Consider the following 72,089-nt stretch of genomic DNA (forward strand, 5'->3'; position numbering starts at 1 on the left):
AGAAAAATCTGGCTTTTCAGTGTTTTCTTTTTAAGCACAGAGTGCCTGTTAAACATAAACATATAACTTCATGATTATGTAATTACATTTCTTTTTTCACAAAGCCATGGGATATTGGGCATAATAATGTGGGTAATCTATCCACTAAAACTAGCAGCATACAGAATTTAAATCGACAATATGATGTTATTGTAAAAAACAATTATTTTATTTCTCTGAAAAATAATGATAATTTAATAATTCTATACTAATATAATGACTAGAAATATTGGTATATTTCTTAAACAGAGTGGTTTCCTATCATCACACTGAAATGCCAGTGTTACATCATCTATTTGTTAGTATGATGATAGCTTTCATTTGAATAGTGCTTTACAGTTTTCAAAGAACGCTTTCATATATTATTCCTCTGTTCTTCAAAATAACTCTAAAAGGAGGCAGATAACTGGTATTCTTTTTTGAATATAAATGAAGAAATAGAGGCTTAAAGAGTATTTGTAACATGGGTACAGCAACTTAATAGCAGACCTGACCTTGAATCCATGTCACTTAACTCTCAGTCCAGTGTTCTTGCCACTAAATTACTGGAAGTTCAATGTTATGAGAGTTGCAAAATCAAGTCAGCAAGTATCATACATTATACTGTATTTAGATGATAATAATCATCTAGATAAACTGGGTCTATTTCATTATAATTTAAACATTAACAAACATCTGATATTTCAAATCATATAGCTCCAAATCAGGCCAGTCCTTTAGAAAAGAAAACTATCAGAATTATAAAGACAATCCACATAATTAGAACCCAAATGCCATTTGCCTAAATTTAGTTTGCAGTGAGTCAAATTTGACACATAATTATCTTTGTTTCAGAAGACCACACTTCCAAAATAGAATTCACTAATGATTTAGTCTATCTTCAGGAAAATCCATATTTTTCGTAATGATCCCTAGAGCTACTCACTATTTGTACTGATTTTTCAACTCAAATATATTTCAAGGCAGTGGCAAAGTTTCAGGCACAATGAATGTTTAGGTGGCTTCAAACAATCCTGCTCCTGCTAGATGCTTTAGTAGAGGAGGAATCTCATGCCAGGCCTGCCTAATATATTTGCTTTTGAAGAAAAGCCAAACTCTTGTCTGGTCTCACTCACCTCTTGCTTTTTTGAAGATGCTTAGGAGTCTGTATGTCAGGAATGCATACTTGTTTTGCCTTCTGACTGGAACACTCTTCCCCTAGATGTGTCCCCATAGCATACCTTCTCCCATCTTTTATTTCCTTGCTCAAGTCTCACTTTTCTCAAGAGTATATGCTAGACTACTCTGTTTAAAATAGGAGCCTCAGTTTCTTGTGAAGCACTTACCTTGCCTTTTAAAATTATCCCTGTGATCACTTATCCCTTCTTGAAGCCACATTATCTATGTATTTGTTGGTTCTGTTTCTATCATTCCCCTACAATATAAGTTGGGACTGGGTCTTTTTTTTTACTTTATCAGCAACACCTAAAAGAGCAGCTTGCACATATCAGCTGATGTGAATGATTGATTCATACTATTCTCCCTTTGCTCATGGAGACTCAATATTCTATTAATGCTACTACACCACTGGGATTCATGCTCTGTGATACCAAAGACTGGGTATTCCCAAATTCACTTGGTTAAATGAAGGTTCCATCTTGCTCTTGTCATTTGCTCTGCAGTCGGCTAAGTTTATCTTATCCTGCACTATTCAGATGAATTTAGTTGTCTGAAGTTACTTCAGGAAGCTTGGTGGGTATTAAAAGAATATAAGGAAAGTAAGTTGAATTTCAAGGATTTTAGCCAATAAAGATTTTAATGCAATGCTAGTTTTAAACAATGAGATGTTTTGAGATTAAAATAGAGTTTCAAATTTTTCCAATATCCATTGAAGATAACAAGTGCAAGTGCTTTGGATTTCTATTTAAATATTAATTTAAACATAAAAGTTTCCCTTGTGAACTGAGGTTATTTGATTACTCATAACCAACATTCAGAAAATACCCAATCTCTCTCTAGACTAGCAGACAATGCAACTTATTCCAATTTTTCAGTCTTTCTTCCCACTATCTTCCTGTTTCTCTATGTGACTGTTAAATACAAAAACTGTCCAGTGCCTTGGAGCTTCTTTTTGTTGGCATTGAATATTTCATATTTGAATAACTCTGTTTGAGTTAAAATCACTAGATTAGTTTCTCTGATCTCTATTATTATTTTCCTCTTCACTGTCCAATATTTTTTATTTAAACTTTTTATTCCCTTCTCAATTACTCTTTGCACTGAATTTCCAACAAAGAAAATTTGGTAATTATAACATATTTTCTAATACTTTTTATAGTTAACTTTACATACTTTTTTCATAAAACAAATTATTTAAAATATTTATTACAATAAAAATACAAATAATTGTATGACATCTTATGTATTTATATATGTATTTCTGAGTTGTTTTAGAAGAAGAAAGAGATCTTTTTTTTTAAATAAACTCCCCAAATAGCAATTAATATGTCTTTCAGTTACTTGGCAGCAAAGCATAATCACTGTTTGACTAAATAAAAACATTTTTAAAAATGAATTAGTTAAATTGCTCCATTGAACATGTATTGGGCTATTGTATAGTAACCTTCAACAATTAAGATGGTATTGAAAGTGCTAATAACTTATGAAAATTTGGGATTAATTTATTTTAATATCTTCATTCACCAATTCATCCATTGACTAAAGTAAATGTTTAGCAGATGCATTCATTGTTTTTTTGTGGTTTACTGACAAAGTAAATTGAATTATTTAGACAAATGTGTATTATAGGATTTTCTAGAGAATATCTTCTATATCAAGAGTTTCCAATAAGAAGCTGAATTGGGGAAAATATTACCATCATATGACACTATATTTGTATATAAAAAAGCAATGAAAACAATGTTATTAAAATTGGCATTTTCATCAAAATATTTAAATATTTAATCAAATATGTAGCTCAGCCAAAACTTGGAAAAGACTTCTGGTATTTAGATGAGAACCCAAATATTTATATGTATTTAGAGTATGTTGATGCTAAAACAAGTTGTTAAATGTGAGAAAGAGCTGCTAATTATTTACATTTTTCAATTTTACAGATTTTTACCATTAATTTTTATTTAAAAACAAAAGCATAGCATTTATTTCCAATCTCCAGACTGCACTTCTATGACTTAAGCTTAATTTCAACTAATGTAATATTTGAACAAGCTTTAAACTTTTCTAGCTGAGAGCTCATTGACATGGCACTTTCCAGCACAAAAATGTTATTTATATTCCAGTCAAAAGCAGATGTTTACATACATATTTCTGAATTGTAATGATTATAACCAAATAATGTTTTATTGAGCCAAAATCAGATTCAAAACTTCACTTCCAAACAGAATTACTTTAGTAATGTTAATTACTTTTAGTCCAGTTTAAATTTATTTTCCAAGATTACTAGAGTCTGAAGACTTTAGTCTCGTAGAAGTTCTTCCTTTTGCCACTCTTGCTTTCTCATCCATTCTGCATAAGATGGCAACATTCTTCTTTCAGTCATAACATTCCACTATTTAAAATCTAACATTGGCTTTCTCTTTTGATATCCTTCTTGAGCTTGAGTCTCTGCCTGCTCTGTTTCCCATTTATTTTCCCTAGTATTTCCCTTTCCCACTATGTATCCATCATTTTGATCTTCTTTCAGTTATTGAGAAAACTTTGTTTCTGAACCTCTGATTTTTCCATACTATTTTTTTCCTCCCCACCACATTATCATCATTGGTATCAGTGAAGTATATGTACCATTCAGCTTGCTGTTGCTCAGGCAAGAAAGCTAGGCATTATCTTTGAAATTCCTTAATATTTGATTTCAGAATCCATTCCAGCACAAAGCCACTGATTCACTCCAACATATATTTCATATTTTAAAATTAATTTTTATTGGAGTATAGTTGATTTACAATATTGTGTTAGTTTCTGCTATACAGCAAAGTGAATCAGTTATACATATACATATATCCATTCCTCTAAAGATTCTTTTCCAATATAGGTCATTACAGAGTATTGAGTAGAGTTCCCTGTGCTATACAGTAGGTCATTATTAGTTACCTATTTTATAGATAGTAGTCCAACACATATTTCAAATTGTTCCATCTTTTCTTGCCTTCACTGCCACATTCTCATCCAGAACATCTGCCCCACTACTATTTATATTTGTATACTCTGCTTTATTCATGTCTTCTCTAATCTCTATTTCCTTCCTTCTACTTGCTTTAAATTTACTTTGATCTTCTTTTTCCAGTATCTTAAGGAGGAAGGTCAGGTTATTGATTTGACATCTCTCTTCTTTCTTAATACAGGCATTTAGTGCTATAAATTTCCATTTAAGCACTGCTTTAACTGTATTCAATAAATAATAAATTTATCTCAAAATATTTTTTAATTTTCCTTTTTATGTCTTCTTTAAAACATTGATTGTTTAGAAATGTGTTGTTAATTACCACATATTTTTCCCCACATTTTAATGTTATTAATTTCAAATTTCTATTTTGTTCAGAGAACATGCTTTGTATCCCTTGTGGTTGAATAAAATATTTTTCATTGTTTCTATTATTTCTATTTTAAATTTATTGATGCTTGTTTTATGATCTAGCATATTCTCTATCCTAGAGAATATTTCATGTGCAATTGAGAAAAATGTATATTCTGCTGCTATTGGGTAGAGTGTTCTATAGATGTCTGTTAGGTCTAGTTGGTTTATATTATTGGTCAAGTCTTCTATTTCTTGTTGATCTTCTGTCTAGTTGTTCTGTTATTGAAAGTGGGCAAAAAAGTTTCCCAACTATTATCATTGAATAGTCTATTTCTCCCTTCAATTCTGTCAATTATTAATAGGACCCATTTATAATTATAAATTGTTCATATTTATCTCCAATAACTTTTTTGCTTTAAAGTCTATTTTGTTTGATATCAGTATAGATATTCCAGCATTCTTGTGGTTACTGTTTGCATGATATATCTTTTTGCATCCTTTTACAGTCAAATGATTTGTATATTTGAATCTAAAGTATGTTACCTGTAGCTTACATATAGTGGGATTATGGTTTTTATCCAGTATGATAATCTCAGTGTACTGATCAGGTTATTTAGTCCATTCACATTTAATGTTTTATTGATACAGTTAGATTTATGTCTGTCATTTTACTTTTTCTCAAGTCTTTATTTGTTCCTCTACAATCTGCCTTTGCTGCTTTCTTTGGCATTGTGAATATTTTCTAATGAAGCATGTTAGTTTCTTTAATGATTTGCACTACAATTTGAGGATTTTTTAGTGGTTTCTCTAGGATTTACCATATTTAACACCTTAAACTTTCACAAGGTTATGTGTCAATTGTATCTCCAGGAAATTATATTCCAGGAAATCTGGAAAAACATATCTGATGTGCTCGTATCCAGAAAGTTTTCATTTAAATTGCATTGGTTAGAAAGCAGTTAGAGGGTTGAGGTTGTTGTTTAAGGGGTATTTTGAGAAGGAGGCCTTGATCTTTAAAAGTGATACGACTAGACAACTTATCAGGTATCATTAGTAAAAATAATACTAATTTTCTTTATATCTAAATGTCATAGGCATAGAAACCAGGAACTTTATGAGCTCAGGCTTTTTAAAAAAAATAAAATCTGAATGCTGTATTCTTGTTTGGACTAGACCTCATGCTTGTTAGGAGCAAATGTAAAAGTCTGTAAGATACTTTTGTTAACTTTCATTGTCACAGCTTTTATCTTATCTTAAAAATCTCAAATTTTCTTACTAGTGTTTCAGCATTTGATAGTCATAAATCTGTCTAAGTAAACACACTGATTTATTTTCCTCTCTGAAGTAAAAATGGCAATGGAATTGACAATGCTTACAGAATAAAATCGTTTAAGTATTTTTAACTTTTATCAACAGCTCTTCTTCAAAGATTAACTTCTGGATTGAACAGACAACAAATCCACCCCCCAGTAATTTAAGCAGCAAGGAAATTATTGGGCAGTACTAGAAAGCTTACAAAATCTTTTAATGAGTAAGAGCAACAAGTTCACACTTGAGTGTTAGGAACAACTCCCAGAATCAAACACTGAACTAGGAGAGATATTGCTTTTTCCACCAATTCTATTCCATGCTGTCTATGTAGCAATAAGAAAACTACTGCATCCACTGTAGTGTCTAGAGTGAAAGTACTATCTGTACTTTCACCTAGGTCGACAAAATAGATTCTCTAAGCCGTAATGTGTCTCACTGACTTTTCATCTGAATCCAAATCTAACATGTTTGCATTTAATAGACAGTTCCTAAACTATATGTCCTATATATCAGTGCTCTGGTAGAAAGGAAAGCTGAGAAACATATTACCTTGTTTTGGTTTTGTTTTGAATGTACATATGATTGGAGTTACAATACAAGAAACCATTAACATTTGGAAATTACTGTGTTCAAAATATTTTAGACTACTACAAATAAGAGGCATACTCTTAATTTTGTAGCCCCTTAGCTAGAAAAAGTAACCATATATTTCAACACATGTTCCATTGTTAAATGTTTCTATACAACAAGACAAAAATATCATACTCTTTCTAAAATGAATACAAATTGGATCTGGGGCTATGGTGACATCTAAGAGAAGTGCCTAGGGCAGAAAATTTAAGGATGCATACATTCTCGGGTGTAAAAATGAGCCTTGCCACAATATTCTATTACCCTTGAAATTTCAGAACTTACCACAAGTAATACAGTCTATATTGTAGAGGAAAGGGACAAAATTAACAAGAGAATAAGTTCAAATGTAAATATAATCATGGAAAAGCAAAAGTGTACAGCTATTATAGTTTCTGTCTCTGGATTTGGTCCTAAGAAAACACTTGGCTGTATAATATCTTTTCTCATCTACCCATCCCATGCTTCTCTGAACTCAACTTACACTTCAGTCATGGTGAGCAAGGAAGATAAATACACTTTCAGAATAAGCATCTATTCCAATGAGGACAAGTTGCTCTCTTCTCAGTGATGATAGGTGTCAGGTACTGTATTAGGAAATTAGACCACACTATACTTTTTGGCAAGATTTTCCCTCTGCAAAACTAAAAGTCAGATCAACTGTGGTGAAAGAAAGGTTAGGTAATCAAGCCCTCACATAAACTTTGCATCTGGCATTAAGTTAACATTTTTTGTTAGCCATCAGGAAAGCTAGGAAAAGCTAGGATAAATCTGATATATTTTCCACAGTTATGTTTTTTTTAATTTTTAATTTATTTTCTCATTGCGCACATCTACTCAGATCTTTATAAACAGGTTTTAGGGATGCAATAAACAACCAACTATCACCAGAGAGCCTTGAGGGTAAATCCACTCTGCTTGCCACTTTTGACCCACTGCCCAACCTAACAAGCATAACATTTTACATCTGGTTGCTATGTGCTTCTATCTGGCCTTTCCCCATATGTGGGTGCCCATTTCAATGGCAGAATTTCCCATTTTCACGCCCAGTTTACTGAAGACATTCAGTACAGAGCTTTTCTGGGTTATTGTTGCTTTCCTCACCAATGCAGTTTTCTTGACTTGGTGAAGGGAATGTTCTCTGGTACCTCACCAGAGATATAAAGAACAGTGAATGGTCCACACATGCTATTTTTTTTAACCTACACATATATCAGCATTTGGATTATTTTGTTATATAATTCAACATAATTTATAGAAGCTCAAGTTATTTTAGAATAAGTTAACAATGAGTGCCAGTTTCAGTCTACCAATTTAACAAACCAGGCCTACCATTCCCAGCTGTTCCAGGTAGTATGTTTAATTCAGATTCTCTGGATAAATGCATACATCTAGCATAAGTTTTCCATCACACATCTATTTTAATTCAGCACCTCATAGAACCAGAATCTATTTTCTCCTCCATCTGTTTATAGCTACAAAAGAAATGTGATTTTTTTCAGGCAGTCCTAGAGATTTTTTTTTAAACCTCCTTTGATATAAGAATCAAAAATTGTAAGGTTGAAATTTTCTTTAAGATTTCCATAGCATGGGACTTCCCTGGCTGTCCACTGGCTAAGACTCCACGCTTCCACTGCAGGGGACGCAGATTTGATCCCTTGTTGGAGAACTGAGGTCCTTCATGCCTCATGGCGCAGACAAAAAAAATATCCATAGCAGTTATAAGTAATCAACCAGCTCATCCCTTCCCATAAATTTCATAATCCGAATCATAATCTATAACAGAAAATGTTCATTCTACTAAGTGAATTGCCTTGCCTTCTATAGGCACAGTTGTGTAGTTGATCCTTTATCTGTGAAAACTTAAAACAGTTGAAAATTTAAGAAATGCCTTAGCTTCTGTGTGGTAAGGACTCTGAGAATTTTTTCCCCTAATGTTACTTGAATATAAGTGCTTCCAAAACTAACCAGATTCCTACTTTTCTCAAAGATTTGTTGTTTGAAACCAGTCCTTGGCTAACATTTATTTATCAACATCAGTCTTAGATACTAAAGTTCAGTCTAGCTATTTTAAAGAGGAATAAATTCTTCTTAAAAGAAACTAAAACAAATAATAAGCAAGCAAACAAAACACGTAGGATTTTTGGAAGGGCTAAGAGCAGGTCCTGGATGAGTTTCCAGTAGCAATGTTCAGAACTCCATTGTTATTAACGTTAGTTAATGTTTAAGGGATTTATACCAGAATTTTTCTGTCCTAAACATGCTTAGGGGGCTGCTGCTACCTACTGTAATCAAGAACTCTGCTTTTTCTAATGTCACTCATGCAGTTATCCTATTCCATATTCACATCGCTTCCTTCTGAAATAAAATCTCATACCGATGTGTGTAAGTATCAGAGTTTGTTCAGAAAACTGAATAGTAATGGGAGGCAAATGCTCACTCTGACTTCCATCCACACAGTAAATGATTAATACTTATACAATTGTATACTTTCACAAAAAAGAGTTACACATAGTTGCTTCCATTTACTGTGGCAAGTTAAATAAAAATAACCTAAAATTTCTATGTTCAGGAAAGGAAACAGAGGGTTGACCTCCTTGTCACAACACAGTTAACAGCCTTTACTAAATGTCGGCTCTAGAGACATGGCACATGACAGCATAGCACTGAGTAATTTGTATAAAACTTGAGATAAATGAAATATTGAGACTGTGTGTGTGTGTGTGTGTGTGTGTGTGTGTGTGTGTGTACCCTGCATATATATTTCATTTCAGTGTCTGGCATCCTACTATGGTCAAAGTTTCAGATTTCTAAATTGAGAGAATAAAAGAGTTTGGAGCTCTTTTTAACATTTCCTTTAATGTAAGTTTAATGTTAAATGAAAATTGTCTCCATGTAATATCATAAATTGTATTAGTTTGCTGGGACTGCCATAACAAAATACCACAAACTGGATGGCTTAAACAACAAAAATGTATCTCCTCACAGTTCTGGAGGCTAGAAGTCAAATACCAAGGTGTTGGCAGGTTTAGTTTCTCTTGAGGCCTCTCTCCTTGCCTCACAGATGCTTGTTGCTTGCCTCCTTGCTGTGTTCTCTGTGCTGTGCTTGTGCATCACTGGCATCTCTTTTCTTTTTTTTTTTAATTTTATTTTCTTTTATTTTTTTAACATCTTTATTGAAGTATAATTGCTTTACAATGTAATGTTTCTGCTGTATAACAAAGTGAATCAGCTATACGTATACATATATCCCCATAGCCCCTCCCCCTTGAGTCTCCCTCCCACCCTTCCTATGGTGTCTCTTTTCTTATAAAGACACCAGTCATATTGAATTAGGGCTTCTCCCTTATTACCTAATTTAACCTAATTACCTCTTTGAAAGCCCTATCTCTAAATACAGACATATTCTGAGGCACTGGAGGTTAGGAATTCAATATATGAATTTCGAAGAGACACAATTCAGTCCATAATACTGATGATCTGGCACTGCATGCCTGGGAACCTGGAAGTAAGCGGATTGTCTTTAATCATTTTCTTTATAGACAGGAAATGAGTGATTCTTCTGGAAGCTTTTCTGGAAAAGCTCTTAAAAGTGGCCTGAACCAACCAGTAGGTGTTTTTTTTAGGTCATTCTATTTTCTTCCTTTATCAGATATGAATATAGATATAATGCCTGGAGTTGTGGGGGCCATCTTGCATTCAAGATCAAGACAATTCTTTCAGGTTGGAACCACAAGCTAAGAATGGGCAATATATTGCTTAGGGCATTTCACATCAGTTCCAGGTTACCTACCCTTGGATTTATTTAAGACAAAGAAAAAATAAATAAATCCATATTTTTTAAACCAATTATTTTTCCTTTGATTCATTTATAAAATTTCAGGCTAATACACAAATGTTAGTTGTTTAAGCAACTTAAATATATTATCATTGTTAATTGTAAAATAGTATATCATATGGTTCTCTATGTGAACAAGATATAGGTTTAAATTGAACAATAAATGTTGAATTGTATCTCTAGCTCACTTTTATAATTAAGTTTTATCATCAGGTGTTGAAGTATTATTAGAAGATAAATATTAAAATACTAATGAAACAATTTTTCTTATGAAGTGTTAAAAAAAGAATAGTATGCTCTTGTCTGTAGCTATGAACTCCAATGAAAATCAGCCAAGCAAAGAACAAATCAAGTTTGAAGTGGAACTACTTTAATTATCTTATTCCTAGGGAAAATTAAAATAATTTGCACTTGTTCAGTTTGATCACTAAATAAGCTCTGCAATTGCCACTTGAAAATTTGTATATTAAAATAAAAAGAATGGTTAAAATGAGTTCATATTAATGAAAGACCAATATGTAATTCAATTGAAGATGATCAGTTCTATATTTTAGGAATTTAGAGACTGAAGCAGATTTTAATAAGTAGTTGACTTTGGTTATTATCGAAGACATGTAGAACATTGAACTACTGAAATGAACATCGATACTAAACACAGAAAAAAAGCTTTGTTTTGCTATGGACATTACAAAATTTGAGAAATTTTCAATGATGACAAATATATACTTTAAATATGGTCTTGTTTTTTTACAATTGGTTGGAAATATTCCTTTCATTTTTCAAACATGTATTGAGCACTAATCATATGTCAGATGCTTTTTTAGGCACTGGTGATATAGCAATAAACAAATCATAATAAAATCTCTATTCTTGTTGGCTTGTATTTAAAACAGACAGAAAATGAGACATATAATAAGCAAAATAAGGTCAGTTACATAATATATCATAATATGATAAAGAACGCAGAGGTAAATAAAACAAAAGGAATGAGGATTGCCACATTAAATACATTAGCCAGAGAAGTCTTTAGAGAAAAGATGACATTTGCCCAAAGAAGTACAGTTGACAAGGTACACCCTCCCACCTTAAGCAACAAATAAAACTACAAATGTGTTTCCCTTGTTACACAACACACAAGGTAATGATCCCTGAGAGAAGGGAACAAATGAACAATGTAAGCACCAACTTTTCTCTAGCCTACAGGCTGCAGTGACTGAAATTATTTACCCTGGTATCATTAGTGTTTGGATACTTTCAAATTTTCAGATTTTGGCTCAAATTTCACCTTCTCGGTGACATCTTCCTTGAACTTTACCTCCTGATCATCTTATGGCATTACATGTTATTCATAGTACTTGTAATGATTTGAAATTATCTTGTTCATTTTTTGATTAAATGCTTATTGCATGTATCTATCCAAAAGATCGTAATATTTATGAAAGCATGAGCATTTATGAGGCAACATGTCTGGTAATTTATCAGTTTCCTCAATGCCCAGAAAATTCACTGGCATAAAATAAATACTTAATAACTATATGTTGAATGACAATGCAAGTAATACATGTAAATGGTACAAACTCACTAATAAAAAGAGATGTTAAAAAAGAGAAACCCTATAGTAGCTGTTCTAGTTAATATTTATGAGCTGATTTAATCCTTACATCAAGCCAGTGAGTTAGGGAATATTTTCATTCTCACTTTACATATAAAGAAACTGAAAAATAACTAGTTTGAATATGTTAGCCAATGTTACATGTAAGTGTCAAAACCAATCTGGCTTGAACGTTAATTTAAATCTCAAGTTCTTAACCATTGTGTAGTACTATTTACTTACTATGTGTTATAAATTTACTACATTGAAAATTATCACGAGAAATTTGAGAGTACAATGAGGCATAATGACATTAAACAAAATTAAAGGAAAAACAGGAATAAAAATGTTATGACAAGACATCATCAAATTGAGGGCCAATAGTTGAAAATGATGAAACATGAATGCTTTCATAATGATAAAAATATAACCACAAATATTAAACAGACAACTATATATCAAATATTATACAATAAAGATGTGTAATTTATAAAATCAAACATGATATGGTTAAAGGAGGAGCAAGCTGAAACACAAGATCTTTTTGTTTCAAATTAAAGAACATTAAAAAATAAATACTAATATGTAGCCACAACTGCCAAACACTGTGCTGGGTTCTAAGTATTCAAATAAGAATAAAGTACAATTTGTGACTTTTAAAGACTTGTAGAGAGATTAACTTCTCTACTTTCTATTATTGCAAGGCTCTTAGATATTGAAAATATATGATGTTATATTTGAGAGAATATCAGATATCTATCCATGCCTAATTAGGTAATATTGCTAAGAGTTTGAAATGACTAATTTGTAATGATGATGTTTGTATCTGCAAACCCCTCCTACTCTTGAGGGGAAAGAGTCAGTATGTTATAGCCGGCTGGTGGTATGTTTGTACACTCTATGTAAGGAGGTGTATACTTGCATATGAAGATAAATGACATCACATTGTGAAGATGAAATTTTAAAGGGGGAGTTATTGAGGTAGCTTGGAGTCATTGCCAATGGCAACATTATTTAAGCTAGGCTTCTCAGTGTTAAATCACAAGTCAATTTTCACTTATTTGGCTTTGGCAGGTGCAGTAGCTTGTTGCTTCAAAAATGTGATAAGATCTTGAGGAACTTCTTCCCCAAATTTTTAGTTACAGAGTTAACTTTTCAGAGGATTTAAATATACCAACAATCAGAGGAAATATTTTGAATGCCTCAGGAGTTCTTCTCAAGACTGAATTGTTAATGGAAGATTTATGTACACACTTACACAAAGGTGGGAACCATAGTAGGACCATAATGATCCTGATACTGAAAAATTACGTCAACAGCAACCCATTACTTCCCCACTAAGAAAGTAAGCTCTCTCTGGTCTCTTTCAGAATGATATTCTGTTATAGCTGCATTGGGAAATGTTAGCACGTGAAGCATCCCTACAATAATAGAAAGATAGCAGTAGTTTTAATATTATGTTTCCACTCTCCTTCCTAAAAGTCTTCAAAATAAAAAAATAAATAAATAAAGGACTGTTTTGCATTATCAGTCTGGCAATAAAGAACAACAGGGAAATTATTGGGGCATTATTCCAGCAATTATTTGGAACTGACTTGGAAAGCCTATTGCTTTATAATTAGATTGACTTGCCCTGTGTGACTTTTGGTACTAGTGTGGGTGAAAATGAAGCTCTTCGGCTGGTAATGATTGTTCAGACCAGGTTGTATTAAAGGAGCAGAATAAGGGACATGTTTTAGGATACAGAGATATTTTGTGAATTTTTAAACAGAATAAAGAAGGAGATTCATCTTGGAACTCTTTTTTGAGTTATGGCATATTCTGATGCCTTTCTATAATCTTCAATTTTTATTTTCAAATCAAAGGTAAAATATAGGACTCATTTCTAAAAAAAAATACTACCTTGTCCCAAGGTATCACATAAAAAAATTTTCACATGCTATCCAAAAGAATTATCTCCAAAGTTCCCCATAAAAATGTTTCTATTATTATCACAACTTTCAATGAGGAGAGAGAGATGCATATAGAATAGGGAAATTGCTTCACTATTACAGTAACAGTGCCAAAGTCATTCTAAGTTTTACTGACATCAGGTACATACAGTTTTAATTTTATTTTTAATATCATTATACTTCCCACCGTGCATGCAAATGTAAAAATTGAGTTCCCTGCAAAACTCTAGAAAATAAAAAGTTTACAATATTAAAATAATTTCTAAGTATACAAGCATATATATTTGGTTTAGTTATTACACCTATTGTAAATTAGACAATATTTTAAAAACTCAAAGAGTCAAAGATTAGTCTAGGCAAGGCATTACAGTAATTGTAATTTAAAGGCTATGATTTTAACCACAGTAGGCATGTCACCTTGTTTATCCCTAGTGATTTCCTTGTAGTTAATAATCTCATGAGGGAAAGTTTCTAGAGGTGCTGTCACAGATTGTCTAATGTTAAACCAAGCTTGCCTTTGAAACCTTGGCTTCAAGCTTTCAGTCAATGCTTTTATTTGGACTTGACTCCTGAATCATCAAGGAAGCTCTTGAAAGTGGAATTTTCTCAGGAGCCTAAGTTAATTCTCAAAATGTTGTTATAAATATATGGAATAAAATAATTTGTAAATTGATAACTTATTTAAACCAGAAATATTTCAGCTTGAGCCACTTATCAATATGTTAAAGAACACACTAAGAAGGTTATGAGGACAATTATTAAAATTAAACACGATTTTTTTAAATTTTATTTATTTTTTATTTATTTTTGGCCTGCGTTTGGTCTTCATTGCTGCATGCGGGCTTTCTCCAGTTGCAGCGAGCGGTTGTGGTACGAAGATTTCTCATTGTGGTGGCTTCTCTTGTTGCTGAGCACAGGCTCTAGGCTCACAGACTTCAGTAGTTGTGGCAAGTGGGCTTAGTAGTTGTGGCTTGCGGGCTCTAGAGCGCAGGTTCAATAGTTGTGGTGTGCGGGCTTATTTGTTCCACAGCATGTGGGATCTTCCTGGACCAGGGCTCAATCCCACGTCCCCTGCATTGGAAGGCGAATTCTTAACCACTGCACCATCAGGGAAGTCTCAAACATGACTTTTTAAACTAAATTCATTTAAATAAATATAATTGATAATTTAATAAATAAACATTTTATCATTTTGCTAAGTAAAACATAACTATTATTTAATAATGTTCAATTAATTTTTAAAATAACAATATAGGGGACTTTTGGTTTTATCCTTGACATTTAAACAGCTTAGAGTGTTAAAATAAAAAAGGAGGCTATTAGATTGAGTGGCTCAAATGCCCTGGTAACCTACATAAGCAAATTAAACCTGAGCTGGAGTCAATGCATTTGAATCTGAGAAAATGGAACTTAAGAACAACCAATCAAATAATTTCCTTGCTTTGCTCCCACATCTTCTCTATAAAAACTTCTCCACTAGCTTCTGTTGGTGGAGTACTTCTATCCACTTTAGGTTTGGAACTGCCAGATCAAATCCATGTATGCTCAAATAAACTCTTGAAAATTTGAAGGTTCCTCAGTTTATCTTTTAACAGAAGTCAATATCTCATTCTTACAACACATACAGACAAAAATAAACAAACTGAAATCAGTGACTTCTTGGACTCATCAGAGAACAGATGATGAACCTGCTGAAGGACATCTTGGTTGCTTCCAACATTGGGCAATTATGAATAAAGCTGCTATAAACATCTGTGTGCAGGGTTTTGCATGGACATACATTTTCAGCTCCTTGGGGGTAAATACCAAGGAGCTAGATTTTGTAGTAAGAGTATCTTTAAGTTTGTAAGAAACCACCAAACTGTCTTCAGAGTTGATGTACCATTTTGCCTTCCCAATGGCAATGAATATGACTTCCTGTTGTTTCATGTCCTTGCTAGCATTTGGAGTTGGCAGTGTTCCAGATTTTGGCCATTTTAATAAGTGTATAGTAGTATCCTATTGTTTTAATTTACATTTTCCTGATGACACATGTTGTTGAGCATCTTTTAAAGTGCTTAATGGCATCTGTGTATCTTATTTATTGAGTTGACATCTGTATATCTTATTTGTTGAGGTGAATGTTAAGGTCTTTGGCCTTTTAAAATCATACTATTGTTTTCTTATAGGTGAGTTTTAAGAGTTCTTTGTATATGATGGATAACAATTCTTTGTCAGATGTGTCCTTTGAAAATATTTCCTCCCAGTCTGTGGCTTCTCTTCTCATTTTCTTGGCATTGTCTCTAGGAGAGTAAAAGTTTTTAATATTAATAAAGTCCAGCTTATCAATCAGTTCTTCCATGGATCAAGGTGTCTTTGGTGTTGTAGCAAAAAAGATATCACAATACCCAAGGTCATCTAGGATTTCTCTCATGGTATTCTAAAATTTTTACAGTTTTGCATTTTACATTTAGGTTTATGATCTATTTTGAATTAATTTTTTGTGAAGGATTATGGTATATATCTAGGTTCAGTACTTTGCATGTGGATGTCAAGTTGTTGCCACTCCTTTTGTTAGAAGGATTATTTATATCCACTGTTTTGTCTTTGTTTCTTTGTCAAGATCAGTTGACTGTATTTATGGGGTCTATTTCTGGGCTGTCTATTCTGGTTCATCAATTTTTTTGTCTATTCTTTTGTCATTACCACACTTTTTTTTGATAACTGTAAATTTATAATCAGTCTTGAATTGGGGTGACATCAGTCATCCAACTATGTTCTTCTTCAAGATTGTGTTGGCTATTCTGGGTCTTTTGTCTCTCCATATAAACTTTAGAATCAGTTTGTCAATATTCATAAGGAACTTGCTGGGATTTTGACTGGGATTGCATTGAACCTATAGATCAATTTTAGAAGAACTCATATCTTGACAATATTGAGTTTTCTTATCCATTAACATGGAATATCTCTCCATTTATTTAGTTCTTTTATTTCTTTCATCAGAGATTTGTAGTTTTCCTCATATCAGCTTATATATATATATATATATCTTGTTATATTTGTACCTGAGTATTTCATTTTGGGGTAGCTAATGGAAATGATATTTAATTTTTAATTCCAAATTCCAATTACTTATTTCTGGTATAGAGGAAAGCAATTAACTTTGTATATTAATCTTGTATACTGCAACATTGCTATAATCACTCATTAGTTCCAGGAGTTTTTGTTGTGGACACTTCAGATTTTCTACATAGATGATCCTGTCATCTGCAAAGACAAGTTTTTTACTTTCTTCCTAATCCGTATACCTTTTATTTCCTTTACTTGCCTTATTGCATTGACAAAGCCTTCCACTATGACATTGAAATGGAGTTGTAATAGGGGACATCCTTGCATTGTACCTGATATTAGTAGGAAAGCTTCTTTTCTTATAATGTCTTTGTCTGACTTTTTTACTAGGATAATGTTGGCTTCATTGAATGAGTTAGGAAGTATCTCCTCTGCTTCTATCCTCTGAAAGAGATTGTAGAGGATTGGCATAAATCCTTTATTAAATGTTTGGTAGAATTCACTGGCAAAATCATCTGCTCCTGTTGATTTTTGTTTTGGAAGGTTATTAACTATGGATTTAATTTCTTTAAAAGATATAGGCCTATTCAGATTATCTGTTTCTTCTTATGTGAGTTTTTGTAGATTGTTTCTTTTATGGCTCATTTTATCTAGGTTATCAAATTTGTGGGCATAGAGTTGTTTATATTTTTCCTTTATTATTCTTTTAATTGCCATGGGATCTGTAATGATAACTCATCTTCATTTCTGATATTAGTGATTTGAGTCCTCTCTTGTTTTTGTCTTAACTAGCCTGGCTAGAGGCTTATTGATTTATTGGTCCTTTCAAAAATAGGCTTTTGGTTTTGTTAAATTTCTCTGTTGATGTTCTGTTTTCTGTTATAACTGAATTCTCTTTTTTCTGCTTACCTTCAAATAATTTTTTTTCTCTTCTAGCTATTCTCTTCTTTCCTAAAGTGGAAATTCAGATTATTGATTTAAATATTTCTTCTTTTCTAATATGTATATTCAATGCTATAAATTTCCCATTAAGGCCTGCTATTTTGCACTTTATTTAGTTCGAAATATTTTTAAATTTCTGTTGAAATTTCTTCTTTGATTTATGTGTTATTTAAAAGTATGTTGTTTAATTTCCACTTATTTTGGAATTTTTCAGTTATCTTTGTTATGGGTTTCAAGCTTAATACAGTTGTGGTCTGAGAACAGACATTATATATTTATACTCTTTTAAATGTATTAAGATGTGTTTTATGACCCAGAATGTAGTCTATCTTGGTAAATGTTCCATAGGAGCTTGAGAAAAATGTGTATTCTGCTGTCGTTGGATGAAGTTGTTTACAGATGTCAGTTATATCCAGTTGATTAATGGTGTTGGTTGGTTAGTTTGACTATATTCTTTCTGATTTTCTGCCTGCTGGATCTGTCCATTTCTGAGAGAAGGCAGTTGAAGCTTCCAGAAGTGATGGTGGATTTTTCTATTTCTCCTTTCAGTTCTCTCAGTATTTGCCTGACATCGTTTGATGTTCTGCTGTTAGTTGTACACACTTTAAGAATTGTCTTGTCTTCTTGGACAATTGACCCCTTTAACATTATGCATATTTAGCCCTTGAGCAACGTATAGCTGGGGCACCAACCCCCTTGCAGTAAAAAAGCCGTGTGTAACTTTAGAGTTGGCCCTCCATATCTGCAGTTCTGCATCTATGGATTCAACAAACCATGGATCGTATAGTGCTATATTACATATTTATTGAAAATAAATCTCTGTATGTGAACTCACACAGTTCAAACCCATTTTGTTAAAGAGGCAAGTGTAATGCCATTTTTATCCCTGATAATTTTCCTTACTTTGAAGTGTGCATTGTCTAAATTAATATAGCTACTTTGGCTTTTTAAAGTTAGTGTTAGCATGTTATAATTATCTCCATCAGTTTTATATTTTCTCCCGTCTGTTGAGATACAATTGACATATTATATGTGTAAGTTTAAGGTGTAAAATGTGATGATTTTATAAATGTATAAATTACAAAATTATTACCACAATAAGGTTGGTTATATGTCCATCACCTCATGTAATTCCTTTTTTTTGGAGTGAGAATATTTAATATCTAGTTTCTTTGCAAATTTCAATCCCCAGAACTTATTACTTTTTTTTTTTTTTTTATTACTTTTTTAATTGAAAGTTTAACCCTTTGGCCTACATCTTCCCATTTTCCCAATATCCTAGCCCCTGGCAACCACCATTCTACTCTCTGTTTCTATAAATTAGGCTTTTTAGGATTCCACATATGAATGAGATTGGACAGTATTTGTCTTTGTCTGGCTTAGCATAATGCTCTCATGGTCCACTCATCTTGTCACAAATGGAAGGATATCATTCTTTTTATGGCTGAATGATGTTTCATGTATAATATATATTTTTCTTTTTCCATTCATCTTTCTTTTTAATTAATTAATTAATTTATTTGTCTGTGCCGAGTCTTAGTTGCGGCATGCAAGATCTTTAGTTGTGGCATGGCAACTCTTAGTTGCGATGTGTAGGATCTAGTTCCCCAACCAGGGATTTAACCCAGGCCTCCTACTTTGGGAGGGTGGGGTCTTAGCCACTGGACCACAAGGACAGTCCGTCCATTCATCTTTCAGTGGACGCTTAGGTTATTTGCGTATCTTAGCTATTTTGAATATTGCTGAAATTAACATGAGAATATTGATATGACTTTGAAATTGTGAATCAATTCCTTGGGAGAAATAGCCTGAAGTGGGAATGCTGAATCTTCAGGAAACTCCATGCTTTCTATAGTTTTCCATAGTTGCTATACAAATGCACATTCTCATTAACACTCCACAAGGGCTCTGTTTCCTCCACATTCTCACCAACACTCGTTAGCTTTTTTTTCTTTTTGATAATAGTCTTTCTAACAGGTATGAGATAATATCTCATTGTAGTGTCCATTTCCATTTCCCAGATTAATAATGTTGAGCATCTTTTTGTATTTGTATTGGTCATTGTATCTCTTCTTTGTAGAAATATCTATTAAAGTCCCCTGACCACTTTTTAATCATCAAATTATTTGCTTTTTGCCATATAGGGAACTCATAAAACAGTAGTTAAAAAATCATATATTCCATCAATTTACTTTTAATCTATATATGTCTATATATTTATAGTGAGTTTCCTTTAGACAACATATAGTTGGGTCATGTTTTTTTGATCCATTCTGACAATCTCTGTCTTTTAATTGGTGCATTTAGATTATTGTCATTCAAAGTGATTATTGATATATTTGGTTTTAATATCTATCATATCTGCTACTGTTTTCAATTTGTTGCCTTTGTTCTTATTTCTGTCTTCCATTATTTTTCTGCCTTCTGTAGTTTTTTTTTTTCACATCTTTATTGGAAGATACATGGTTTACATTGCTGTGTTAGTTTCTGCTGTATAATAATCAGCTATATGTATATATACATCCCCATATCCCCTCCCTCTTGCATCTCCCTCCCACCCTCTTTATACCACCCCTCTAGGTGGTCACAAAACACCAAGCTGATCTCCCTGTGCTATGCACCTGCTTCCCACTACCTATCTACTTTACATTTGGTAGTGTATATATGTCAGTGCCACTCTCTCACTTCGTCCCAGCTTACCATTCCCCACCCCTATGTCCTGAAGTCCATTCCCTATGTCTGAATCTTTATTCTTGTCCTGTCCCTAGGTTCTTCAGAACCATATATATTTTTTTTAGATTCCATATATATGTGTTAGCATACAGTATTTGTTTTTCTCTTTCTGACTTAACTTCACCCTGTATGACTGATTCTAGGGCTATCCACCTCACTACAAAAAACTCAATTTCGTTTCTTTATAAGGCTGAGTAATATTCCATTGTATATATGTGTCATATCTTCTTTATCCATTCATCTGTCAGTGGATAATTAGGTTGCTTCCTGGCTATTGTAAATAGTGCTGTAATGAATATTGTGGTACATGACTCTTTTTCAATTATGGTTTTTTTCAGGGTATATGCCCAGTAGTGGGACTGATGGGTCATATGGTAGTTCTATATTTTGTTTTTTAAGGAACTCCATGCTATTCTCCATAGTGGCTGTATCAATTTACATTCCCACCAGCAGAGCAAGAGGGTTCCCTTTTCTCCACACCCTCTCCAGCATTTGTTGTTTGTAGATTTTTTTGACGATGGCCATTCTGACTGCTGTGAAGTGATACCTTGTAGTTTTGATTTGCAGTTCTCTAAAGATTAGTGATGTTGAGCATCTTTTCATGTGTTTGTTGCCCATCTGTATATCTTCTTTGGAGAAATATCCATATAGGTCTTCTACCCAGTTTTAGATTGGGTTGTTTTTTTTTGATATTGAGCTGGATGAGGTGCTTGTATATTTGGGAGATTAATCCTTTGACAGTTGCTTCATTTGCAAATATTTTCTCCCATATTGAGGGTTGTCTTTTTGTCTTGTTTGTGGTTTCCTTTGTTGCGTAAAAGATTTTAAGTTTCATTAGGTCCCATTTGTTTATTTTTGTTTTTATTTCCATTTCTCTATGAGGTCAGTCAAAAAGGATCTTGCTGTGAATTATGTCATAGTGTTCTGCCTATGTTTTCTTTTAAGAGTTTTACACTGTCTGGACTTACATTTAGGTTCTTAATCCATTTTGAGTTTATTTTTGTGTATGGTGTTAGAGAGTATTCTAATTTCATTCTTTTACATGTAGCTGTCCAGTTTTCCCAGCACCACTTATTGAAGAGGCTGTCTTTTCTCCATTGTATATTCTTGCCTCTTTTTCAAGATAAAGTGACCATATGTGCACGGGTTTATCCCTGGGCTTTCTATCCTGTTCCATTGATATATATTTCTGTTTTTGTACCAGTATAATACTCTCTTGATTACTGTAGCTTTGTAGTATAGTCTGAAGTCCGGGAGCCTGATTCCTACGGCTCCATTTTTCTTTCTCAAGATTGCTTTGGCTATTTGGTTTTTTTGTGTGTGTTTCCATACAAATTGTGAAATTTTTTATTCTAGTTCTGTGAAATATGTCATTGGTAATTTGACAGCGATTGCATTGACTCTGTAGATTGCTTTGGGTAGTGTAGTCATTTTCACAATGTTGATTCTTCCAATCTAAGAACACGGTATACCTCTCCGTCTGTTTGTAGCTTCTGTAATTTCTTTCATCAGTGTCTTATAGTTTTCTGCATGTAGGTCTTTTGTCTCCTTAAGTAGGTTTATTCCTAGGTATTTTATTCTTTTTGTTGCAGTGGTAAATGGGAGTGTTTACTTAATTTCTCTTTCAGATTTTTCATCATTATTGTATAGGAATGCAAGAACTTTCTGTGCATTAATTGTGTATCCTGCTACTTTAACAAATTCATTGGTTAGCTCTTGTTGATTTCTGGTAGGATCTTTAAGATTCTCTATATGTAGCATCATGTCATCTGCAAACAGTGACATTTTACGTCTTTTCCGATTTGGATTTTATTTCTTTTTCTTCTCTGACTGCTGCAACTAAAACATCCAAAACTATGTTGAATAATAGTGGTGAGAGTGGGGAACCTTGTATTTTTCCTGATCTTAGAGGAAATGCTTTCAGTTTTTCACCATTGAGAATGATGTTGGCTGTGCCTTTGTCATATATGGCCTTTATTATGTTAAGGTAAGTTGCCTTTATGCCTACTTTCTGGAGACTTTTTATCATAAAAGCATATTTTATTTTGTCAAAAACTTTTTCTGCATCTATTGAGATTATCATATGGTTTTTATCCTTCAGTCTGTTAATATGGTGTATCACATGGATTGATTTGTGTATATTGAAGAATCCTTGCAGTCCTGGGATAAACCTCACTTGATTATGGTGTATGATCATTTTAATATGCTGTTGAATTCTGTTTGCTAGTATTTTGTTGAGGATTTTCACCACTATTTTCATCAATGATATTGACCTGTAGTTTTCTTTTTTTGTGACATCTTTGCCTGGTTTTGATATCAGGGTGATGTTAGCTTGGTAGAATGAGTGTAGGAGTGTTCCTTCCTCTGCTGTATTTTGGAAGAGTTTCAGAAGGATAGGTGTTATCTCTTCTCTAAATGTTTGATAGAATTTGCCTGTGAAGCCATCTGGTCCTGGTCTTTTGTTGGAAGATTTTTTTTTTTTTTTTTTTTTTTTTGTGGTACACGGGCCTCTCACTGTTGTGGCCTATCCCTTTGCGGAGCACAGGCTCCAGACGCGCAGGCTCAGCAGCCATGGCTCACGGGCCTAGCCACTCCGTGGCATGTGGGATCTTCCCAGACCGGGGCACGAACCCATGTCGCCTGAATCGGCAGGCAGACTCTCAACCACTGCACCACCAGGGAAGCCCTGTTGGAAGATTTTTAATCTTAGTTTCAATTTCAGTGCTTGTGATTGGTCTGTTTATATTTTCTATTTCTTCCTGGTTCAGTCTCAGAAGGTTGTGCTTTTCTAAGCATTTGTCCATTTCTTCCAGGTTGTCCAAGTTTATTGGCATATAGTTGCTTGTAGTAATCTCTCATGATCCTTTTTGTTTCTGCAGTGTCAGTTATTATTTCCCTTTTTCATTTCTAATTCTGTTGATTTAAATATTCTAACTTTTTTTCTTGATGAGTCTGGCTCTTGGTTTATCTATTTTGTTTATCTTCTCAAAGAAACAGCTTTTAGTTTTATTGATCTTTGCTATTGTTTCCTTCATTTCTTTTTCATTTATTTCTGATCTGATCTTTATGATTACTTTCCTTCTGCTAACTTTGGGGTTTTTTGTTCTTCTTTCTCTAATTGTTTTAGGTGTAAGTTTAGGTTGTTTATTTGAGATTTTTCTTGTTGCTTAAAGTAGGATTGTGTTGCTATAAACTTCCCAGTTAGAAATGCTTTTGCTTCATCCCATAGGTTTTGGACCATAGTGTTTTCATTTTCATTTGTTTCTAGGTAGTTTTTGATTTCCTTTTTGACTTCTTCAGTGATTTCTTGATTATTTTAGCATATTGTTTAGCCTCCAGTTGTTTGTATTTTTTAGTTGTTTTCCTATAGTTGATATCTAGTCTCATAGCGTTGTGGTCAGAAAAGATACTTGATATGATTTCAATATTCTTAATTTTACCAAGGCTTGATTTGTGACCCAAGATATGATCTATTCTGGAGAATGTTCCATGAGTACTTGAGAAGAAAGTGTATTCTGTTGTTTTTGGATGGAATGTCTTATCAATATCAATTAAATCCATCTTGTTTAATGTGTTATTTGAAGCTTGTGTTCACTTATTTATTTTCATTCTGGATGATCTGTCCATTGGTGAAAGTGAGGTGTTAAATCTCCTATTATGATTGTGTTACTGTTGATTTCCCCTTTTACTGCTGTTAGCATTTGCCTTATTTATTGAGGTGCTCCTATTTTGGTTGCATATATATTTATAATTGTTATATATTCTTCTTGGATTGATCCCTTGATCATTATATAGTGTCCTGCTTGGTCTCTTGTAATAGCCTTTATTTTAAAATCTATTTTCTCTGATACGAGAATTGCTAGTCCAGCTTTCTTTTGGTTTTCATTTGCATGGAATATCTTATAACGTCCCCTCACCTTCAGTCTGTGTGTGTCCCTAGGTCTGAATTGGGTCTCTTGTAGACAGTATATATAGCGGTCTTGTTTTTGTATCCATTCAACCAGTGTATGTCTTCTGGTTAGAGCATTTAGTCCATTTACATTTAAGGTGATTTTCTATATGTATGTTCCTATTACTGTTTTCTTAATTGTTTTGGTTTGTTTTTGTAGGTCTTTTCCTTCACTTGTGTTTCCTGTCTAGAGAAGTTCCTTTAGCATTTGTTGTAAAGCTGGTTTGGTGGTGCTGAATTCTTTTCGCTTTTGCTTGTTTGTAACGTTTTTAATTCCTCTGTCAAATCTGAATGAGATCCTTGCTGGGTAGAGTGATCTTGGTTGTAGGTTTTTCCCTTTCATCACTTTAAATATTTCCTGCCACTGCCTTCTGGCTTCCAGAGTTTCTGCTTAAAGATCAGCTGTTAACCTTAATGGGGATTCCATTGTATGTTATTTGTTGCTTTTCCCTTGCTCCTTTTAGTATTTTTTTCTTTACATTTAATTTTTGATAGTTTGATTATTATGTGTCTTGGTGTGTTTCTCCTTGGATTTATCCTGTATGGGACCCTCTGTGCTTCCTGGACTTGATTATTTCCTTTCCCATATTAGGGAAGTTTTCAACTATAAGCTCTTCAAATATTTCCTCAGTCCCTTTCTTTTTCTCTTCTTCTTCTGGGACCCCTATAACTCAAATGTTGGTGTGTTTAATATTGTCCCAGAAGTCTCTGAGACTGTCCTCAATTCTTTTCATTCTTTTTTTTCTTTACTCTGCTCTGCCTTAGTTATTTCCACTATTTTATCTTCCAGGTCACTTATCCTTTCTTCTGCCTCAGTTGTTCTGCTATTGATTCCTTCTATAGAAGTTAATTCATTTATTGTGTTGTTCATTATTGTTTGTTTGCTCTTTAGTTCTTCTAGGTCCTTGTTAAATGTTTCTTCTATTTACTCCATTCTGTTTCCAAGACTTTGGATCATCTTTACTATCATTACTCTGAACTCTTTTTCAGGTAGACTGTCTATTTCCTCTTCATTTGTTTGTCTGGTACGTTTTAACCTTGCTCCTTCATCTGTTGCATATTTCTCTGTCTTCTAATTTTGTTTAACTTACTGTGTTTGGGGTCTTCTTTTTGGGGGCTGCAGGTTCGTAGTTCCCATAGTTTTTGGTGTCTGCCCCCAGTGAGTTAGGTTGGTTCAGTGTCTTTTGTAGGCTTCCAGGTGGGGGTACTGGTGCCTGTGGATGGGTCTGGACCTTGTCTTTCTGGTGGGCAGGGTTGCATCTGGTTGTATGTTTTGGGGTGTCTGTGAACTTAGTATGATTTTAGACAACCTCTCTACTAATGTGTGGGGTTGTGTTCCTGTCATGCTAGTTGTTTGGCATGGGGTGTTCAGTACTTGAGCTTGCTGGCTCTCGGGTGGAGCTGGGTATTAACGTTGAGATGGAAATCTCTGGGAGAGCTCTTGCTGATTGATATTATGTGGGGCCGGGATGTCTCTGGTGGTCCAATGTCCTGTACTTGGCTCTTGCACCTCCAAGGTTCAGGCCTGACACCCAGACGGAGCACCAAGACCCTGTCAGGCACACGGCTCAGTAGAAAAGGATGAAAAAAAGAAAGACAGAAAAAGTAAAATAAAATAAAATTAATATGTTATTAAAATAAAAATTTTAAAAATATTATTAAAATAAAAAGTAATTAAAAAAAAGAAGAGAGCAACCAAACCAATAACAAACCCAACAATTATAACAAGCATTAAAAACTAAAATAAAATAAACATATAAATCAGAAATTAGTCACTCAGATACAGCAAACTCCAAGTCTATAGGTGCTCCCAAAGTCCACTGCCTCAATTTTGGAACGATTTGTTGTCTATTTGGTATTCCACAGATGCTAGGTACCTCATGTTGATTGTGGAGATTTAATCCACTGCTCCTGAGGCTGCACAGAAAAATTTCCCTTTCTCTTCTTTGTTCACATAGCTCCTGGTGTTCAGCTTTGGATTTGGCCCCACCTCTGCACGTAGGTTGCCCTGTGGTATCTGTTCTTTGCCCAGACAGGAGAGGGTTAAAGGAGCAGCTGATTCGATGGCTCTGGCACATTCATGCCAGGGGGAGGGAGGGGTACAGAATGCGGGATGAGCCTGTGGCGGCAGAGGCCAGCGTGACATTGCAACAACCTAAGGCATGCCGTGTGTTCTTTTGATGAAGCTGTCCCTGGATCACGGGACCCAGGCAGTGGTGGGCTGCACAGGCTTATGGGAGGAGAGGTGTGGACAGTGACCTGTGCTTGCACACAGGCTTCTTGGTGACTGCGGAAGCAGCATTAGCGTTTCATGCCTGTCTCTGGTGTGTGCGCCAATAGCCAGGACTCACACCCGTCTCTGAAGCTTGTTTAGGCAGTGCTCTGAACCCCCTCTCTGTGTGCACCTGGAAACAATGGTCTCTTGCCTCTTAAGCAGTTCCAGATTTTTCCCGGACTCTCTCCCAGCTAGCTGTGGCGCACTAGCCCCCTTCAGTCTGTGTTCATGCAGCCAACCCCAGTCCTCTACCTGAGCTCTGACCTACGAAGCCCAAGCCTCAGCTCCCAGCCCCACCCCCACCCCAGCGCATGAGCAAACAACCCTCTCAGGCTGGTGAGTGCTGGTCGGCACTGATCCTCTGAGCAGAAATCTCTGGTTTGCCCTCTCTGCAACCCATATTGCTGCGTTCTCCTCCGTGACTCTGAAGCTTCCCCCCCACCACCCCCCATCTCCACCAGTGAAGGGGCTTCCTAGTGTGTGGAAACTTTCCCTCCTTCACGGCTCCCTCCCACTGGTGCAGGTCCCATCTCTATTCCTTTGTCTCTGTTTTTTCTTTTTTCTTTTGCCCTACCCAGGTACGTGGGGAGTTCCTTGCCTTTTGGGAAGTCTGAGGTCTTCTGCCAGCGTTCAGTAGGTGTTCTGTAGGAATTGTTCCATATGTAGATGTATTTTTGATGTATTTGTGGGAAGGTGATCTCCACATCTTACTCCTCTGCCATCTTGAAAGTCCTTCTCCTATGGTTTTAATTGGGTATTTTATGTGATTTTATTTTCTTCCCTCTCCTAGAAAATCTCATAATTCCTTTTTTTTTTTTTTGGTGGTTGTCCTAGAGTTTGTAATATACATTTACAACTAATCCATGTCTACTTTTAAGTAACACTGTACCACTTTAAAGTAGTGTGAGTATCTTATAAAGCCCAAATAATCCTATTCCTCCCCTCCTTCTCTGTCTCTTGTATCATTGTTGTCATTTATTTCAATTATATATAAGCATAAATAAGCATATGTATATATATATATTCTAATATATATGCACAAAATCAAATATATATTTGGTATTGTTATTTTGAAAAAATGTTATGTTAGATCAATTAAAAATAAGAAAAATAGAAGCTCTTATCTTACCTTTGCATTTTCCTTCTTTGATACTTTTCTTTATGTAGACCTGAAATTTTGACATGTATTATTTCTCTTTTCTCTAAATAACTTCTTTTAACATTTCTTCCAAGGCAGGTCTATAAATTTTATCAGTTTTTATTTATTTTGAGAGAGTTTTTATTTCTCTTTAACTTTTGCAGTATAATTTTGCTGGGTACAGAGTTCTAGCTTGGTTCTTTTTTCCCCCTCAATATTTTCAACATTTCACTCAACTTTCTTCCTGCTTACATGGTTTCTGAGGAGAAGTTGGATATACTTCACATTGTTGTTCCTTTATAAGTCAGGTGTTTTTTTCTCTGGCTTCTTTCAGAATTTGTTCTTTATCTTTGATTTTTCATATTTTGAAAATGATTTGTCTAGGTGTTTTTGTTTGTTTTGGCATTTATCCTGCTTGTAGTTCTCTGAGTTTCCTATATTTGTGGTTTGGTGTCTGAGCTTAATTTGGAGAAAGTCTCAATCATTATTGTTTCAAATATTTCTTCTTTGCCTTTCTTTCTTCTCTTTCTGGTATTCCAATTACATGTGTGGTACACCTTTTGTAGCTTTCCATAGTCCTTGGATATTCTATTCTGACTTCTTTAAATTCTTTTTTCTCTTTGTTTTTCAGTTTTGGAGGGTTATTTTGATATATGCTCTAGCACAGAGATTCTTTTCTCAGGTGTGTCCAGTTTACTAGTAAGCCCATCAAAAACATTCTTTGTTTTTTCAATTGAAGTTTTATCTTTAGCATTTTTTTTTTGTTTCTTTCTTAGAATTTTGTTTCTTGGCTTATATTACCCATCTGTTCTTGCATACTGTCTACTTTATCCATTAGATCCTTAGTGTAATAATCATTGTTGTTTAAAATTTATTTTTTTAAATTTATTGGGGCATAGTTGCTGCACAATGTTGTGTTAGTTTCTGCTGTACAGTGAAGTGAATCAGCCATATGTATACACATATCCCCTCCCTTCTGGATTTCCCTCCCATCTAGGTCACCACAGAGCATCGAGTAGATTTCCTCATTCTATACAGCAGGCTCTCACTAGATATCTATTCCATACATAGCAATGTACATAGCAATGTATACACGTCAATCCCAATCTTCCAATTCATCCCAGCCCCCCTCCCCCCTTGATGTCCATAATTTGTTCTCTACGTCTGTGTCTATTTCTGCTTTGCAAGTTGGTTCATCCGTACCATTTGTCTAGATTCCACATATATGTGTTATATATTTATTTTTCTGACTTACTTCACACTGTATGACAGTCTCTAGGTCCATCCACGTCTCTACAAATGATCCAATTTCATTCCTTTTTATGGCTGAGTAATATCCCATTGTATATATGTACCACATCTTTATCCATTCATCTGTCGATAGACATTTAGGTTGCTTCCATGCCCTGGCTATTGTAAATAGTGCTACAGTGAACATTGGGGTACATGTGTCTTTTTGAATTATGGTTTTCTTATGGTATATGCCCAGTAGTGGGATTGCTGGGTCATATGGTAGTTCTATTTTTAGTTTTTTAAAGAATCTTCATACTGTTTTCCATAGTGGCTATATCAACTTACATTCCCACCAGAAGTGCAAGAGGGCTCTCTTTTCTCCACACACTCTCCAGCATTTACTGTTTGTAGATTTTTTGATGATGACCATTTTGACCAGTGTGAGGAAATTGTTTAAAATTTCTGGTCTGATATTTCCCACATCTCTGCTGTGTCTGGTTCTAATACATGTTCTGTGTCTTTAAATTGTATTTTGTTGCCTTTTAGCATGCCTTATAATTATTTTCTTGATAGCCAACATGATATATTAGGTAAAAGCAAAGACAAAAAAACAAAACCACAGCAAAACAAAAACAAAGCTGCTGTAAATAGGCCTTTACTAATGTAGTGGTGAAGTGTGTGGGGTGGGGAAGAGTTCTGTAATCTTATGATTAGGTCCCAGTCTTTTAATAGTCTGTGACTCTAGAGGGTGCACTTCACAAGAGTTTTTCATTTTTAATCCCCTGTTAGGTAGGACAAGATGGCTAGAGACAGCTGGAGGTGCTTATTTACCTTTCCAGGTCAATTAAGCTCTGTTAATAGCCCCCAGGTGAGGCTCTGGTTAACTAGTTTCCCCTGAGGGCTGTCAGGCCTTGTTAAGAAGCACAGAGTGCTCTGATGTAATTCCAAATGGTTTCTTTTCCCTTCCTCCTGCAGGATGCTGGTGGGATTTCTAAAAGACATTTACTGTGGGAAACTCCTGGAGATAAAGCTCATAATATTGTGGAGGCCCACTTGTGACTGGGGCTCCCTGGAGTCTTTAACTCTGAGAGTTGTCTGCACTGAGCCTCCAGCAATTCATCGGCTACAGTTCAAGTTTTCTTACCCCAGCAATGATTCCCGTGGAGTTTTGTGCTTTTGAGTCTCTGCTCAGGTAAGCTGACTCTCTGTATTCACTCGTCTCTCTCTGGTCTTGGGAGGTAGCAGTATACCCTGCATCCTCCCTTTTCTTATGAATTTAAGGAGAGTTACTGATTTTCATTTGGTTCAGCTTTTTACTTGTTATGAAGCATTTCTAACTTTCTTACACGTGGAACCAGAAGCCCTTTATATTTTGATTTTACTCTCTGTGTTCTCTTTAATTGAACCTTCCAACTATTTTTAAAATTTCTCCTATTATGTTTTAAATTCTTGTGGTGTATTATGAACTTACTTTTGTTCTGTGTCTCAATTTTTGTTCTGGTGTTTCATGAATATAAAGTTTTCTCTGATCTTTTTATGTATGAATAACATGTTTCTGAAATATGACTTTTTTATGCTCCCTAACCTGTTTATATCTTGGCTTTTAAAGCTTTTTATTTTTCAATTTTTAATCAAGAGAATTCTTCAAATATGTGGTTATCTTTGTCTAAGGTCTTAATTTCTTAGCGTTAAGAGCACGAAAAGGTGATTGGAAACTGTATGTGCATAGAGTATGGTTGCCAAGTTGTGGGCCTCAGTATAAGGTTGATGTAGATTGCTAGTTATTGGAATCTGGGTGTCTTTTCTCTTGTGCTTGTTACTTCCTCTGAGAGCAGAGGGAAATCTTTCAAATTCTTTTGTAGATTGTAAAAGCCTGGCTACTGCTTTGATATGTACTGTTTGGTATATAATTTCTTATAATCTCTTTTTAAGTAGCATCTCCATCTGCAATTTGCCTGTAATCCAGAGACCCTCTGATTGAATAATTCCAGAAAGCTGTGATAAAGTCATGTAATGTCAGGCAGTATAGTTTGGGGAGATGACTTGGAGAACCCTCTGGGCAAATAAGTTTGGAGAGGGTAAGGAGATGAGGCAAACAAATCCTTAGTCACTTTTAATGCTAGTCCTCCTGTTTTGTCAGCCCAACCAAGAAAGTCACCTGAGAGGAGCTCAATGTCTCAAATTCCTGAGCTTTTGGAGGCTCTGCAGAGAGAATTTGTTGGCTTCATGACTTCTCTCTCTGCAGAATATTTTTTCAATTTCCTGTGATATGCTGTTAGATGATATCCTTTCCAGATTCCAAAATTTTGCCGTTTTATACACTGTTTTATAATCTTTGACCTTGTGGATATATGCATTTTAATACTCGTGTTTGTGTGTTATTTTGATGGGGTTCAAATAGGAAGAAGCAGTAAGTGCATGTGTTTAATACACTGAAATAAAGAGAAGCCCTATGAACTATTTTTTAAACAAAAATTGCTTACTTAAACAGAATACACTATCTTCAATGTATTTGGCATCATTTCTCTGATACTTTTCCACTTGAGATTAATTTGCAACTTTAATTATTATCTTCTCCATTTATCCTAGTGTTCTCACCAATTTCACTTGCTTCCACCCTTTAAAAGTTCTGAAAAGTGAAATAGACATATTTAACTTAATGTAAAGAGCAATAGAATGCCATCCCAATTGCTATCAGCATAGTACTGTGGTTAAAAACCATGGGCTTTAGAGTTATAAGGCCTGAATTCATGCCTGAAAACCTACCTATTTACGGTGTAACTATAAGGAAGTTCTTTGACAGCAACACACTGAGCTTTTTTTTTTTCTTAATATAAGGAAAATATTTGCCTACATTTCAGTGACAAAGTATTGGAAAAGTTATTTAGTAAAGAGTGTGACTTGATGCATATTCTGACAGATTTCAATCCACTTTTCCCCTTTCTTCTGCAATCTGGTAAGCTATCAAAGCTAGTGAACTCCCTTCTTTGGCACTGGTGGTAAATTCAGACCTCACAAGCACCCAGCGTGGCACAGGAAATTTTCTCTTTTTTCACTCTGCAGCCACTATAAAGGCCCAGCCTAATCTCTCTGCCTCCTTCAAGCCATTTCAACCTGCTCTCTTCAGAAAGCTTTATTATGTGAATCATATGTCCATTTATAACCTCTTGGTGAATTTGGCATCATTAGTCTCAACATCCAATCCAAATTAGCTTTTGAGGCTTGTTCCTTGCTTTCTTGGGGCAGCAACAACAGTAGTATATCGTCTAGTTATTCACTTTTTTCAACTAATGTTTATTGAGTCCCTATTCTCAACTTGTGACTGCTGATGCTATAATGTATAAAATTATAAATTCTAGCCTGGTGGAGACCCTAGTAAAGTGAATACTTCAAAATACTGTGGTATTTAAATAAGATTTAATATATTCAGCAAATTGCCTGAAATGCTTTATTTATTTATGTAGCATTTTGTATGATTTGTGCTATGTAAGGAACTACAATTATATGTATATTTTTACCCCTTTTGGAATTGATTGTTTCATTGTTAACATGCTTAGACTATTTTTATGTAATTCTCAGTAGGAAAGAGAACCATTAAACACATAGTTGGCCAAATGGCCATGATTTAAACTAATCCTAAATGCCACCTAAAAAGAGCATAATATTCTGAGTGTACAGCTAAATAAGTCAGCATAGTGGCAAAAATATGAATATTTTGAGCAGAAGATCAACACAAGTATATGTTTAGTTTAAATAAATTACCTTGGTTGTGAAGACTAATCATTAGAGTGGGACAAGGTGAAAACAATGAGACCAATTAGGAAGATTATCACTTTTTTCTTCCACTTTTTTTGATAATTATTTATAGAATAAAATTGTATCCTTATAACAATTTTAGGAGAAAGAGCTGAGGGACACAATAAAGAACAGGCACTTCAGTAAGTAACAGGTGAAAGAGATAAAAGAAGTCAAGGATAGTAAAAGGAAGCAAACAAATAAGCCATCAAAATTGAAAAAGTAGAAGCCAAAATTGGCTAAGGATACAAAGAAAGCCAGGAAATGAAGACAGAACCCATTTGTTGTAAAAACAAGTGATTGTGTTATATCCAACTAGTCCTTAAATCTGTTGATTTGTTAGTTTCTATAAGGAGACAAGCAAAGTGTTTTCTGTTTCCCACATAATTGATCATTAAGCCAAGGACTTGGTTCCAAGTGTTTTTGGAAAGCAATATCAGGAAGCCAGGTTGAGAAAATGGGGATAGGAAACATTTAAGAAGGAAAAGCTAATACAGGGTTTCATTTAAGATGGTTGTAGTCCATGTAAGATTGATACAAACAGGACTTCTTGAGAAGCTTGCATAATTTCTCCTCAAGTTGTCTGCTTAAAGAACTGGAGATGGGAATGGCGGAAGGGAATAGAACATAGGGCAGCAGTAGCATTTGCTCAGTTGTAGTACACAAGTATAATTGGAAAAACAGCCAGACATAATCACTAAATTTGAAAATTTAATGAGACAAAATAAAGTTGAGAAATGGATATACATATATATCCATTCATAAATAAATACGAATATGCTTTATGTGTTTCATCAGGTTGTCATTTCAAAATGCAGAGATGGGTGTATTTGTCAAGAAATAGTCACCTCATATTTTATGCTGGGAGGTATTAAAGTTATCCAAAAGTATAATTTCATAGCAGGAATACTGTATGAGTTAACCATATTGAATGCTGCCCCACTGCTCAATTTGTTATATAGATTTACCTATTAACAGTAAAGCTATATACTGTTCTGGTTTTTTTTGTTGTTCTGTCTTAAAATATAAATATAAAATGGGTTTATATTTTAAATATTTCTAATATGAGTTCCTTTTTATCACTGTAATATCTCTTTTGCCTAAGTCAAGAGCTTATAAATAAATATGGATAAGATACATAAATAGTAAATTTTTATGGACATTAAAAACTAGATGTTCAGTGACAGAAAAGTATTTTGTAGTTTATTTTATGCTGTGGACTTGTGGCAGACTTAAAGTTTAAATATTTTATACTTTAAGGTTTTATGTTTGTACATCCAAGAAAAAGTTGAAGATGGAGTAAATATATTTACTCACCAAATCCACAAGTAACAACAATAATAATAAATGATGGATTTTGTACACTGACTTTAAAAATTGCCCAAATGCCTAGAACAATGGGTTAAGCATCCCTGTGTGACCTGCTATTGTTTAGAAGCTAATTTAAACCTCAAGATGCCATTTTTTATTTACCCTATTAGAATTCAATGCTTTACAATTTTTAGATAAGAAATATTACATGCTATATTATGCTTTAATTTTAAAAATTCCTCCCATCAGCCATAAAGTAAAATTACCTGAATTCACAATTAGACATTTTATGTATATATTTCCAAATTCTGTTGTTGTAGTTCTTTTTATAAAATTAAGTTTATTTATATGTTATTAAATAAATAGATAAAATAGAAGTAGTTTAGAATTACCTAATTCATACCATACACTTTGGGTGATCTGAACTACAGAATATGAATAATGGGCAAATTATATAGTAACACCATATTTCTCTAGCTGCTTTTGATACCTTAATGTATTTTTGAAGTTCCATAAAATGACATTTGTGAAAAAGTATATTCAAATTGTACTTTGTATTCATAGCTGTGGGTTTGTTTCATTCATATGTTAAAAATAATTTAATCATATATCTTCTATGCCTAAGTAATTATGTAGTAAAATTAATTAAAAGTAATAGCTCCAAGTCATTAAGTTCTGTAGCAATTTCATATTGATAAGGAAGGAAATATTGTGTGGAAATTTTGCTTTACATACACAGAATGTAGTTGTGTATGCCTCCATGGCTAGGTTTTTGGTTTTTTTCATGGCTACATTTTTACACATTGATTTTCGCTGATGACATGTTACAAATCTGTTAATAAGTTGACCTTTTGTCACTTATATCACATTTTCTTTCAGTTTAATATTTATATGGTTGTAAATTTAGTCACAGTATGTCAGATTGAATTCCGTCTTTGCACCTAGAATACGCTAAATTCCTTGTTCAGTTCAGGGTTTTTTTTGTTTTTCAAGAAAGAGGTGAGCAAGAGCAAACCAAAAATAAAAAATAAAAAAAGGAAAAAAGAAAAAGTCTTACCTTTGTCAGATATCATTTTTCCCCCAGAAGGATTTTACTACATATTTTGCAAAACTTTTTCCTAATCCAAATGAAACAAAATCTTCCAAAGAGTGATTTTTAAAAATAATAACAGAAATGTGAGAAGTTGATAGTGATTGATTGTATGTTTATCACTATTGCCTGAATTTAATGTGCAAATATCCATTTGTTTAACACATTGATTTTTTTTTCATCCATAACATTTGTTTTAGAAAAATCTCAATAACTATAATACACAAAAGTTTCTCCAGGCAAGTAGTTAATAATTCAGGACAGTGGCAAATGGGCTCTCCTCACAGTTGTTTTCAAATACAGCCTTGCATTTTTCTTGTTGGGAATTTCTAAATAAGTAAATTAAAATTTACCTAATTGTCAAGTTCTGCGATTTGAGTTACAGTTAATTCTTGGTTGAGTTACAATGTGCAGAAGCAGACAGGTGGTGCATACTAGTTAATTAACATAAAGCATCCATTAACTTATGTATTATTGTTCATGATTAGTTTTATCAAGCAATATGTTAAGATCCTCCTTCTTAATACAAATAAATCATCTCAAACATGTTAAATTAATTTTCCTATTTTCCTTTATTCTAACAATGAACATTATTATAGCATAAATAATCACTCTAATATCTATAATTTATTTATCTCTCCTGTTTTTGTATTATGAAGATAAATTATTTGCTGGTATTTAGAATACTTGAGAGAAATACCACTTATTTCACACCATTAATTTATTTTCTACTGCATTCAATCTTTGTTTATAAAGAAAGGAAAGGCATGATTCATACTGTGCCAAATGTTAATGACATGAGAATTAAGTTATTTCAAAATATTAAAAATCTGGGGTAAAGATCGTTTGATGGAAGGAATGTATTTCGGAACATATATGTTTAATGTGCAAAAAAAGTAAGGAGGAAATATTAAAGATAAATATTTGTAATACTGAAAATTCTAATAGCTGTTATAGTAAATGAAGAAATACATTACATGCATACATTAGAATTTTATTTGATATCATTTAAGCCATCAGAAATTTATTCATATATTCACTCAGTAATTGATGTATCTTCATACACTATATTTAAAACAAGTACCATGGGGTACACAAACTTCTGTACCTCAAGTTAAATATAATGGAAATCATGAACTATAAACTTCACTTATTCTCATTCTTATTAGTAAAAGAAGACTACTAAGATCACATATTTAAGAGGATTAGAATGTAAATTACCTGAGATGGGTAAAGAGAGGTTTCAAAAAATTTTCCTCATTATAAGAATCATTACTGTTCATTTTTTAAACTTTAAAACAAATCAGATTTCTTCAGCTTTACTTATACTCACTAGTGTGTGTGTGTGTGTGTGTGTGTTCTCCACGATTTTATCACATGTACAGTTTCATGTATTCACCATCACAGATAAGATAGTGTCATCAGCAAAAGGATCCCACCTGTTGCTCTATTAGAATCCCATCCACCTCCCTTCCCCTAGTACTTCCCTACCCCTGACCACCCTTATATACTCTCTTCTTCAAAAATATAATCTTTTAAAAATATTAAATAAATGATATCATCTAGTATGTAACATTTTGGGATTGGCATATTTTAAACTCAGTTAAGTTCCTAGAGGTTCAACTTTTTATTTATACTGATAGTTTATTCTTTTAATTCCTGGGTAATATTCCATGGTATATAAGGCTACACTACCTTTAATTATTTACCATTGAATGGCATCTATGTTGGCTCCAGTTTGAGGTTATGGACATTTTTGTACAGGTTTTTATGTGAACATAAGTTTCCATTTCTTTGGGGTATTGTCAAGAGTGCAGTTTCTGGGTCTTATGGTAGTTTCACGTTTAGGTGTAAAAAAAAATCTGCCAGTTTTCCAGATTAGTAGTAATATTTGATATTCCCGTTAGCAATGCTTGAATGATCTAGTCTCTTTGCATCCTCACCAAAAATTTGTAGTGTCTTTATTCTTTATTTTAACTATCTGATAGGAGTGTAATGGTATCTCAGTGTGTTTTTAATTTGTGTTTCCGTAATGACAAATTATGTTGTAAATATTTTTATGTGACTATTTGCAAACTCTGTGTCTCAGTATAATATGTTTATACTTTTTTCCCATTTTTAAATTGGAGTGATTGTTTTTACTATTGAGTTCTTTATATATTCTAGATATTACATTTTGTTAGATGTGGTTGGCAAATATTTTCTCCCAGTGTGTACTTTATCTTTCATTTTTTCACATGTTCCTTTGCAGAGCAAAAGTTTCCAGTTTTGATAAGGTCAAATTTATCAGTCTTTTGATTGTGCTTTTGATGTCACATCTGTGAACTGTTTGCCTAGGTTTAGAACAAAAAGATTATCCCCTGTATTGTAAAAGTTTTATTATTTTGCATTTTGCATTGAGCTACATTGAGTTAATTTTTGTATAAGGTATGAGTTTAGTTGATGTTTATTTTCTGCCCTAGAGTTATTAAATGCCACAGAATCATTTGTTGAAAAGGCTACCTTTCCACCATTAAATTATTTTCCACCTGGGTCAAATTTCAGTTGGGCATATATGTGTGAATCCTTTTTGGGGTTTTTCATACTGTGCCATTGATATACGTGTCTATCCCTGTGTCAACAACAGTCTCGATTGTTGGTTCTTCCCACTTTAGTTGTCTTTTTCAAAATTATTTTAGCTATTGTAATAATTTTACATTTCCATATTAATTTTAGAATAATCTTGTCTATATTTATAAAACATATAACTGGGGGTTGATAGCAATTTGATCTAGGGAATTGAGCTATAAGTTTGCCTATGCATTCTTTTGGAGATAATTCAAGTGTTTATTATATTGAGTATTCCAATCCATGAACACAAAGTGTCTCTTTATTTCATTAGATCTTTGATTTATCTAATCAGTGTTTTGTAGTTTGTAGTATACAAGTCCGATACATGTTGTATTTACTCGTAAGTTTTTGAATGGTAATACATTTCTAATTTCAATGTCTACTTGTAGTATCTAAAAATACAGTTGACTTCTGTACTCTGTGTATCTTGTATCCTGCAGTCTTTCTGAACTCCTTATTACTCCTAAGAACTTTTATGTAGATTCATTGTGTTTTGTCAGTGTAGACAATCATGTCATTTGTAATTAGGGATAATATTATTTATTTAATTATTAAATAAATAAAATCGTATATAAATACATAACGTATGTATTATACATACTATAATACATGTTAGATATACAATATAATTCAGTATAAATTTTTTAAATGAATACTTAAAATAGTTCTTTCCTCCAGTTTGTTAGTATGATATTATTAGCTGTTCTGGTGTTTGTAGAAGTTTCTTAACAAGTTGAGGGTGTTTACCTCTAGCTCTAATTTTCTGAACATTTTTATCATAAAAGTGTGTCAAATTTTGTCAGTATTTTTCTATATCAATTGATATGTTCACATGACTTTTCTCCTTTAGCCTGCTGATATGATGTATAATATGGGTATATTTCCAAATGTTAAACTATCTGTGCATACCTGGAATAAATTCTACTTGGTGATGGTGCATAATTTAATACATTTCTAGTTACAATGTGCCAATGTTTTTGTTGAGGATTTTTGAGTTTATGTTTGTGGGGACTATTAATTTCTAGTTTTAAAAAAATCTTTGGTTTCAGTATTAGGTTAACACTGACCTCATATAAAGAGTTGGGAAATATTACCTTGTCTCCTATTTTCTGAAAGATATAGTATAAAATATGTGTTAAATCTTTGAATGTTTATTAGAATTATCCAGTGATTGGAGATTTTAAATTATGAATTCAAGTTATTAATAGTAATTGGACTTGAGATTATCTATTTTATCTTAGTGTGTTTTGTTTAATGTAGCATTTGAGGAATTGGTCTCTATCTTCTAAGTTATTGAATTTGAGTGCAAATTTTTTGTAATGTTATATTATTCTTTAATGGCTGCAGCATCTTTAGTAATATACTGTCTTTCATTTATTATATTGGTGATTTGTTTCTTCTCCCTTTTGATTTTCAACTCTTACTAGAATTTTATAAACTTTATTGAATTATTTTTTGAAGAACCAGTCTTTTGTTTCATTGGCATTCTCTATTGTTTAACTATTTTAAATTTCATTCATTTCTGTTCTTATCTACTTTCTTCCTTGGATGCTTTGGTTTCATTTTGCTTTTGCTTTCCTCATTTCTTGAGGTAGGAAATTTGGCTATTTATGTGAGACATTTTCTCTTTCCTATTTAATTGTTTTGTGCTAGAAATTTCTTCTCAGTACTATGTCAGAAACATCCTATATATTTTAGGTATTGTAGTTGTGTTTTCTTTCAGTTCTATATTCTTTTCCCTTTGAAGCTCTCCCTTTTATCTATGTTATTTATGTTATTTAGAAAAGTATTATATAAGTTCCAAGTGTTTTGAGATTTTTCTTTTGTCTTTCTGATGTTAATTTCATGTTTAAATCTCATAAGATAACATACTCTTTGTGAATTCCATTATTTAAAATATGTTGAGGTTGGTTTATTTTATGAGTATGATTTAGATCCTGTTGTTTGGTTTGATTCAGATTTTATATATTCTTGCTGATTCTTTACGTCTAATAGTTTTATCAGCTTCTCAGAGGAAGGTGATGAAGTCCCCAACACTAATTGAGAATATTTTTATTCTTCCTTTCAACTCTATATGTTTTGCTTCATGAATTTTGAAATTCTGTTGTTTGGAACATACACTTTAGGATCATTATATTTTTCTTGTGGAATGACGTCTTATCGCTATGAAATGTTCCTCTTTGTCTCTAGTCACTTTCTTCACTCTGTAAAGAGTAAAGAAAAAAGTAATTTATGTGGTCATGTTAATGTAAGATAATGTTTGCAAGGTAAATAATCCTTTTTCCATTCTTTTACTTTGAACTTACCTATGTTATTGAACTTGAGGTAAGTTTTTCTTATAAACAGTTCCATATCATTTAAAAAAATTCTACCCTGCCAATATTTGTCTTTTGTTGGTGTATTTTACCATTTACATTTTTCATTATGTCCACAAAAAGAACCACATATAAATATATATGCATCGATCTATAACAGCTTTAATCACAATCACCAAAAACTTGAAGCAGTCAAAATCCCCTTCAATATATGAATGGGTGAAGAAATGGTAGTACATTCATAAAATGGGATACCATTCAACAATTAAAAGGAAACAGCTATCAAGCAACCAAAAACATCAATGAGTCTTTAATGCATATTGCTAGGTAAAAGATGTTGGTCTGATAAGGCAACATAAAGCCAAAACTACAGGAAGTATAAAACAATCATTGCTTGCTAGGGTTTGGGGATGGGGTATTTGAGTACATGAAGCACTGGAAATATTTAAAACATTGAAAGTGTTCTGTTATTATTATGCATAGTCTTTTAATGTGGATATATGACACTATGCTATGGTAAAACCCATAGAACTTTACAACAAAAAGAGCGAACCCTAAAAAATATAATTTTGAAAAAAGTCATTGAAGAATGCAAAATGGTACAGTCACTTTGCAAGATAGTTTGTCAGTTTCTTACAAAACTAATGATACTCTTACCATAAGATCTAGAAGTTGCACTTTTTTTTTTTACCCCTTTATTGGAGTATAATTGCTTTACAATGGTGTGTTAGTTTCTGCTTTATAACAAAGTGAATCAGTTATACATATACATATGTTCCCATATCTCTTCCCTCTTGCATCTCCCTCCATATCCCACCCCTCTAGGTGGTCACAAAGCACTGAGCTGATCTCCCTGTGCTATGCAGCTACTCCCTACTAGCTATCAATTTTACGTTTGGTAGTGTATATAAGTCCATGCCACTCTCTTACTTTGAAACAGCTTACCCTTCCCCCTCCCCATATCCTCAAGTCCATTCTCTAGTAGGTCTGTGTCTTTATTCCTGTCTTACCCCTAGGTTCTTCATGATATTTTTTTCCTTAAATTCCGTATATATGTGTTAGCATACGGTATTTGTCTTTCTCTTTCTGACTTACTTCATTCTGTATGACAGACTCTAGCCAAAGCAATCTTGAGAATGCACTTCTTGATATTTGCTCAAATGAGTTAAAATTATGTCCTTACAAAAACCTGAACACAGTTGTTCATAGCAGCTTTATTCATATTCAGACTTGGAGGCAACCAAGGTGTCCTTCTGTAAGTGAAAAGACAAACAACTGTGTTATGTACAAATAATTGAATATTATTCAATGCTAAAGAAATGATGGATATATAACCTTCTGCATTTGTCAAATATTCTATGTCTAAGAACCCTAATGTAAACTATGAGCTTTAAGTGATAATCAAATGTGAATGTAGGTTCATCCATTGAAACAAATGTATAATTCTGGTGCTGAATGTTGACAGTGATGACGGCTGTGCATGTGTGAGGTCAAGGGATGTTAGGAACTCTTTGTAATTCTCAATTTTTCTGTGAACCTAAAACTGCTGTAAAGTCTTTAAAAAAATCATTAAGAGGTTCAGGGAAAGCCAGATGGGAGTCAGCATGTGTCAAGAAAATTTAACTGTATTACAAATATGTAAAACAACCTCCCTGATGGGGATGGGAAAAGGTGCTGAGCTAAGAAATTTTGGAAATGAGTGGAGTCTGAAAAACTAAATGCAAAAGGAATTGAACAGAAGCGTTGTACTATGGTTAATAAGTTTTTGCTCCCTAGGTTAACAATTCTGATGCTGCTATCCATGCGTGCTACAGTTAAACAATTAAGTAAAAGATGGCACATGGTGGAAGCCAGATTTCTTACTCCTGGAGTGAGAGTTTATAAATAAGCAAGGAGAGAAAGCTAGGATTATCCATGTGGTAATGGATTAGATTTGGACATATCAGTATGAACTCATGTTTAGCTTAATACAGATACAAGTGGTTACATATAGAAATATTTATAGATTTATATATGTATACACGGGTTGGTAACAGACATATATTTCCTTCCTCAGCGTAGAGGGCCTAGAAGCTCTGACATCCATTAGTAAGGAGCACACCTATCATCCTGATATCATTTTCTAATATATTCTCAATGAAAGGAGCAAGTTGGTAGTAAGCACCCTTGATATGTTGTGATGAAAACAGCAGTTTATCTCTTTGTGTGTGTTTTGGAGAAAGACCAGTCTAATTATGAGAAAAGCCTTAGACATATCCCAATTCAGAGGTTTTCTACAAAATACCTAGTTCTCCTCAAAACTATCAAGGCCATCCAAAACAAGGAAAGTTCATGGGCTTCCCTGGTGGCGCAGTGGTTGAGAGTCCACCTGCCAATGCAGGGGACGCGGGTTCGTGCCCCCTGTTTGGGAGGATCCCACCTGCCGCGGAGCGACTGGGCCCGTGAGCCATGGCCGCTGAGCCTGCGCGTCCGGAGTCTGTGCTCCGCAGCGGGAGAGGCCACAACAGTGAGAGGCCTGCGTAACGCAAAAAAAAAAAAAAAAAAAAACAAGGAAAGTTCAAAAAATTGTCACAACCAAGAGTTGCCTTATGAGACATGATAAGTAAATATATTTTGATGTCCTGGATAGGATCCTGGAATAGAAAAAGGACAATAAGCAACAAATAAGGAAATCAGAATAAATTATAGACTTTAGTTAAAAATAATGGATGAATAAGTGTTAATAAATTGAATAATAATGTAGGACCTTCATGCTAGAGGGATATATGGGAACTCAGTACTATCTTCAAAATTTTTCTATAAATGTAAAAATGTTCTGAAATTTACATGTTAAAAACTTATTTTAATCACTTGGAGAATCAATTGGAACACAGATGGAGAGGAAACAAAAGTTAGGAGGCTGCTGTAATAATCCATGTATCAGGTTATAGTGGACTGTCCTAGGAAAATACCAATAAGGATGGAAAATTGTAAACATCTTCCTGAAATATTTCGGAATTAGGGTAAAAGTAATGAGATTGACTGGGGTATAGGATACGGTGTCAAGGAGTCAAGGACTGCACACAGATTTTGGTGACTGAGTGAATATTAGTAGCATTCATATTTTAATTGGGGTTTTATGAATCTTGATCAGTGATTTAAGAAGAAATGCATCCAAACAATTGCCTTAATGTTAAGCAAGTTAAACCAAACAGCAGATGAGTGTTTGGCCATGGTCAAACACTGGTTTTTGTAGTGGGTTTACACTGACTTACCTGTTATGAACACATAGGCAAATGATAAGCAGTTTTTTCAAAACTGCTTTCCCTCATTGACATGGTTAGCGCATTTTATTTTAATTAATTATTTATTTATTTATTTATTTATTTGTGGTACACGGGCCTCTCACTGTTGTGGCCTCTCCCGCCGCGGAGCACAGGCTCCAGACGCGCAGGCCCAGCGGCCATGGCTCACGGGACTAGCTGCCCTGTGGCATGCGGGATCTTCCCGGACCGGGGCACGAACCCGCGTCCCCTGCATCGGCAGGCGGACTCCCAACCACTGTGCCACCAGGGAAGCCCAAGTTAGCACATTTTAAAATTGTTTTCCCATTTAAATGTTCATACATGGTTTCACTATTTATAACTCTTAGATAAAAAAGAGATAAATATTCAAATGGAATACAAAAATATTTAAATGAGTCCTGGAGACTCTGAGTATTCTTTCTGAATTTTATATGAGATGATATAATAAATGATTGAAATGTGAAGTGCATTCTACTTTCCCTGAAGTGTAAGTTTAGATAAAACTAACACTCATCTCCACTCTATAAGGACTCGTGCCCCTTGCTAGAGACTTAATACGTTAAGTGAATGCTATTTTTAAAAAAATTTCTATATATTCATCTATATTTAAGAGCAAAATGTCTTTAATATTATCCTATTTCATAGACATAAGGTACATTTTCGAACCCAAATTAAAACATGCAAACCAAATAGAAAATGACTGTATTGTAAAATAAATGATTCACTTAATTAATCATTTGAATCTCAACTAATTCCTCCAAAGTAGCTTTTGTCATTAGACATCTCTGGCACAGAACTAGTGAAAATATACTAATGTTATGATGGAAAAAATAAAACCTCCTTTCAATTAAAAAAGACTATAAAGCTGATAATATCGTTAAAGGCATGGCTCTCATTCCCTGAGTTTTAAAGTATTTTGTTAACACTTTTCAGTGAAATAGATACATCAACAACACCACATGGATACTTTGTATATTACAATTCTTTGACAGTAGCTGGTCTTGCAGATGTTTCTTGATAGTACAGTTTTTGCTTTAGGGAGTGATAAGTTCTCAGTTGTAAAGCTGATGTCAGCAAACTCTACAACTTTGATTTTCATAAGGTTATGCCTTGAAAATTAATGGGACAGCTACATATGAAATCAAAATCAATTTACTATTTTATACAGTGGGACAAGAATGAATTATCAATATAAAAGTGTGGAACACTATAAAGGCTGCAATCTCATCTCACTATTCTTATGTTTTTTTAATAAACTGTTCATGTTTTTTCTTACAGTTTATGACATCAAAGGGGCTCTTCTATAAAATTACAGCAATAAATTTTACCTTATGCTGGACAGATTTTACTTCTTTTCTCTCTATCTGTCATCCTGTTTTGCAAATAATCAAGACATGACAAAATTGATTAAAGATTTATCTTGTCTTCATGAAAGACAATAACTGCCTTACTTAGTTAAAAAATGGTAATGTAAAAGCAGAGCTAAGTTTAGATCAAGTTGGTACAATTCATCACAACTCAGAGGTAAGTGATATTAAGGTAAACTAAAATAGTTGCCTTTATTATCACTGAATATTTAATTCCTTGTATTCTAAGATAAAATGGATTTCTTTATTACTATTGGCATTTGGCAAAAGTTGTTAATCAGTTATAACAAAATGCATTGTTTACTACCACCTGCTGTCATATCTGTTGTACAAATTCATGGCTGCAAACAGATTATATATAGTTTGAACATAGAACAGATAGTTTTTGATGTATTTTTAAATGATAAAAAATATTTTTTTCAAAATACCTAACACCTGAATTTTCAGGATTTTTGTTAGAACACCAAAAAATTATCAATTTTTTTTTACAAATTACTATTTTACCTATTTCCTACAAGAACTTTAATATCTAATCATTTTATAGTTTTGCATTTTCCCCCTCAATTATTATCAATCTGAGAAGGTTGGCAAATTTGTATTCTTACGTTTGATTACTTATTTGTATAACTTTTTGCAGCTAACTTTCCCTTAGTAGTATCCCTGTCAAATTCTGACATCTCCAGAATAAGCATATGGATATGAACAACATTTTACTTCTGGAATAAGCTTTCTTGTGCATGTTCCTATTTTATTTTTTATAATTTGTTGACTTTTTCTTTGTACTCAGACCAAAATAACAAACCCTCATTTATTTCCCCATTTGGTCACTAAATACTATTACTAAATGTTGTTCACTAATACTAGTAAAAGCTCATCCACTGTCATGTACTGTTTCACATTTTCAATGGTACTGCTCCCATTCTCTTGGAGTTTTACCTGCCTCCTACCTGGTCTCTATGCCTCCTAATTTTTCATTTCTTTAACGCAGTAAATACCACAGGCATACTGATCTTCACACTAATAGTTTTAATATCTTACTCTTCTGCTTCAAAACTTCCAATTAAAAAACCCTCAAACTTCTTATTTTATTTGAAGTTCTTAATATTATGACTCTACTATTTATTTCTTCCTGATTTCTCTCTTTCAACTATAAAGACAAAGAAAATATAAACTTTCTTTTTACATATAGTTTCAGTTTTTCTCTACTTCTTGCCTGTAACAATTCCCTATCCTGCAAGCATTCCATTCTTATCCTAACTGTTCACCGCATAGACACTGCCTACCGCCTACTCTTCTACACCCAGCCTATCTTATACCTGTTATGCCCACTCTCTTGAAAATTCCTGCCTTGTTTTATATATTATAGAATTCACCACCAAATTGAGATTTAATAGGTATCCACTCTCATCCATTACCCAGCATAGCTTGCAATACTTGCTCTACTCATGTGCAATATACACCAGCTGTTTTTTAACCTTTACTGTTTTACCTGACGTTACTTTTAACCAGCGCTCTGTGTATCACGATGCTGAGATACAAAGCAGTAGTCCTCTGTAATTAGTTCTGCCATGAAAAAGCAGGATATTGAAGGGCATGGAGTAATGCATGTACTAGCAAGACAAGATTTTACTATGTTACACACACTCATTAAGGAGACCTATTTCAAAATAAAACATTATGTTTTATAAATGGGATAATTTGCTCCAGGATTTAAGTGAGGACCACCCGATTCTGAGATCTCTAGATAATACTACTTACATCTCCCATGTAAGCGACACTTCCATAGGTAATGCATAATGTTGGCCTACAGATTCTTAGATTATAAAGCCCCCAATTTTCTTCCACTGTGTCTTCACCCAACACCTTCTCTCAGAAATATCTGACCAATGCCTATCCCTGCTAAACATGACTACTTTGTCATTCAGATTCATCCAAGCGTCCCCTCATAGACTAAATCTCTTCTCTACATGTTCCTTCTACCTATTTTGCTTTTTGTCTCTCCTGTGAGAATACTGCTTCCCCTTTGGCATTACTAAATATTGTCTATTTTCCCCTGACTCGATACCTAGCATAGGTTCTAGAGGTGGGGTATGGGCCCCTTTACTCCTTGCTACTTTCACATCACTCATGAGAGGTGAAAAGATAAGAACTAAGTTTATAGTTAAGTTGTCTAATTTTAGAAAGTTAACAATGTAGAAATTAATAACTGTGTCTCTGTTAATTAGTATTATACAAAACTAGTAGTGGAATAAGTAGATATTATCAAATACTAATTTGTCCTTAACAATAAGTCTTCAACATAAAAAGAAAGTTTTAAAAGACTGTCTATGAAAGTTTTTGCAAAGTTTATGCCTGTCTACAAAGTCTGCTGAATGAGAAATGTCCATGTACTCTATCTGAATCCTTCAATGCCTTCAAGAATTATTATTGAAATTAATCATTATGTAATATAGTAAAGTTTTTTTCCATTCATAATTAAAATGTTTGAATGACCGTGATGCTTCAACAGAAACGCCATGCAATTTAAAATTGTCTTTTTATAATCTAAATATTAAAAAACCCTCAAATTAAGAAACAATTTAATATTTGTAGTTCTCTTTAATGTTTTAGTAGCAGGCAAATGTGATAGAATGCAGAATGTGAATTGAAAAAGCAAACAAGATTTACGTGTCAGTAAAACTCATTACAGAAATAGGCTCACAGTGTTCCATTAAGATGCAACACATGCTTTTGTTTAAGTTCTAGATTGCAAGAGAGTAAATTTAATCTATATAGCAACTATTCCAGTAAAATGCATTTGTATGAAACATAATACATGAAAACCAATTATGGAAAATATTGACTCTGAAATATGCATGTGTCTGTAAAGCTTTGTTTTCCATTTTGAAACGTGATCTTGGCACAATATTTCATGATTTTATTTAAAAAAGAAATTTTATAGGTGTTATTTATTCTCATTTTAATTTAATTCTCATTTTTAATTTTAAAATAAGGTGATGACTTTCTAAAGAAATTTGATTTAGTTGTATACCACGTTAAAAATGGATAGAAAAATTTTTTTTTTAAATGCAATAAGGCAACTTGCATTACTGCAATAACTGCAATAATGCAGTTCCTCAATAATAGTTAGCATTTCAATCCAAATAAAAATAGGCAAGTATAACTATTCTTAAATATAGCCCTAGTCGGTACAGGAATCAGAGTCCTTAGAAAACAGAAATATATATAAGGATTAAATGAGACATCTTATTTGTGGCTTAGAGCATATTTATTTATTTATTTTTAGCATGTTTATTGGTGTATAATTGCTTCACAGTGGTGTGTTAGTTTCTGCTTTATAACAAAGTGAATCAGCTATACATATACATATATCCCCATATCTCCTCCCTCTAGCGTCTCCCTCCCACCCTCCCTATCCCACCCCTCTAGGTAGTCAAAAAGCACTGAGTTGATCTCCCTGTGCTATGTGGCTGCTTCCCACTAGCTATCTAATTTATACTTGGTAGTTTATATATGTCCATGCCACTCTCTCACTTTGTCCGAGCTTACCCTTTCCCCTCCGCATGTCCTCAAATACATTCTCTACCTCTGTCTCTTTATTCCTGTCCTGCCCTTAGGTTATTCAGAACCTTTTTGTTACATTCCATATATACGTGTTGGTATATGGTATTTGTTTTGCTCTTTCTGACTTACTTCACTCTGTATGACAGACCCTAGGTCCATCCACCTCACTACAAATAACTCAATTTCGTTTCCTTTTATGGCTGAGTAATATTCCATTGTATATATCTTCCACATCTTCTTTATCCATTCATCTGTTGATGGACACTTAGGTTGCTTCCATGTCCTGACTATTGTAAATAGAGCTGCAATGAACATTGTGGTACATGACTCTTTTTGAATTATGGTTTTCTCAGGGTATATGCCCAGTAGTGGGATTGCTGGGTCATATGGTAGTTCTACTTTAAGTTTTTTAAGGAACCTCCATACTGTTCTCCATAGTGGCTGTATCAATTTACATTCCCACCAACAGTGCAAGAGGGTTCCCTTTTCTCCACACCCCCTCCAGCATTTATTGTTTCTAGGTTTTTTGATGATGGCCATTCTGACCAGTGTGAGGTGATACGTCATTGTAGTTTTGATTTGCATTTCGCTAATGATTAGTGGTGTTGAGTGTCCTTTCATGTGTCTGTTGGCAATCTGTGTACCTTTTTTGGAGAAATGTCTATTTAGGTCTTCTGCCCATTTTTGTATTGGGTTGTTTGTTTTTTTGATATTGAGCTACATGTGCAGCTTGTAAATTTTGGAGATTAATCCTTTGTCAGTTGCTTTGTTTGCAAATACTTTCTCCCATTCTGAGGGTTGTCTTCTTGTTTATGATTTCCTTTGCTGTGCAAAAGCTTTTAAGTTTCATTAGTTCCCATTTGTTTACCTTTTTTTAAAATTTCCATTTCTCTAAGAGGTAGGTCAAAAAGGATCTTGCTGTGATTTATGTTACACAGTGTTCTGCCTATGTTTTCTTCTAAGAGTCTTGTAGTGTCTGACCTTACATTTAGGTCTTTAATCTATTTTGAGTTTATTTTTGTATGTTGTTAGGGAGTGTTCTAATTTCATTTTTTTACATGTAGCTGTCCAGTTTTCCCAGCACCACTTATTGAAGAGGCTGTCTTTTCTCCATTGTATATTCTTGCCTCCTTTATCAAAGATAAGGTGACCATATGTGCATGGCTTTATCTCTGAGCTTTCTATCCTGTTCCATCGATCTATATTTCTGTTTTTGTGCCAATACCATACTGTCTTGATTAATGTTGCTTTGTAGTATAGTCTGAAGCCAGGGAGCCTGATTCCTCCTGCTCCATTTTTCTTTCTGAAGATTGCTTTGGCTGTTTGGGGTCTTTTGTGTTTCCATAAAAATTGTGAAATTTTTTGTTCTAGTTCTGTAAAAAATGTCATTGGCAGTTTTATAGGGATTGCATTGAATCTGTAGATGGCTTTGGGTAATATAGTCATTTTTGCAATGTTAATTCTTCCAATCCAAGAACATGGTATATCTCTCCAGCTGTTTGTATCATTTTTAATTTCTTTCATCAGTGTCTTATAGTTTTTTGCATGTAGGTCTTTTGTCTCCTTAGGTAGGTTTATTCCTAGGTATTTTATTATTTTTGCTATAATGGTAAATGGGAGTGTTTCCTTAATTTCTCTTTCAGATTTTTCATGATTAGTGTATAAAAATGCAAGAAATTTCTGTTCATTAATTCTGTATCCTGCTACTTTACCAGATTCATCAATTAGCTCTAGTAGTTTTCTGGTATCATCTTTAGGATTCTCTATGTATAGTACCATGTCTTCTGCAAACAGTGACAGCTTTACTTCTTCTTTTCTGATTTGGATTCCTTATATTTCTATTTCTTCTCTGATTGCTGTGGCTAAAACTTCCAAAACTATGTGGAATAATAGTGGTGATAGTGGACAACCTTGACTTGTTCCTGATCTTAGAGGAAGTGGTTTCAGTTTTTCACCATTGAGAATGATGTTGGCTATGGGGTTTGTCATATATGGCCTTTATTATTTTGAGGTAAGTTCCCTCTATGCCAACTTTCTGGAGGGTTTTTATCATTATAGTGTTGAATTTTGTTAAAAGCTTTTTCTGCATCTATTGAAATATCGTATGGTTTTTATCCTTCAGTTTGTTAATATGGTTTATCACATTGATTGATTTGCATATATTGAAGAATCCTTGCATTCCTGGGATAAATCCATTTTATCATGTTGTATGATGCTTTTAATGTGCTGTCGGATTCTATTTGCTAGTATTTTGTTGAGGATTTTTCCATCTATGTTCATCAGATATATTGGCCTGTAGTTTTCTTACTATGTGACATCCTTTTCTGGTTTTGGTATTAGGGGGATGGTGGCCTCAGATAATGAGTTCGAGAGTGTTCCTCCCTCTGCTATATTTTGGAAGAGTTTGAGAAGGAGAGGTGTTAGCTCTTCTCTAAATGTTTGATAGAATTCACCTGTGAAGCTGTCTGGTCCTGGGCTTTTGTTTGTTGGAAGATTTTTAATCACAGTCTCAATTTCAGTGCTTGTGATTGGTCTGTTTATATTTTCTAATTCTTCCTGATTCAGTCTTGGAAGATTTTGCTTTTCTAATTATTTGTCCATTTCTTCCAGGTTGTCCATTTTATTGGCATAGAGTTGCTTGTAGTAATCTCTCATGATCCTTTATAATTCTGCAATGTCAGTTGTTACGTCTCCTTTTTCATATCTAATTTTATTGATTTCAGTCTTCTTCCTTTTTTTCTTGATGAGTCTGGCTAATGGTTTATCAATTTTGTTTATCTTCTCAAAGAACCAGCTTTTAGTTTTATTGATCTGTGCTATTGTTTCTTCATTTCTTTTTCATTTATTTCTGAGCTTATCTTTATGATTTCTTTCCTTCTGCAAACTTTGGGATATTTTTGTACTTCTTTCTGTAATTGCTTTAGGTGTAAGGTTAGGTTGTTTTTTTGAGATGTTTCTTATTTCTTGCAGTAGAATTGTATTGCTATAAACTTCCCTGTTAGAACTGCTTTTGCTGCTTCAGGATTTGGGTCATTGTGTTTTCATTTTCATTTATTTCTAGGTAGTTTTTGATTTCCTCTTTGATTTCTTCAGTGATCTCTTGGTTATTTAGTAGTGTATTGTTTAGCCTCCAGGTGTTTGCATTTTTTACATATTTTTCCTGTTATTGTTATCTAGTCTCATAGCATGTGACCAGAAAAGATACTTGATATGATTTCAATTTTCTTAAATTTACCAAGGCTTGATTTGTGACCCAGGATATGATCTATCATGGAGTATGTTCCATGAATACTTGAGAAGAAAGTGTATTCTGTTTTGGATTGGAATGTCCTATAAATATTAATTAAGTCCATCTTGTGTAATATATCATTTAAAGCTTGTGTTTCCTTATTTATTTTCATTTTAGATGATCTGTGCCTTGGTAAAAGTGGAGTGTTAAAGTCCCCTACTATTACTGTGTTACTGTCGATTTCCCCTTTTATGGCTGTTAGTATTTGCCTTATGTATTGAGGTGCTCCTATATTGGGTGCACATATATTTACAGTTGTTATATCTTGTTCTTGGATTGATCCCTTGATCATTATGTAGTGTCCTTCTTTGGCTGTTGTAATAGTCCTTATTTTAAAGTTTATATTTTCTGATATGAGAATTGCTACTCCAGCTTTCTTTTGATTTCCATTTACATGGAAGATCTTTTTCCATCCCCGCACTTTCAGTCTGTATGTGTCCCCAGGTCTGAACTGGGTCTCTTGTAGATAGCATATATAAAGGTCTTGTTTTTGTATCCATGCAGCCAGTCTGTGTCTTTTGGTTGGAGTATTTATTCCATTTATATTCAAGGTCGTTATCAATAGGTATGTTCCTATTACCATTTTCTTAATTGTTTTGGATTTGTTAGTGTAGGTCTTTTCCTTCCTTCATGTCTCCTGCGTAGAGGAGTTCCTTTAGCATTGGTTATAAAGCTGGTTTGGTGGTGCTGAATTCTCTTCGCTTTTGCTTGTTTGTAAAGTTTTTAATTTCTCTGTTGAATCTGAATGAGATCCTTGCTGGGTAGAGTAATCTTAGTTGTAGGTTTTTCCCTTTCATAACTTTAAATATGTCCTGTCACTCCCTTCTGACTTGCAGAGTTTCTGCTGAAAGATCAGCTGTTAACCTTATGGGAAATCCCTTGTATGTTATTGCTTTTCCCTTGCTGCTTTTAATGTTTTCTTTGTATTTAATTTTTTGTAGTTTTATTAATATGTGTCTTGGTGTGTTTCTCTTTGGATTTATCCTGTATGGGACTCTCTGTGCTTCCTGGACTTGATTGAGTATTTCCTTTCCCATATTAGGGAAGTTTTCAACTATAATCTCTTCAAATATTTACTCAGTCCCTTTCTTGTTCTCTTTTTCTTCTGGGACTCATGTAATTCTAATGTTGGTGCATTTAATGTTGTCCCAGAGGTCTCTGAAATTGTCCTCAATTCTTTTCATTCTTTTCTCTTTTTTCTGCTCTGAGGTAGTTATTTCCACTATTTTATCTTCCAGGTCTCTTATCTGCTCTTCTCCCTCAGTTTTTCTGCTATTGATTCCTTCTAGAGAATTTTTAATTTCATTTATTGTGTTGGTCATCATTGTTTGTTTGCCCTTTAGCTCTTCTAGGTCCTTGTTAAACGTTTCTTGTATTTTCTCCATTCTATTTCCAAGATTTTGGATCATCTTTACTATCATTACTCTGAATCATTTTTCAGGTATACTGCCTATTTCCTCTTCATTTGTTTGGTCTGGTGAATTTTTACCTTGCTCCTTCATCTGCTGTGTGTTTCTCTGTCTTCTCATTTTGCATAACTTACAGTGTTTGGTGTCCTCTTTTCGCAGGCTGTGGGTTTGTAGTTCCCGTTGTTTTTTGTATCTGCACCCAGCGTCTAAGGTTGGTTCAGTAGGTTGTGTAGGCTTCCTGGTGGAAGGGACTGATGCCTGTGTTCTGTTGAATGAGGCTGGATCTTGTCTTTCTGGTGGGCAGGACCTCGTCCTGTGGTGTGTTTTGGGGTGTCTTTGACCTTATTATGATTTTAGGCAGCCTCTCTGCTAATGGGTGGGGTTGTGTTCCTGTCTTGCTAGTTGTTTTGCATAGGGTGTCCAGCACTGTTGCTTGCTGGTCATTGAGTGGAACTGTGTCTTAGCATTGAGATGGAGATCAGTGGGAGAGTTTTCACTGTTTGATATTATGTGGAGCCAGGAGGTCTCTGGTATACTAATGTCCTGAACTCAGCTCTCCCACCTCAGAGGCACAGCCCTGACACCTGGCCTGAGCACTAAGACCCTGTCAGCTCCACGGCTCAGAAGAAAAGGGAGAAAATAAATAAATAAATAAAAAATAAAATAAAGTTATTAAAATGAAAAAAAATTATTAAAAACAAAAAATTTAAAAAGTAATTAAAAAAAGAAAGTAAAAGAAAGAAAGAAATAAGAGAGCTACCAAACCAAATCCACCAATGATAACAAGCACTAAAAACTATACAAAGAAAAATAAACAGACAGGCAGAACCCTAGGAGAAATGGTAAATGCAAAGCTACACAGACAAAATTACAGAAAGAAGCATACACATACACACTCAAAAAGAGAAAAAGGAAAAAAAATATATATATAAATACATATAAAAAGAAAACAGGAAGAGTGCAACCAAATTAATAAACAAATCTACCAATGATAGTAAACTGTAAATACTAAACTAAGATAAACATAAAACCAGAAACAAATTAGATGCAGAGAGTAGACCCCAAGTCTACAGTTGCTCCCAAAGTCCACCACATCAATTGTGAATGATTCGTTGTCTATTCAGGTATTCCAGAGATGCAGTGTGCATCAAGTTGATTGTGGAGGTTTAATCCGCTTCTCCTGAGGCTGCTGGGTGAGATTTCCCTTTCTCTTCTTTGTTCCCACAGCTCCTGGGGTTCAGGTTTGAATTTGGCCCTGCCTCTGTGTGTAGGTCACATGAAGGCGTCTGCTCTTCACTCAGACAGGACAGGGTTAAAGGAGCAGTTGATTAGGGAGGCCTGGCTCACTCAGGCCCAGGGAAGGGAGTGGTATGAAATGTGAGGCGAGCCTGCAGTGGCAGAGGCTGGCATGATGTTGCAACAGCCTGAGACGCACCATGTATTTTCCTGGGGATGTTGTCCCTGGATCACGGGACCATGGCAGTGGCAGGTTGCACAGACTCCCAGAATGGGAGGTGTGGATAGTAACCTGTGCTTGCACACAGACTTCTTGGTGGCTCCAGCAGCAGCCTTAGCGTTTCATCCCTGTTTCTGGTATCTGCACTGATAGCTGCAGCTCGCACCCTTCTCTGGAGCTCGTTTAGGCGGAGCTCTGAATCCCCTGTCTTCGCGCACTGTGAAACCATAGTCTCTTGCCTCTTAGGCAGCTCCAGACATTTTCCCGGACTCCCTCCTGGCTAGCTGTGGTGCACTAGCCCCCTTCAGGTTGTGTTCACGCAGCCAACCCCAGTCCTCTCCCTGGGATCTGACCTCTTAAGCCGGAGCCTCAGCTCCCAGCCCCCACCTGCCCCAGCGCATGAGCAGACAACCCTCTCAGGCTGGTGAGTGCTGGTCAGCACTAATCCTCTGTGTGGGACTCTCTCTGCTTTGCTCTCTGCACCCATATTGCTGCATTCTTCTCCGTGGCTCTGAAGCTTCCCCCCCCCACCCCCCATCTCCACCCGTGAAGGGGCTTCATAGTGTGTGGAAACTTTTCCTACTTCACTGCTCCCTCCCAGTGGTGCAGGTCCCATCCCTATTCTTTTGTCTCTGTTTATTCTTTTTTCTTTTGCCCTACCCAGGTATGTGGGGAGTTTCTTGCCTTTTGGGAGGTCTGAGGTCCTCTGCCAGTGTTCAGTAGGAGTTGTTCCACATGTAGATGTATTTCTGATGTATTTGTGGGGAGGAAGGTGAGCTTCACATCTTACTCCTCTGCCATCTTGAAAGTTTCCCTCTTAGAGAATATTTAGTACTTAAAAATCCTCTTTGGCTCCATATTTGCTCTTTAGACCCTCCAGGGCTGTGGTTTGGACCCAGCAACTCTGTTGGTTGGGGATCCTATCCCCAGAATTCTGTAGGGCAATGGTAGAGCCCCTCGTGGCTTTAGGCAGAGGTCAGCTGGCCTGTGGGAAGTAAGCCTATAGCTCCATCTTTTGAAGCAAATGAGGCAGTCCTGACCATCTTTGAATTGCCTTTAGGGGTTATTCTTCCCTTGTCTAGAAGAATGATTTTTACAGCCAAGTAATTCTATAGTCCTATCTTGTAAAATCCAAAATGTCTGACAAACTTCCTTCATTCTTTCTGATCTCCTTTTCATTCAGTTCAAACTGGAAGTTTTCTGCTGGGTTGCTGATTAAGCCTTGTTCACACCCATCTTAATTTCTTTATCAAATAGTTGCTTGGCCTTATTCCTAACGTTCTCTTCTGAATGTGCTTTCTCTTTTTCTGCAATATGGATAGGGTAAGTATTTCTGAATTTATGTTCTAGTTCCTTTTTGCTTAACAATTCTGTCTTCAGGTTACTTCTCTCTTCTCACATTTTACTATAAGCAGACAAGAGGAACCACAATGTTCCTTCAACACTTCACTTAGAAATGTCTTCAGTTAAGTATTCAATTTCATTTCTCACAAATTCTACCTTCCACAAATCACTAGAACAGGGACACAATTCAGTGAATTTTCTTTTTGCCATTTTATAGCAAACATTGCCTTTCCTCCAATTTTCAGTAACATGCACCTCATTTCCATCTGAGACTTCAGCAGATCTCCCTTAATATCCATATTTCTACCACCATTCTGGGTGTGGTTATTTGTTTTCTCTAGGAAGATGGATTCTCTAGAGCAGGGATCCCCAACCCCCGGGCCATGGACTGGTACTGGTCTGCGGCCTGTTAAGAAAGAGGCTGTACAGAAGGAGGTGAGCAACAGGCAAGCAAGCGAAGCTTCATCTGCAGCTCCCCATTGCTCGCATTACTGCCTGAACCATTCCCCACCCCCCCACCCCCCGCCATGGAAAAATTGTCTTCCATGGAACCAGTCCCTGGTGCCAAAGTCGGTGGGGACTGCTGCTTTAGAGCTCTCTTCTATTCTTTGAGTCCTTACCAGAATTGCCTTCCAAATTCCCTTCACAACAATATCAACTTTTTCTAGCATACATGTCAGTACTTTTCCAGTTTCTACCCATTACCCAGTTCCAAAGCTGCTTCCAGATTTGGGGGTATTTGTTACAGTAGCACCCTACTTTTTGGTACCAATTTCTGTCTTAGTTCAGGCTGCTCTAATAAATTACCATAAACTGGTTTAAAGAGCAAACATTTATTTCTCACATTTCTGGAGATTGGCAAGTCCAAGGTCAAGGTGAAGGCAGATCTGGTGTTTGAGGACAGCCCACTTCCTACTTGCAGACTGCTTCTTCTCTTTGTATCCTCACAGAAGAAGTAGCTCTCTGGCCTCTTCTTTTTTTTTTTTTTTTCTTTTTAAACATCTTTATTGGGGTATAATTGCTTTACAATTGTGTGTTAGTTTCTGCTTTATAACAAAGTGAATCAGTTATACATATACATATGTTCCCATATCTCTTCCCTCTTGCATCTCCCTCCCTCCCACCCTCCCTATCCCACCCCTCCAGGCAGTCACAAAGCACTGATCTAATGGGTACTAATTTCATTCATAAGGGCTCTACTCATAACGTAATTACGTCCCAAATGCCCACTTCCATATATCATCACATTGGGATTAGATTTTAACACATGAATTTGAGGATGTCTAACAATCCCCAAATCTCACTCACATGTCAATTTATACTTTGACTATGTTCCATGTGTTATTTATTATGGGAATAAATACACTAAGAGAATACAATTTCTATCTCATTTGTGAAGCAGAAGAAAAGTGCATGGTAAAACCAAGGGAAGGCTCCTACAGTTTCTGCTGCAAAATAGCACAGCTCAGTTTTTTTTAACCGTATTTATTTATTTATTTATTTAGGCTAAAGCGTGTAACCAAAGATGGTCATGCCTACCTTTAATAGAGTACAGAAGTATACTCCTCCCTCAGTGAAGCATTGCAAGCCACATGGCAATGTGTGGGATGTAGTATCTTTTTCCAGAGAGAGTAGAAAATAATTTATAATTATATACATTGATTTTGGGGAGAACTGACATGTTTTTCTGACATGTCCTTCTATCAAAAAGTCTAGTAGAAAATTAAATTTTTTCAGGTCTACTTTGTGTGTCTTTGGAGGTTTTCTCATTTATGTTGCAAAAAAAAAAAAGTTACATTTAATGTCCAGAGAGTTTATCCTATTGTTATGTTAAATTAAGACTTTTCTCTCATTGTTTTTAATTCAAACAATTTTAAATGTATTTTTCTTATTTACTCATTAATGAACAAATATTTTTAAAGACCTCAGTTTGGGAGGCAATATATAATGTGAAAAATAAATAAGAAAGTGTCCCTGCTCTTAAACAGCTTGTAATACTGTATGAAATAAAACCATATTCAGGCAGTAGGATTTCTAATGAAATTTAATATAGTAGGTGACAAATATATAAAATGCTTTGACTTTGAATGTGATGAATTTAGGCCAGTATTGCTCCATTGAACAATTAATTTAATTGAGCTGAGTAGGTTTAAACCATGTGGCTGATTACTATTCTCTGAATATCTCTCCTGAACCAGAAAATCTCATTCACTAATATGAACATGCGAGTGAAAGAAAAATTTTCTCTGTCTAGTGACTTGTTACTTAATATAAACCTTCCAAATAAATATGAGAGGTATAAATAAAATACTGCAAAACAGAAGAAAAAGTGATTAATTCTGATTGGCATAGGCACTGAAGTTTAAAGCAAAATGTTTTATTTTCAATTTTCTGAAAGTAAGCTAAGATTTTGATCATGTTAGATAGTGGATGCACTCAAGCACCAATGCTTGAGATCTCAAAAAATGACACATGGTATTATTGTTCTGGAGTATAGGTGCTTGAACAAAATGGTTATTATTTAAAATTCAAAAATATAAGTTTCATTAAAATAATAGAAGCCATTAGAATTTGATTTTAGTTTAATATTTGAGAGCCAAAGAAACTGCAGTCCTTCTGACACAAAAATACCACTAAATGAATTATTAACATGTCAAACATTTTATTATTTTACACGTATCATCTCATTTAGTATTTAATAAACTCCTATGAAACAGGGGTAACTAGTTCATGTTGCAGACTAGAAATCTTAGGTTTAGAGAGTTTATGTAATTTACTCAGTCAAAAGGCTAGATGCCAGAGCTTAAACTCTGGTCTGCCTTTTCCAAAGTAGAATACTAAATACATCACTGTGGTTCTTATGTGTATCTTATGTGTTTCATATTTTGGAAGATAAAGGAACTGGAAGTTTGGAAACTGTCTAGAAAGGGATAATATTTAAGAGATCAAGTGATAATAACCTGAATTATAAATTTTCAATGAGATGTTGATTAAAATGTTAAAAGTAACTTTCTGTAAGATAAAGTGTTAAATGCATATAATAATGTATTTTAGTACTACTGTTGCAAACAGATATCAAATAGAAGGTAAACAGATAGCATTATAAAATTATAAAATTATGTAAGAAAAAAATTGAAGACACCAGTATTATGGAATTATAAACATAATTTAACAAGTTTTCAAGTGATTTTAATTTTAATTATTGACATTCAGATAATGAATTTAAGGATACAAATTATAGGAAGAATATATAATTGCCATTTTATTGTTGGTAAATACTAATAAGTGAAGCTTTTTATATGGAGTTGATAGGCTTATATTATACAATTAATGTCAAATAAATCACACTTATTTTGAATTGTGGCTTTCTCATTTTAATTTTAAATCATTCCTAACTTGTAACATGTTTCTGAGTTTGCTGGGTTTATAATTGCAAAAAAGTAAATAAAATAAAATCCTAATCCTATATTTGAATAAAAAGTAAACAGATTGTTAAATAAGAGTCCATTGTATAATTTGGTCTTTGAAATACTGTCAAGATTTTGAATTAAAAAACATAAAATGAACAGGTTTTACCTCAAGTCAAAAATATTATTCAACAAACACAAAAAGTTTTAAATTAATATTGTGTGAAATATACACAAGACAGAGATTAGCATATTAAAATATAACCATTTAGGGCTTCCCTGGTGGCACAGTGGTTGATAGTCCGCCTGCCGATGCAGGGGACGCGGGTTTGTGCCTCAGTCCGGGAGGATTCTGCGTGCCACGGAGCGGCTGGGCCCATGGGCCATGGTCGCTGAGCCTGCACATCCCGAGCCTGTGCTCCGCAACGGGAGAGGCCACAACAGTGAGAGGTCCTTGTACCGGGAAAAAAAAAAAAAAATATATATATATATATATATATATATATGTAACCATTTAAAAATTTACAGAGTGATTAAATAATATATAATACAGCTAATGTTATAACTTAATGTACAACATTAAAATAAGAAAAGAGTAGTAGAAATTAAGAGAAAAATTGATGGTCATATTGGGCACATGCATGATTATTTTTCTTATTTACATTTTTCCAACCAATTTTATGTTTGTTTCATGCAATGCATGTGAGAATTCTTTCATTCAGCAACAATTTCAATCAACATATTTTTGTTGATATTCTCTTTCAGGCACTATTCTTGATATAAATACTGAGGATATAATAGTTAATAAAATAAAAAAGTGATTTCTGGTAACAGTACCCTTCCATTCTAATACTAGTAGCATTGTGACTCTTATATGTTTATTTATATTACAGAAGTAAAATTTTATCCTAATTCTTCATTAAAAAATAAGAAAGGGCTTCCCTGGTGGCGCAGTGGTTGAGAGTCCGCCTGCCGATGCAGGGGACACGGGTTCGTGCCCCGGTCTGGGAGGATCCCACATGCCGCGGAGCGGCTGGGCCCGTGAGCCATGGCCGCTGAGCCTGCGCGTCCGGAGCCTGTCCTCCGCAACGGGAGAGGCCACAACAGTGAGAGGCCCGCGTAACGCATAAAAAAAAAAAAAAAAAAAAAAAAAAAATAAGAAAAATGTTCCACCTATTTCATTGTGTTTTCATTTGTCTGTTAATAATTTTTGATGCTAAATAGGAAAAAACTGAAAAACAGATTCTCTGTGTATTCTAGCAACCATCCTCTGAACACCGAGGAAGACCATACATAGCCTCAGCTCTAATGCTGCATGTGTGCTAAGGTTAGGTGGCATCTATTTCCTTTATCCAACTACAAAATGAGCCTGTAAGACATGGCCAGAACAAAGAAAGGTTAGCAGTGGTGTCAGTCTCCAGTGCTTCTTCACTATCAAGGCATTAACACAACTTACTGCCATAATCTTCCTCAAGAAGATTATGCATAAAGGTAAATATAATAAAAAATTCATATCTTCCCTTAAAACAATACTTATCTGTGCTAGGCTTCCATTTTTGAATACTTCTTTTATTAGTTGGTGATATAAGATTTAGTCACAAAACATCAGAGGAGGCAGAGATTGTTCACAAAAGAGCAGAGTTTGCAACATAGCAGACCCACCCTTGACTGAGGTTCTGCTTTTCTTGTTCTTTAGGAAGAAAGAATCCTACTTTTGAACATCAGTTTTCTCCAAGGGCCTTGGGCTAAGGCTGTTACAATTAAATGAATAATTTATCTCTCATGTGCTTTTTACCTTCCTAAGACCCAGGGGAAAATAGGAAAACATTTATTATCTTTGTGTTACTTGAAAGAAAATTTAATACCAATAAACATGAAATATTTCTTTACTAGATCCTGATGACCAGTTAACATTATCTTATTTCGAATTTTAAATAAAGTATTTTTAACATATGCAAAAATAAATATAAAAATATTCAGCAATGGAATTTGTATTCAGAGGGTGATGCCTACTTTACGTTTTTCCTATCTTTCAAAATTAAAGAGTAACAGAGAAAAGTTTAAGAAATCCCTTCTAAAAAAATACTTAGATTTTTAAGTTTAAAAAAAATCTTATGATAGGACAAAATTTTTTAACCTATACTATAAAGAAGAGAATATTTCATAATTTGATGTAAACAATGGGGACATTATTTTATTAATATTATATATCAACTGTATAAAGCAATGACGATTTTACCATAAGGTGGAACATTGTTGGATTCACATGTTCTTCCATGACATGCTTTTAAATTTATGCTAAGTTTAGATACTTTTGCCATTAAGGCTTTGCAATAGTATATACTTATGTTTGCTTTAAAAACTCACTGAAAGAGTAAGTTTTATGCCATTCTATTGCCTTAAACCTAATATTAAAATTGATTAGTGAAAAAATACTACAATAAAAGCGATGATTTTTATAATTTCTATTAATATTTTATTCAAAATGTTTCAAGCATGAAGAATACTAGATGATAAGAAAAAGCTGTAAGGATGCATCACTGAGAAAGAAAGAACACGATAAAAAAAAAACTCCTTATCTATACAGAAATACTGACCAAGCTGTTGTATCCTACTGTTCCTGATAAAAGGAGAGGTCATTTTTGTACATATTTTCTGACAGAATGAGGACGTTCATGTTATCCCTGATTAGCTGAATAATGTCTCATGGCATTTCCTCCATTGATGCAACTTGGCAATGACAGCCTCATTTGCTGTTCATCCTGACCTTCCTTTTTCCCCCCTTACTACACCCCTCCCCTCTAACAGACTTAAACAGATCAGTATGTTCCAAACTCTAAAAATAAAATGCAATTTTTTCTGGCTTACAATACTAAAATGAGATCATTTTTGTTAACATTCCCACCAACATTTTGATTTTTAAAAGTGTGCTTTTCTAAGAAAGGCATTAATGCTTATAAAAATTAATTACTCACTAGGTAAGATTTTGGTTTGGATAAAATTTAATTGGAGTTTTAAATATACTTTATCTTCATTATATTTTTGTGTATACAAACTGAATCTGTCCATTATTTTTTTATATTTTAAATATATTTACTCAATTTAATATAAATAACAAATATAGCTGTGAAGTATATTTGTAAGAGAAAAATATATAAAATTTATATTCACTTATTGATAAGCTAAATAACGTGTCCACAACCTACCTTTCAATTTTCTATTTACATCATCTAAACTAATTATCAGGAGGCAAAAAAGGCAACTTGGAGAATCTTACACCTACATAATAAAAGTAAATACATTGTTTTCACCAAAATGAAAATGTTAGTATCTTGAGTGGTGATGGAATATAGACTGCTTTCTTAATGACATCATGTAATATCCACTTAGAACATGGGGTCTTCCTTTATAGTTTGAACAACTGCAAGAACTAGATGATATAGTAAAATTAACAAGGGAAAGATAACCTAGTACACTTCCCAAAATATGTCTCATGGTTCATTAGTTGTATTGAAAGTTTCATGTATGGCATCACATATTGTTCTTGTTCTTGGTAAAGTTAGAAAGAACTGTATGAAACAAACAAATGCATTTACTTATTTCTGCTTGATTCAGCAGCAGTATTTAATGTGCATTGTGACTTTCATGTTTCTAAAATTTAATGAACGTAAAAACATTTTCCCCAGAGGACCTCATGGAATTAATTTTATAAACACATATTTGGGGGGAGGATAATAACTTAGTGTATTTTAGGATGCTTTAAAATGATAAAGAACAGCTAAGTAAACTTAAATGGAAACTCAGGTAAGAGAATTATAGTAGGCCCATAACTCAAATAACTAATTTCCAAGATAGAAACTGCATATTCTTATTTAACTTGTTTGAAAACAACTCAAATTTACTAATAAGAAAATAAAAAATTTAAAAACTGAATATCAATTTATAGCCATCTAATGGCTGTTGCAAGTGTCCCTTGTACCTGTGAAGCTAGTGAGTAAAAAGAATAGCAAGCAATCAGCAAGCAAGAAAAACTAAATAAGCAACAATGAAGTCATTTAAAACTCACTTCTACTTCACAAACTCGAGTGCATCTGCTTGCAAGAATTTAATATGCATTTATAATCCAACCTGCAAAAGGTGCTTAAAGATTTCCAGGCTCTGCAGTGAAGGGCACACAGGAAAAAGGATGGAATGGATGAGGAAGACTATCCACCACATAGAACACACTGATGGCCAAGATTATGGAAGTTCATTATCAAATGCAAATATAAAATAAGAGACAATTATGGGTTGAATTTTCACCCCAAAACTGATATGTTAAGGTCCTAACCCCCCAGAACAACAGAATGTGATCTAATTTGGACATAGGGTCTTTACAGAGGTAATCAAGTTAAAGTGAAGTCATTAGGGAAGGCCCTAATCCAATATGGCTGATGTCCTTTAAAAAGGAGGAAAGTTGTATATAGAGACATTCATAGAGGGAATGTGATGTGAAGAAGCGAAAGGAGAAGACAGCCATATACAAGGAAAGAGGCTTGGAACAGATCCTTCCCTCATAATTTTCAGAAAGTCTCAACCTAGATAACACCTTGATTTTAAGCTTGTGGTTTCCAGAACTAAGACAATACATTTCTGTCATTTAAGCCATGCAGCCTGAAGTATTGATACCATAACAAGGTGGCCCTTTGAAACTAATACAGAAACTCACGTCCCACTGTTTGCTATTTTCTTTAGGTCTATATTTTGATCAAGACATATGTAACAGTTAATATTTTTCTACATCACCCTGAGTTATACTATTTCATAAAACATTTAAATGTTTGAATTATAAAACGATATCTTTTACTATCCAGGATTTCTAGGTAAGTCAATTAAATCTAATAGAATATGCATTTTCCTTTGATTATTAGTTAGTTTATTCAGGAGCTATATGCCCTGAATAAACTATGTTCAGGACATATAGCTCCTGAATAAACTAACTGATAATCAAAGGAAAATGCATATTCTATTTGCTATGTTCTCACTAAATTACCAAGTGATTTGTATATCACAAAGCTGAGATAAAAATTTCTCCCAAACTCCAGGAAACATAGTTTAATTAAGATATGTTAGATGCAAATAACTGAAATATAACTTAAAGAAATCTATATTCAGTGTGAATAATTAAAAATAATAAGGTTAAATTTCTATAGTAACAATGAAGAAATAATGAACAATAATCCCATTTATACAAATAAAGAATAATTTTACAAATATGTAGCCTTTCAATTTTTAAAGGTAATCATTGAAAAAGAAATCATTGGTATATCTTAATTAAGACTTACTCAAAACTACAGTGAGGTATCACCTCACACCAGTCAGAATGGCCATCATCAAAAAGTCTACAAACAAGAAATGCTGGAGAGGGTGTGGAGAAAAGGGAACCCTCTTTCACTGTTGGAGGGGATGTAAATTGATAAAGCCGCTAGGGAGTACAGTATGACGGTTCCTTAAAAACTAAAAATAGAACTACCGTATGACCCAGCAATTCCACTACTGGGCATATACCCTGAGAAAGCCATAATGCAAAAAGAGTCTGTACCACAATGTTCATTACAGCACTATTTACAATAGCCAAGACATGGAAGCAACCTAAGTGTCCATCGACAGATGGATGGATAAAGAATACGTGGCACATATATACAATGGAATATTACTCAGCCATAAAAAGAAACGAAATTGAGTTATTTGTAGTGAGGTAGATGGACCTAGAGTCTGTCATACAGAGTGAAGTAAGTCAGAAAGAGAAAAATAAATACCATATGCTAACACATATATTTGGAATCTAAAAAAAAAAAAAAAATGGTTCTGATGAACCTAGGGGCAAGACAGGAATAAAGACGCAGACGTAGAGAATGGACTTGAGAACACGGGAAGGGGGAAGGCTAAGCTGGGATGAAGTGAGAGAGTAACACTGACATATATACACTACCAAATGTAAAATAGATAGCTAGTGGGAAGCAGCTGCATGGCACAGGGATATCTGCTTGGTGCTTTGTGACCACCTAAAGGGGTGGTATAAAGAGGCTGGGAAGGAGACACCAGAGGGAGGGGATTTGGGGAGAGACGTATGCATATAACTGATTCATTTTGTTATACAGCAGAAACTAACATGGTATTGTAAAGCAATTATCCTCCAATAAAGATGTTTAAAAAACAAAAGAATGCACTACAATGGCAGGTAACGATATGGACGAAACTCACAAACCATGCTGAGACAAATAAACCAGAAATTTTCTTTAAAAACAAAAAAACTGTCACTCACTTATATTCTTTTCATATAATAACTGTGCTTAATAATATAAATTATTTTTTTAATCTATTAGTCTATGAGCATATTAGTATTATCGTGATTCATAATATGTATTTCAGTTATAAAATTACTGTTAATAATTGACTCTAATAAAAAGTTTCTTAATTCATAAAAATATATTAACTACAGCATTCCATTGAAATGTAACACAGTTACGTTGTGAGTTAAAACCAATCTGAATTACAGATTTAATATATTCTTTATTTAAATGAAAACATTTTAATCATTTAACACATATGTGGAAATGCTACCAAAATAAATTAAAACATTCCCAAAAAACTTATTCAGATAATCTGTGGTGTAAGAAGACGATTCATATTAGATTGTGTGTGTATGTTTAAATCACAGGTTATCAAACAATACTTCCAGCAATTCTTGGGAATCTAAGATAGCTTTTATAAACACACACAAATTCATACCTTACAGTAATTCTTTTTTATTATCGGTTTAATCTTGGAGGTGATTAGGGTAATTCCTACCTATATCTGTACTGTATGCTTGGGACTCTTACTAGAACCCATTTCCCCCCAAACTCATAAGCTTAAAGGGCAAGATAAATAAACAGATGACAAATGATAAACAGATAGCAGACAGGCATGTTTTTGAAATCATAAAATTTATATAATATCACCATGAAATGGTTTCAATATATGTCTAATGCATTTATGATATCAACAAATATTGATTGCTAATATTAAAAATAATGCTAAAAGTCATCTTGATAAACCAGATAAATATTATGACTACATTGGGAAATAACTCACTTGGTGAGGCAAAGTAGGCTTTGAAACTAAACATATATAATACAAATTAAAGGTTTGGGAATCCTGAATATATTTTTGACAGTTTATATCCAAGAAGTTCCTAGTAAAGCAAAAACAAAGCAATCTACTTGTGTAATGGAACTCAATTTCTGGCATTATTTAGAACCATCAGCTGAAGTTCTTAAGAATACGAACATTGAATCCTCACCCAATTATATTGTGATAAGGTGGATTGAATCAGGCTACTATTACATGATTGTTTAGCAAACTTCTCAGGTGACAGTGTTCCATACTAAAATACGTAGAAAAAATCATATATTTACAAATAATGTCACTTATGTAAATTTATGTGAATAAATTTCTAATATTTATACATAGATTAACAACTGTCTATAATCTTAGGTATTAACATTTTAAGTATTGATTTCACTAATACACTGGAACTTCAAGTTAAGAACTTCCTCCTAACACTGAGATGGCTTATAAAAATCAATCAGGAATTTATATCAAAATGCAACAGTGATTATGATAAATGTAAACAGAGTCTGCTTCTATCCTCTGAAGGAGATTGTAGAGAATTGTTTTAAATTCTTGCTTAAATGTTTGGTAGAAATCTCCAAAACCCACCTGGGCCTTGTGTTTTCTGTTTCAGAAGATTATTACTTATTAATTCCATTTATTTAATAGATATAGCCCTATTAATATGACTTATTTCTTCTTGTGTGAGTTTTGGCAAATTGTGTCTTTCAAAGAATTGGTCCATTTCATCCAGGTTAACAAATCTGTGAGCAATGAGTTGTTCACAGAATTCTTTTATTATCCTTTTAATGGCCATGTATCCTTTTAATGTGACCTGTAGAGATGTTCCCTTCATTTCTGATGTTAGTAATTTATGTCCTCACTCTTTTTTTCTCATCTAGACTGGTAGAGGCTTATTGGTTTTATTGGTCTTTTCAAAGTTTAGCTTTGGTTATATAAATTATAGAATACTTTTGATATTGTTTTTTGAGTTGCTCAGTACTGTGTTCAGAAGTTACTTTGAGTCAATCTTTGTTTTCTTCCTTCTTTAGAGTAGTTTTCTTATTCATTTGAAATACTATTTGTTTTATTTTCTGTTGATTTCCATTTTAGGCCTCCATCCTGGTTGACTTTGTTTTTGTTGGAAGGAAGGGCTGTAGATGTAAAACAGCAACAAAATTCCAAAAGTAAGAAAGAAACAAAGAAAGATACTCAGACAGGTGTCATTCCTTCTCAATTATTTCTATAACATCCTTAACACCCATTTCTTCCATCCATTCCCAGCCATTCCCTTAAGTGACAGTCTGTTATTGGCAAAAGGATAGACTGACTAATAGACCAGTGTTACAGAATAGTGAGTCCAGAAGCAGGAACATATAGGCACACATACATGCATGTGCATGCACACACATATATTTGATCATTTGCATTACTAGAAAGTTTCTGCTTGGGAATGGTAGGAAAATGATGCTTTTATTAAATTGTGCTAGGCCCATTGAATATCCTTATGGACTAAATCAGGGAACCTAATCTCTACATATATCAGTATAAAAAATTACAGATGATTGCAGCTCTAAGTGAAACAGATACAACAATACAATATTTAAAATATAAAACAGAAATATATCTTAATGATTTGAGTGAAGAAACACTACTTTCCACTATAAAAAACACTAACCATATAAGATTGATAAATTTGATTTCTCAACATTTTTAACTTTTGTTCATTATATATAATATGAGAGTATGAAAAAAGCAAGCCATTGATTAGGGAATTATATTTGTAAATCATGCATTCACAAAAATATTGAAACCAGAATATTTAATAAGCTTGCACAAATGAAAGTGAAAACAACTGAATGCCCTCATCCCTGTCCATCATGGAAAGAAAAATTTTAAAATGCATTTTACAAAATAAGATATAAAATGGCCAATAAATATATACATATTTATATAAGTATACTAAAAATTGATAGGTATAAGAGAAATACAAATTAAATGCAGTATGACACATACAAATTAAATGATATATAACACAGAAAATTAAATAAAAAATCAGGATTTAGAAAGGATGCAGAGTAATTGTGCTTATATACAGTGAAATGGGAGTATAGGTTGCTATAATTACTTTGGATAATGGTTGACCCTAGTTAGCAAAGCAGGACAGACTTTGTGACCCACAGTACAGAAATACCTCAAGTGGCCATTAACAGTAGAACAGGTAAATTTTATACATTTTTACACTGAAATTTTATACCAAGAAAAATGACTAATTATTGCAACAATAAATAGTATGTTACATCTCTCAGAAAAATGAGCAAATGATGTCAGACACAAAATCTATTTCTGTATGATTCATTCTTTATAAAAAATTCAGAAACAAGCAAATATAATACATGGTGATAGAAACTTGAAGAACAATTTGGAGGCAGGAAATGACATGATCATTGTTTCTGATATGCAAGTAATATATTACATCTTGATATGTTGGACGGTTATTTTCACTCTAAAACTTCATTGAATATATACTAATGAGTCATGGATTTTTCTTTAGATACGTTATTGCTTCAACAGTTTATTTAAAAATAAATTCATGAGATAAAACTAAATTAGGACTTAGATAAAATAACTTTATATAAACTTAACAGGAATCAAGTGAGGTTATAAAGTAATGAGCTGAACAGTCAACTCAGAAAATTGTAAAAAGAATATCTCAGGAAATCTAAAATAAGGAGAAAGAAATATTAAAGAAAAAGGCTGAAATAAGTGCAATAGAGTAGAGAATAAGAAGTTTAATAAAACCAAATTATTTGAAAAGATTAGTAATGTAGAAATATCCTTGGCATAACCTAACAAGAAAAAATGGCTATAACTGTGTGATATAATTTTTACTATCATTCAGTAGAAGAAAAAGAAAGATTTATTAGTATGTGTTGCTGGGAAGAATGGCTGAAAATAAGGAGGAAACCCAAACAAATAAAACCACTAAATCCTTTCATAATGCCACATATATAAGTGAAATGCATATGAATTAATGATAGATCCTAAATCTGAAAATCAATAAAAGAAAATGTAGGAGAATATTTCTATGATATGGATATGCAAAAGGGCTCCTTAAATAATTCTTTATAACTGTCATGGCAAAAAATATTGAATTTAGTTACCACAAACAAGTATTTCTGTTTATTGAAGGGCACAGTGAATAGAGTTAATGAACATATGACATATTGGAAGATAACTGTAATGTGTGAAAATGACAAGGGAGCAGTGTCCAAAATGTATGAAAATAATCAAGTGACATAAAGACCACAGAATGAAATCAAATACATTATGGACTTCAAGTCTACAACAAGCTAAAAATAGTGTGAAACCATGATGAAACTAATTAGTAATCAGAAAAAAGTGAGAATGAGATATCACTTATGATGCTGAAAATAAAGACTGAATGAAAAATTAATGCCAACTGAGAGCACACAGCACAAGTAGACATTTCCAGAAGCAGCTTTTAAGGATGCATTTCAGAGTAAAGGAAGATAACTCCTGAAAGATAATTTAAAAGGCAAGAAGGAATGAAGAAAGAATGAAATAGCATGCATCTATATTTATTTAAATAACTCAATGTATAAAATAACAATAAATTTATCTATTTTGGAAGTTTAACATTTGTTTAAAATTCTTGGCAAAATTTCAAGTTTAAACCTTACAAAAGGAAGAGTGCAGAGCATAAATTTCAAACCAGACGAGTATAAATGTCAAAGAAAATGAAAAATTTGAATAAAGAGAAATTAAGATAAACTTCAAATTCAAAATATAACTCATAAAGAGAAAAATATAGGCAAATAGAAAGTGCACAAAATTGAAAATAAAATAATATAATGGAAAGAAGCCCAAATATATTAATTAGCACTACAATTGCAAATGGACTAAGTGCAGAATGCAGAAAAGTAAAAATAATTGTTTACTGGAAAATAAAATCCAGCCGTGTGCTGGTTATCACAAGTACATACACCTAAAAATAAGAATCCTTAAATATCCATTTAAATGGATAGTCTTGGCAGATATAAATGCAAAAAGTCCTACATGGCTATATTAATGTCATTAACATTTACTTCTATACACAAAATATTATTGATAATGGACAGAGTACCAGATAAGGGAAAATTAATTCAACAGGAAGAAAGAACAGTGTATACTTATATGCTCTTTACATGATTGTCTTAAATATTTATAAAGCAAAAATTGATTCAACTGCTGATATGGGTGAATAAATGCCTAACTGATTGGCTGTCCCTCATACAATAACTGAAAGTCTAGATTAAATACAAAAACAATTAGAACAACCTTAAGATTTTGGAGAGTGAACCAAAGCTGCCAATTTCTGGAAGGCTGTCAAAACTTTAAAGAAGGGTGGATGAAGAATGAGAGTTAATAGGTACTGGGGTTCTTTTTGGAATAATGAAAATATTCTAAACTTTGATGGTGGTTATGATTGTACAGCTGTGTCAATACCCTAGAAACCACTTAATTATGTACTTTAAAAGGGTGAACATTATGGATTATGAATTGCAGTATAACTAAATAATACTGTTATACATATACAAAGAAATATTTGAAGACAGGATTGTCATAGGATGAATTTGTTTCCCTTTGATTTCTAGCCTGAAGTTAGGCCTCAGCCACAGCACTGTATGGGGCAGATAAAACTGTGGTATTTTACAGCCTTCTGGCCTAGACACTGCCCACATTTCTAGTAGATCCCTGAAAGATACAAGCATGAAGCACACAACAGTGAGCCTACTGAAGGGGAAAAAAGAAAAAAAAAAAAGAACTAAGCTTTGAGCCAAATATCAACCAAGAATTAAGGAGAACTAAAGACATCTTCAGATGAAAGGAAATCAAGAGAGTCCATCACCAGCAGATGTACATTATAAAAAAAGCTGAAGACATTCTTCAGATGAAGGGAAATCATACTTAAGGGAAAATCGAATATTCTGGAATAAATGAAGAGCATCAGAAATAGCATGTATTGTGGTAAATAGAAAATATTTGTTTTTTCCTCTTAGTTCCAATAGCATTCATATATCCTTTCAAAGCAAATTTAATAACATAGTATACATATGGATGTAATACATATAACATAGGTGGCATAAAGGGCGGTGAGACTGGAAAATGTATCTGTAGAGTGGTAAGGTACCTATATTTCACATAAAGCAGAAAAATTTAATTATAAATACATTGTGAAGATTTAAGGATGCATATTATAATCCCTAGGGCAATTAAGGAGAAGAAGGAGAGGAAGGAGAGAAAGAGGAAGGAAGAACAAGGAAAAAGAGGAAGAGAGAAGCAGCAAATAGGTATAGTTTAAAAACAAACTAAAAAGAAATTCTAAAAAATATTAGTAATAATCACAAATGAGGCAGAAAAGGAAGAATAGAAACAAAAAATAGAGGGAATAAAGAAAGGAAATTTTAAAATGGTACTTGTAAATCTCTTCATATCAATAATTACATTTACTCTTAAAACTG

The sequence above is a fragment of the Phocoena sinus genome, chromosome 5 (assembly GCF_008692025.1).
Source record: "Phocoena sinus isolate mPhoSin1 chromosome 5, mPhoSin1.pri, whole genome shotgun sequence".
NCBI classification, from domain to species: Eukaryota; Metazoa; Chordata; class Mammalia; order Artiodactyla; family Phocoenidae; genus Phocoena; species Phocoena sinus.